Source organism: Vigna unguiculata, chromosome 2, assembly GCF_004118075.2.
Source record: "Vigna unguiculata cultivar IT97K-499-35 chromosome 2, ASM411807v1, whole genome shotgun sequence".
NCBI classification, from domain to species: domain Eukaryota; kingdom Viridiplantae; phylum Streptophyta; class Magnoliopsida; order Fabales; family Fabaceae; genus Vigna; species Vigna unguiculata.
In genome coordinates this window covers 17,557,625-17,629,713 of record NC_040280.1, presented here as the reverse complement: position 1 = coordinate 17,629,713, position 72,089 = coordinate 17,557,625, and the positions used below count along the sequence as shown (strand labels likewise).

The 72,089-nt window shown below is 33.4% G+C and overlaps 3 protein-coding genes across 3 annotated transcripts; all 3 read left to right on the top strand.

Moving 5' to 3' along the window:
- The first annotated feature begins 30,228 nt into the window (after positions 1-30,228).
- Positions 30,229-32,242, top strand: LOC114174538. The gene is made up of 4 exons (XM_028059374.1): positions 30,229-30,354; positions 30,433-31,317; positions 31,510-31,706; positions 32,092-32,242. The coding sequence occupies exons 1-4, from the start codon at positions 30,229-30,231 to the stop codon at positions 32,240-32,242; spliced, it is 1,359 nt and encodes a 452-aa protein (XP_027915175.1).
- A 2,999-nt stretch (positions 32,243-35,241) lies between these two features.
- On the top strand, positions 35,242-37,428 carry LOC114174310. The gene is made up of 4 exons (XM_028059135.1): positions 35,242-35,491; positions 35,757-35,836; positions 35,933-35,996; positions 36,991-37,428. Exons 1-4 carry the CDS (start codon positions 35,380-35,382, stop codon positions 37,149-37,151), a joined length of 417 nt encoding a protein of 138 aa, XP_027914936.1. The 5' UTR covers positions 35,242-35,379; the 3' UTR covers positions 37,152-37,428.
- Positions 37,429-51,045: 13,617 nt separating this feature from the next.
- Positions 51,046-57,439, top strand: LOC114174101. The gene is made up of 6 exons (XM_028058855.1): positions 51,046-51,564; positions 51,649-51,752; positions 53,714-53,811; positions 56,072-56,286; positions 56,559-56,608; positions 56,980-57,439. The coding sequence occupies exons 1-6, from the start codon at positions 51,051-51,053 to the stop codon at positions 57,025-57,027; spliced, it is 1,029 nt and encodes a 342-aa protein (XP_027914656.1). The 5' UTR covers positions 51,046-51,050; the 3' UTR covers positions 57,028-57,439.
- Positions 57,440-72,089: the final 14,650 nt, after the last annotated feature.

The window sequence follows — 72,089 nt, the reverse complement described above, 5'->3', positions numbered from 1 at the left end:
CAATTTCAGTTGGTTTTGGCATTTGTTTTAGTATATTTTAGTAGATTTCCTCTAATTCATAAAAGCTTGTTCAAGAATAATTTAAAATTCAATTGCCTTTCCTAGGATTGGTCATTGGTTGATCACTACACTACATTAGTTCATGAGGAAATCAAGTTTGACTAAATCTTTACATGACTAGAGATTTATCAAGCTTGCAATGATTAATCTAAGGGTTAAATATGTTTTTAGTCCCTAAACTTGGGCACAAAATTAGAATTCTTCTTTATCACAAACTTTGGTAAAAATTGATCTTCAAACTTTAAAAATGAATAATTATAATTCTTCTAACCTAACTTGGTAAAATATTTTGACGTATTAAACATTTAAGGCTGACGATTGAGTTTTTAAATCATTTGACATATTCTAGCCCAAATGCCACCTTGGAACACTATTTAACACGTAAAACAAAAGTTAACTTCATTGGATTAAAAGGACTATATCAATTAATTTTTAAAGTTTGGAGACTAAAATTTATCAAAATTTGGGATAGAGACGAATTCCAATTTTGTATTCTAGTTTAGGAATTAAAAGCGACGTAAGTGGTGATGTTGTATTGGTAGTTGTTATTATAGAGATGACAAGGTAATAATGATGAAAATAATAATTATAGTAACAATAGGGGAAAATGGTATATGTTGTCCAAAATAAGCCATTAATGACACCTTTTGATAATGGTTATTCGAGGACATCAATGAAAAAATACATTGTAGTAATTTTGTAATTAACTTTTACCTTTTGATTATTGGACTTAAAGAATAAAGTCAAATCATGTCTCCTATAAGAGCTTAGAGAAGTTAGTTTTGATATTGATATTTAAAAAATATGGTGTTGAAGATATAATACTTGTTATAACTTACATTGCATGTGTTTGTGAGTGTTGTAGACAAGGTGAACCACAAATGCTTTAGTTTAAATACACAACCTTACCCATAAAACTTGTTTTGAAAGGTTAAAATGTTTTGAAAACGGTTTTAATTTTAGTTTAAACAATTATGTTTTTATATAATCAATTAAATTGTTCTTGATATGTTTGCATAACAAAATAATCGATTATCAGTTTTGATAATGTATTAAAACAGAGAACAAATAAATTACTTTTTAATTGGTCTCTAAGAACAATTAACAAACTTAATCATTGATTATTATGTTGTTGAGTTGTTTCAAAACTAACGAAGAACAAAATAATCAATTAATTATCAATTAAAATAGAGAATGTTTTTCACTTAAATTCACATAATCATGAGAATAATTCATTGAAAACTTAAAATAACTAATTAAATGTATCTCGATCTGTTTCAACATCTTAAAAACTCTATAAATTGAACTTTTCATTCAATATAAAATAACTTTTATCAAACATTACAAAGCTCTATGTTAAATGTTTAGAATGATAGAACTATATTGTTTTCACATAATTTCAAGAGTGCATTCAAGAATCTTTCAAACTCCCTTAGTTTCTCAAAGAATTAAAAAGGTTGTGTATCAGTATTGAAATTTCACTTGTGGTTGTTTCCAATAAGTACTTGGTAACTTCATCTCATTACTAAGTAGTTAGGTTAATACCATATAGTTTCCTCTTGAATTTTCAAGGGTTGTTGGTTGTATTCCTCTTAGTGTGATCAAGGGTAGAATATGTTCCCTTGAGTTTGTCTAGGAGTTAATTTGCTTATTTCCTTTCTTGTATACAATTCACATGTGTTGAGTGTTTGTACTTGAAATATAAAGATAGTGGATTTCAGTTGCCGTCAGGTTTAGTAACTAAGATTGGATGTAGGATCTATTGTGATCTAAACAAATATAAAATTGTGTGTAACCTTTCTCATCATTTCTTAACCTTTTTGTAATGTTCTTGCTGTTTTTATTTTCTTTTGTGGATAATCTTTATCAATCTCAATTCCTCACTTAATTGCATTTATTTATTTTTAATTAAACTTATGTTCAAAGGAGTTTAAAAATGAGTTAATCTTTTCAAGAAAGTTTTACGAAATCAATTCAAAAGAGTTGTAAATAAAAATTCTAGGATTTTTGACAAGAGAACAAGTGAATATCAAAATGACTCAATATACAGATAAAAATAAAGATAAACAAATATGAAATGATAAAAGACCTTTCATTGAATGATTTTACTAGCCTTTCCCAACTAATTCACTCTTTTATAGGCTAACAATTTACAAAATATTTTTCAAAACAATTATCATTACAACCTTCAAAGCATGAATTTCTATAATTTTACTCTCTTCACCACTTGCATTTCATATGTACTCTTATTGGCAAGTGGTTCTCTCAATTTATGCCTTCAATTCAATTTTGTTAGTCATGTTAAAAAGTTACATGAGAACATATACGTATGAAAATCAGTAAGGACTTTTGTTGGCGTGTAATCTGGTCGAGCTATTGAGAAATAATGTTTTCTTTTGAAAATTAGTAATTAGGTTCTCCATTACCTTAACAATCCATCTTGATTCCCTTAAAATGTCTCTACCTTCATCTCATCGACCATTGGTCTGGGTCGACTTGACTTTAACTTCAACCTAGTCTAACTTTAGGGATGAAAATGAGTCGGGCACAAATAATGCTTACTCATTACCCGACCTACAAAAAAAACTTTAACCCGTTATCTATCAAATAATTGTGTATATTTAAAAGAAAATATTTTATAAATTTTTAAAATAAAATCTAAATAAAATTACAAAAAAAATATGAAAAATATAAAATTAAATAAATTAAAAAAAATTAAATTTTAATTAAATTTAACTTAATAAAATATAAATTAAATTTTATTTTTATTTTTTTGCGGGTAACGGATATCCACGAGTACAAGTAGTATGATACTCGCACACAACCCATTTATAAACGGGTATTAAAATACCCGCTACCCATGGGTACTAATTAACTGTCACAGATTTTTGCGGATACCCACATGTACGGGTATTTTTGTCATCCCTATCTAACTTGGTTCAACCATTGGCCTCAGTTGGCTCCACTTGACCTTTGTTTTGAGCCCATTCGTCTTGGTCTTCACCCAGGCAAACACGTATCGGTCCTTTAAGTTGCATATATTATAGTCAAACTTCGACATGAGTCATCTCTGCTAAACCTTGATCATACTCTGGCTCTACTCAACCTTCATCCTATGTTGTCTCAGGTCAAACTTTTTTCAGAACCTACTAGTCTTGACCTTTGACTTTAGCCGACTTGACTCGACCTACAGCCTAGACAATCTCAACTTTACCTTTAGGTTGGGACAACTTAGCTTGACCTTCGCCCGAACAAAAACAGTTCAACCTAGGCACAATTTGACTCGACTCGACCTAGTCCAAATTATCTCTACATGTGTTAGAGTTGACTCAAATCAACTTAGGTTATGCCTTAGCACACTCACTGGCTTTGGCCAACTCAGGTCAGGCTAGGCTCAGGCTGACTTGGCTCGACTTGGCCGATCCAAATCCAATTAAATGGACCCAACTTAAAATGAAAAAATATGGATTTGGATTTAAGAATGATCCATTTAAATGGACTCAGAGTAATGTAGATTTGGATAATCATGAATTAGAAGAATTTGGATCTTTTAGTCACCCTTAAAGAATAACAACAAAGATAAGCAAATGTGAAATAATTAAAGGCCTATTAGAGATCAATTTCACTATCCTTTTCCCATATAATTCACTATTCCATAAGTCACCAAGTTAAGTTTATAGATTACTTAAAGGGAGAACCAAATTCCATTATGAACTTTGTCAAACAACTAACTTTAAGGTCAAGGACTAATAATTGAGTTGGTATTTTCTAGCCTCGTTTCCAATTGTAACTTTTATAACTATTTTTATATAGATCCTAATTTATAAAAGATTTTTCCCAATGTAATTAAATAATGACATCTTGATTTGGTTTATTATTCAAAACAATCATTTGTTAATACCAAACGGTACAAGCAGACCTTATTAGACGAAAGCTCTAAATAGTTTTAATGATAAAAACACACCATAAAGTGATGATAGTAAAATTTGTTATTAATATAACATATTTAGTTTTGTAAATAAAGGCTCTCAAGTTAATGCACTTTTGTTTGTCTAGTGTTAATAAAAAACTAAACAATTACATGATTGGTACGATCCTATACATGAAAGGGTACGATCGTTTTTTTAATTTGATTCTTCCCGTACACAAAAATAAAGAAAATCAGAGAAGAACGCAGAAAAAAGACAATGATGGAGACGCCACAATCAAGCAGATTGATGAGTAAATGAATATTTGCCACAAAAATCTCAATCTTTGATAAGAACCCATGTTTTATAACAAGAACCAAGAGAATCCCTTCCCAATGAATTCAAAAATGATATAATGACTATCAAAAGTGTTTACATATGTTTTTGGTGCAACTATATATAAACTACAAGTGTTTAAGTAACCCTAGAAACCCAAAAGAAAGCCCAAATACATTGGGCCTAAAAAAATCTCAATCTTTTATAAGAACAATTGTTCTATGACAAGAACCAATATAATCCTCTCTCAATGAATTCAAAATTCATATAATGACTAACCCTAGAAATCCAAAAGATAGCCCAAAGACATTAAGCCGCAAAAATAACTCGAAAACGCAGTCTAAAAATGCGAACTCTCACCTAACGAGTGAGGGTGCTCGCCTACCAACAGAAGTTAGAAACAAAATCCCTCGCCTAGCGGACCAAGTCTTTCAACGAGCTTACAAATATAAAGGAAAAGTTACAAACACTTTTTAAGTGCCAAATTATTGTTCAAGTGTGCTGCAAACCATGTTCTTCATTTTCTATGAGTTGCAAGCTTCATGGAGCATCATGAGCTTCAAGGAGATTTATTCTTCCAAGATTTTGGCACTTGAACTTGTCACAAGTCCTTTGCTTGTAATGGCTCCTCCTGAAGTTCTTCTTGTAATGGATCATGAGATGGTCATCTATCAAGGACCTTGTATGTTAACTATTGTCTAATGCCTCTGAGGTCTATTGTAAAGGAATTGAATATGTTTATACAATATGATTTTAAATCAAGATAAATAAAATTTCTTTGGACAATTAGTATGTGAAATAAAGTTCTCAATTTGTATTTGTAATGGATTAAGAGATAGTCATCTGTCATTCCCTCTTTGTTGAAGAGAAATTTTTCTCAAATTTGTACCTACATCAGATGGAGACAAGTCATAAATATTGAAACTAGAATTTATTCCATAATCTTAAGGTAAATAAACAATGTTAGCATTATCATTAAATATCTTAAGAATTTGAAATGGTCCATTTCCCCTCGGTAAGAGTTTAGATTTCATTTTGGAAGGAAACTTCTCCTTCCTAAAGTGAACCTACACCTAATCTCCGGATTCAAACTTGTTTTTTCTCCCTTGGTTAGCCTTAGAAGCCAACATCTCCATCTTCTTTTCTATTTTAGCCTTATCTTCCTTATGGAAGTTCCTAAAAAAAGTAGTTTTGGCAAGACCATCTCTTTTAGTTATAGAATCAACATTAGGCAAAGGAAAAAAATCTATGGGAGTTAGAGGATTGAAACCATAAACTACCTCAAATGGAGACATATGAGTAGTAGAATGAAATACCTTATTATAAGCAAACTCCATATGCAGTAACCAATCCTCCCATTCTCAAATTCTTATTTACAAATCATCTAACGAGTTGAGAAAAAGTTTTATTTACCTCTTCAGTTTGTCCATCCATTTGAGGATGACAAGTTGTAGAGAAGAAAAGCTTTGTATCTAACTACGTCACAACACTTTCCAAAAGTGGATAACAAACTTCACAATTCTATTTAACACAATGCTCCTTGGAATGTCATGTAGTCTCACCACTTCCTTGAAAACTAAGTTGGCCATATAGTTGGCATCATCACTCTTGTGGCAAGGAATGAAGTGAGTCATCTTTGAGAACCTATCAACCACCATAAAAACATAATTTTTTCCTCCTTTGGACCTTATAATGATGTGTTGTTGATGGCTTTGCAGTCAATGCACATCCTCCATGATCCATCCTTCTTAGGAACAAGGATGACAGACATAGCACATGGGTTCAAACTCTCCCTAACCCATCCTTTCTCCATGACTTGTCTTCACTTTCTTTTGTATTTCTTTAGTCTCTTCCAGATTGCTCCTATAGGTTGGCCTATTAGGAAGGGATACATTTCCTTTTAAACAAGAAAAAGTACTTGTTTGTTAGGCCATCATGTGTCATCTTCTATCATATTGCCATGACCTCCCCAACAACAAGTACTCGCCTCTATAGGTACACACCACACACCACCACATTTACGTACTTCCCTATAGAGAAAGCAATATTCTCTTTCTTATCCACCATCAACTTTTCATCTTCACTCAACCACTACAATGCATAAGGACTAGGGTGTATAGATGTTTCCAACCCAAGCTCCTTCGTTAGTCTTCTACTTGCTACATTTGTACAACTTCCTCAATCAATGATGAGTGAGCACACATTTCCCATAATTAAACATCTAGAATGGAAAATATTCTTGCTTTGGGTCTGATCCTCCTCCCTACTCACACTTCCCAACAACATCCTAACCATTAAGAGATCTCCCTCCAAAGGTGGTACCTCACACCTCTTTTCCTCCTCTTCACTACTAGATGGATTAGAAGACTCACTAGATGATAACTCGTGAATGGTCTCCCCACTTTTCAACAACACCATAGTTCGCTTGTTAGGACATCAAGATACTATATGTCCCTTTTCCAAACATTTAAAACATTTGATTGAACTAGAATGTGAAGAAGAAAATGTAGTAGGTTGAGAAGTTATTTTAGCACTTGAATACTCCTTTTCCTTAGGTTTAGTAGTGATAGAAGTAGCTTCCTCCATTTTAAAGTTCTCCTCATCCATCCATAAGGTGGATGATTTCTTGTAGGAGCTCCTTCTCTTGAGCTGTTGGTCCATCTTGGTTGCTTGGTGAATGAGATCCTCCAAAGTTTCATAATGGTGCATCTTCACTACATCTTAAATTTCCCTATTCAATCCATTCAAAAATCTAACCATTGTAGCCAAAGGTGTTTCCTCCACTTCCACTTTCATCAAGGTGACCTCCATCTCTTGAACATACTCTTCAACACTCTTATTCTCTTGTGTAATTCCTTGTAGCTTCTTGAAGATCTCCTTTTTATAATAAGGAGTTATTCTTTGATTTGCCTAATGTCACTTAAAAACTATCTTATTGATACTATCTATATCATATAGGCCTGATGAGGCCGAATACTCCCTAGCTAAGGCAAACAAGCGTAAAACCAAAACTTTGCAAACATAGCCTACAATTAAAAAAGTCGGTTAGTATATGGCTACTAACTACTCCCAAAGCCAGGAACTCACACTAGCAGTGGATCATAAGATAATAATCACAATAAACCATACAAAGAACCGACAACCTAGTGCCCCCTCTCCTCCAAGAGCAGGCTACATATCAACCACTTCAAGCAAACTCAAGGCAACTACTTAACATAAAGATCAATAACTATGAGAAGTAAGCAAATATATTGACAAAACAACGTGGTGACAGACCAATATGTAGGCGTGCAATTCCCATCTCAACATTTTTTAACTTAGTCAAATTCGAGTACACCTTTGACGAAGTTCATAGCAGCATCTAGGCCTACAATGACGGGTTGAAGCCCAAGTGACCTCAATTAGAGGCCCTAAGGCCCAAACCCCAACAACAAAGGCGACTAAAGGTAAGTAAAACAGATAATACAAATAGTATATATATAGGCAGACCCAGATGATTAGAGGTACATAATTCATTAATCACTAATCTTTAAGATTTAACCCTGACAAAGCTTTGTGTTGACTTGAGCGTTAGAGCCCCTTTTTGCAGGTACCCTCACTTGTGACAAAAGAAAGACAAATACTTCATAAGCAACCAAGATTGAGGATATAAAAACCAATACTTCATAAGCTCTATGTTGAGTTGAGCGTTTGAGCTCCTTTTTGTAGGTACTCCCCGCTTGTGACAAAAGAAGGATGAATACTTCATAAGCAACCTAGATTGAGGATTTAGGAACCCATTGTCAAGTTCAGAGATCTTGGCAAGGAACCCCTTGGCAAGGTTCAGAGATCTTCCTTATAGTCAGAGTAGACTACTTCACAAAAAGGATTGAAGCTCAACCGCTAGCAATGATCACGGCCCAACAAGTAAAACAATTTGTTTGGAAGATTATGATATGTTGATATGGGGTACCACACACAATTGTCATGGACAATGGGTGCAAATTCATCAACAAAGAGTTAGCTAAATTCTATTCAAGTCTTAGTATCAAGCAGATCACCAATTCTATCAAATAGCTGCAATGCAATGGCTAAGCAGAAGCCGCCAATAAAGTTATTCTGACAGAACACTAAAAATGGTTAGACTCCCCAAAAGGAAAGTGACCAAAAGAATTATTGGAAATCTTGTGGGCTTACTAGTGTACATCCCAATCATCGATCCATGAATCCTATTTTAGTTTGGTATAACATACAAAAGTTATGATACTAGTGGAGATAGGAGAGCCTTCGGTGCAAAGGCAAACTTATGACGATGACCAAATCATGAAAGCCTCAATACAAGCCTAGACCTCCTTATTGAGCTATGAGAAAAAGCGCAGATCAGGGATATGGCCGCCAAGTAGAGGGTAGCAAGAAAATATAATTCCAAGCTCCAATCGCGCACTTTTGTAAAAAGAGACCTGGTATGGCACATGGCCAACAATGCAATGAAGAAGGACGGCAAGTTCTTTACTAATTAGGAAGGACCATTCAGAGTACGAGAAGATGTCAATAAGGGAAGGTATCAGTTGGAACGTTTATTCGGAGAACCCATACCAAATACATGGAAGGTGACACATTTGAAGTAATACTTTAGTTAAATTATCCGACAGAATAGTTGAACTACTTGTAAAGATTGAACTACTTGTAACCCTTTTTCCCTTACCTGATCTTTTATCCTTAAAGAGGGTTTTGACCAAGAAGGTTTTAACGAGGCACCCCTATCAGTGAATAAGGGTTTTTTATACATACTACAAAATTCCTTATGTCATTACTTTTATATATTACTTCTTTATGTGTTCCCTGTCGCCAACCTAGGCGGTCCTAGTTGAACAAACATTCATCACACATTCCATGTCGCCTACCTAGGCGATTCTGGTTAAACAAACATTCATCATATGTTCCCTATCGCCTTTCTAGGAAGTCCTGATTAAATAAACAAATTTTTTATATGTTCCCTATAGCCTACCTAGGCAGTCCTAGATGAAAAAAATCACCATGCATTTCTTGTCGCCTACCAAGTCGATTATAGTTGAACAAACAAATCCATTACACGCTCTCCACCGAATAACAAAGTGATCTAGGTCGAGCAACAACATTCATTATGTGTTACTTAGGCGATCCTAATTTACAAAAAAATTTACAACTTCAAGCAACGCACATAAAGTAAAGATCATCCCAACTGCATATCAATAAAGCATATAAAGCAACAACAAGACAAATAGCACGCACTAGACCAAATTAATAAATTACATAGTCATATAGTACTAACAACCATCATAGGTACTGATTCAGCTACAAAACAAAAGGTCATCGCAGTTCTTAGCCAAATCCAAAAAATTAAGTACAAATGAAAAGATAATTTTAATCGTGAGATCAAATCAAACTAAATATATTTGATAACTTCCTCTACTACATTGGGCAATTCCTCATTTGCATCTCCCAAGTGTGAGGGGCTCATCCCAATAGTGCACTCAACAGAACTGTCACCATCCTCAACTCTTAGAGCGATGGTAGTCGGCTTCAGACCTTTAATAGTCCTCAAAACTTCAATCTCATCCTCATCAAGAAGACGATTATTGTAGACATCCTTGTTCACATCAAAGAAAACATCATCCATTGATACCCCACTATATTGAAACTATGCCTATTGAAGTGCTTTCTGAAATTCGTTGATATGTTTAGATACTACATATTTCTTCAAGTTCTTCATCTCGGCCTCCACCTAGGCAACCTTTCCCTTCCACTCACTAACTTCAACCCTTAACCCCTTCACTTTCTCTTTTGCCTTCTTTTCAGAATCCAAGCATCTCACCTTCTAGGTTGATAATTATTTCTTTTCACCCTCCAAAGCCTTCTCCCTTCTAGCCTAGGCAGCCTTATCTTCGTCGTACTTGGCCTGAAGCAAGGACAGATCTTCAGTCGGTCTAGCTTTATCCCTATCCCATAAATCCCTCTACAACAGATTGCCTACCTTCCGACCCATTATTAAAGTCTCGCTACAAAATTTCAACAACTCATGGATAGCGGCACTAGGATCCATATCATCCAAAGACTTCACCAATTCCTCATCAAGATTAATTTCTACGCATTCACACTACAAGAAAATTGTGTATTACCGACGACATGTTTCGTCAAAAATAGATTATATCCGTCAGTAATTTCCAATTTTTGACAGATTTTCGACGGTAGTAAATCTGTCGGTAACAAACTTGTATGTAAACATTATCGGCAGATCAGTCATCCGTTAATAATTACCGACAAATATATCCGTCAATGTATGTTTCAGCACATCTTGCTAAGTTTGAAGAATAACCATCTACCATCCTAAGCTCATTGATCCAACGACAATCTATTTTAGCTTCATCTTTTGTTATGGTGTAATTTGCTTTTGGCTTGAGCCACTTTCTGTTGCCTTGTGACTTCAACTGCAAGTCTTTGCGCCAACAATATAAACCAATATCTCTTCTTGCTTTGTCATTATCTTTTGTCTTACCACTAATGTAACATCCCGTCAGGATATTACGAATTTAATAAAATAAAACAAAGTAATTAATTACACTGCATTTAATAATACCTCATTTCCCAAAAACACGAGAAATTAAAACTTCATTAATTCACTAAAACGTCCATAAAGACAAAACTGCAAGTTTAGTCAAAATAGGCCATGAGCCTTTACAACCTATTTCAAATAAAATAAAGAAAACGTAAATATAAAGATCCCATGATAATCCCCTCTCCGCAGCTAAGCCTCACCAGCTCCACCTGCAACATCACCTGCTCACGTGTACCGCATACACGATCATCGCCAAACACAAGCAGATAGGGTAAGCTAAAAGATAAAGCATAAATGTATACCAAACACGCATATATATGTATAAACGATAAAATACATCAATAACACAATATTGTCTCTTATTCCGCAAGGCCAAAATCATATATAATATCCTTTTATTTCCCACAGAACTTACTCCATTTCTATCACATGGCCACAACCATGTATACTAATGCACCTCACGGAAGACTCGTTACCTTCCTTCCACATGGCCACAACTAGGTATATTAATGTACAACTAGGTATATTAATGTTAGCAGTGTTCTACATCTTCTATTAAGTATCTCAAGGTGCCTTGCTGCCACACCTATCGGCCACAACCGATAGAGCACGTGCGAAAACCATGCTACGGATCATACACCGTAACGCCAGGTGGAGTTCCCAAATACGAACATAATCTGTAACGTCCTAGGACTACCAAACTCGTCAGCAAAACACTAAGGAGGGCAATCCATCTGGACCTATCCGTACTGGCCACAACCAGCACACTCACACCGGCAACACTCACCAACCCGAGCCATAACTCAAAGGTTCCTCGTGTTCATCTGCTATCCCGAGCCACAACTCAAGGGAAGTCATTCTGGGCCACAACCCAAGGATACGTTCCAGGCCACGACCCATGGAACACCAGCAAGCCCACCATTAAGATACCCTAAAAGCATGATAGTTCACACATCCCCAAGTCCACCACCAATCCGTTTATTACTACATAATCATTTGCATTTAAACACATAACCCTACCATCCTTTGTTAATCTTCAAACATTTGCCTAAGCACTCTAGTCCATCTCGCTTAAGCTAGATTACCTCGTCTAAGCGAGCACCACGCTCAGAACCAACCTCGAACTCTCGCTTAGGCGAGTTACACTCGCCTGGGCAAGTTCACATTTCGCCCAAAAATCAAACCTCTCACCTGAGCTACGAGTCAAGCCAACAACAGAACATTCTTCGCGTTCTCGCTGAGGCGAGAGGCTCTCGCCTGAGCGAGACATTCTTTCGCTCAAAAAGATTGGGATTCCCGCCTGAGCGGGATGTCAAACAAAATCACCAACCCTCTCGAATTCTCGCTTAAGCGAGACTCACTCGCCTAAGCGAGATGACCTCTCGCCCAAACCTAAAATCCTCCGCCTGAGCGATAACCTCGAGCAGGAAAGGATACGAGTCCCTGCATATCTCGCCTAGGCGAGCCTGGCTCGCGTGAGCGAGAATTGCAGGCTCTGGCACTGTTTCACGCACACAAGCACTGCACCAGAGACCCAACACACTCCCAAAACATACCAATTCAATTTGACAACATTGCACCAACATAACAACATAATTTAGACGCAATAGAGACTCCCAACCCCAATTTGGCACCATAACAGCATACACAGCACAGAATACCCATCATGTTCATGAAATTAGGTACAATTCTCAATAAAACAGTAACCAATCACCCAACCCCAAATTCACCCCATGACCAACACAAAATCCATGGCAATAGGTCATCAATCTCATACAATCAAACCAAAACTTAATAATATGGGTTCAACTCCCCTAACCTGAATTTTTCCTTGCTTAAAACTTGACTTTGGGAGGTTCCTTTCATCTCCACTGACTTGCTTTATCGCCACTTCAATTTCTCCTCTCTAATTCACTCCCAATTCCTTTTTCACGCTCTATTTTCGCTCTCCCTCTAAAGCTCTCAGAAAACAGTCTTTAAAACCCTATTCTCCTATCAAAATTTGCCTTTTATAGGTCTTAGTACTTGGTTAATAAAAAAAATGAGAATATGGTTTAATTTTGGATTTTATTTCTATTCAAGGGCCACTACTTGATTGTTTCTCAGCCCCTTAGCTGCTAGATTTTCTCCACCCTTTCATATTCAGCCCACAACTGATTTTTAAGCAAAAAGAGTTAAATCTGACTCACCAAGGTTCAAACCCATGACCTTACCTATGCCAAATCAAAGCTAAACCACCAAGCCAATTCATGTTTCATGCCAATTCACACACTTTTACAATCATGTTATCACCCAACACGACCATGTATAATTTTAAAAATAACAATAAGTCAACCAACACACCAATAGCACACATAGGACTCAAACCCAAGTCCTCACACATAATAAAAGTACTCTCAACCACTTGAGCTAGTACTTTTCCACGTCATACCCATTAGAATTTAATGTCATCAATACACTACCTACCCACATTTATTAATTAATTAATTATTTAATTAATTAAATTCTGTGGATCTTACAACTAACATTCATCACTGTGTTGAAGATATTGTCAAAGAAATTTTTTTCTATATGCATGGCATCAAGATTATGTCTTAGCAAGTTACCTTTCCAATACGGAAGATCCTAAAAGATACTTTTTTTAGTCCAATTATGCCACTCTCCATACCCATCCATCCTTGTGACACCACTTTCAGTCACTTTTGGAAAATGTTTCACTCTTCTTCAAAGTTGCGATGGAGTCAACCTCGGAGGAGGCTCATCCATTTCAACTTTCCCTTTGCAAAATGCCCTAGTATTTCTCCTAAAAGGATTATCACTAGGCAAGAACCGACGATGACAATCAAACCAACAACTTTTCCTCCCATAATTCAATGTGAAGGACTTAATATGCTCCATGCAATCTGGAAAGGCTAATCTACCATGTGTGCTCCAACCGGATAACATCTCATATGCAAGAAAGTCATTAATAGTCCACATCAAAGCTGCCTTCATTAGGAAATTTTGCTTCCTTGAAACATCATACATCCAAATACCACTCTACAACTTATTCAAATCATAAATCAAAGGCTCTAGATAAACATTTATTGATGCCTTTGGATTAGATGGATCTGGTATTAGACACGTCAAAAACATATAAGGCTTAGTTATACACATCTCAGGTGGAGGATTGTAAGGAGTAACAATCACAGGCCAACAAGAATAGGGTGATGATGATGCTTGAATGTATGAATTAACTACATCTGAACATAGACCAAGTCGAACGTTACAAGGATCACTAGCGAAGGATGGATGCTTTCGATCAAAGTGCTTCCAAGCTTTCCCATCAGATAGATGATGTAGCATGCCTTGTATTTTGTTCTTATCATGCCATGTCATATGTTGTGCTATTTGCATTGAAGCAAACATTCTTTGTAGTCTTGGAATTATAGATAAGTAGAACATGGACTTCAAAGGAATTGGTTTTTTTTGCTTTGGCCTGGATGGATTGTGCAGTATCAAGCTTGCCCATAAAATTTTCATTGGAGCAAGGATGCATCAAATTTTCCATTATCATTGTCATAGAAAAGCATACAACCATTCACACAACAATCAATTTGCTTATGCTCTAACCCCAACTTTGAAACTAATCTCTTTGCTTCATAATAATTGTTGGGAAAATAATTATTTGGTGGTGTTAGATCTAAAATGAGTTTTGCAATGTTGTCCAAGGCTTGGTTGGGAACATTCTAGTTGGATTTGAAGGATAAAAGTCTAATGCATATTGATAATTTTGACTCTGTTACACCTTCAAATACAAGTTCATTTGCCTCTACTAATAAATTATAAAATCTCTGAATGAACTCATTTGGAGACTCTTCTAAACGACTATTGTATGCTTCTTCAAATGAAGCATGTTGGCCAAGTGCATTATTCAACATCTCTTGCATATACATAGCTTGATTCATCATAAAGGTATGATCAACCGTGCTTGAACTAGGAAAACGTCTTTCATGTTCACCCGAATAAACAGTGGGCACTTCTTCACCGTGAAATGTCCAAATCCAGTAATCTAGCATGAATCTTTTTTTGTATAAATGAACTTTAACTTTCTTGTCTTTCAAAATGTGAGTACATTTGCACTTGACATTGGGACATCTAATCCTTCCCTCAAGAGCATAATATTTATATTGTCGAGCAGTCTGGATAAATTGTTCAACTCATATTACAAAAGTTTTCTTCAACCCTCTCCTACCACTGTAACAACAGTCATACACCCAACGACGGTGGTTGGGAACTTCGCCCATGTTCTGTGACAATGCAAACAAGGACAATGCTATTTTTGTGATAGTGAAAGAACATGGGACTTTAAGTAATAAACCTATTACTACTTAAGTCCAACATGGGTATATATCTCATCGAAATTGCTCCTAAAAGCATGTCATTTTGGGGATATATCTCACTTATTGGATAAGATATGTGAAGAGTGACCAAACTCCTCAATGTCCTAATTGGAAGAACCTAAGTCAAACTATGATTAGCAATTTCCATTTCGTATCTTATAAAGCTTAAATGGTAACATGTGAATAGTTTATGGAAATTTTCAGTAAGTTACTATCACATGTCAAGTAGAAGATATGTCAAGTAGAAGATGTGACAAATGCACAAAATTTATGAGCAAAAAGAATTCTACCCATACCTCTTGATGTTCAACCATACCAAATCACACCACACCCAATGTTATATCAAATTGCAAAAGGGGCCATACCAAATCACACCACACCCAATGTTATATCAAATTGCAAAAGGGGCTCCTGAAACATGTTTGATATGAATCATTATCTACTAATATTCAATGATGATATGATAACTTTCATATGGATAGATTAATGGATATATCCCCTAACTATATACTGAAACAAAAAATATGAAAGAAAATAGCAAAAGGAATCATCAAAACAGTGGGTAGAGTCATATAGATCTATAAAATAGTTAGATATAGTGCCTAATGAGTTGGTGAAATTTTTTTTCTGGTTGACTGAGACCTGGAGAATAGTTTGTTTAGGTTAAGTTATGCTATACTATTTTCTTTTATGGCAAATCAAAGTTCAACTCTCAAAGTTCACCTATACAAGTGTTTCTCACCCACCATTGGGACATTAATACTTGCAAATTGGCTTGGGCTGCAATTGATTATTATATATCATAGATTTTATGCTCAGTTCATAAATATTTATACAAGAAACAGTTTCACTACATTTGTTAGTAAGAAGACCCTTGCTCTCTAATTTACCATGCCAAAAAGTTATGAAATATCTTCTCTAAAGTAAAATCCTAAAAGTTCTATTTTATTTGAATGTCTTCTCTAAAGTTTGGTGACAGAATGTAGATTTTGTCATACGTTTTTATTGTTGCAGGGCTGATATGGAGCAGTGTGTCAAGTTCATATGCTATCATAAAAATAAAAATCTCAACACCTAAAGCCAAATATACATGCTAATGTAAGGTTTCATAGAAGAACTGTACCAATCCTAAGAATCAATCCTACACTACCTTAAGAAATGAAAATTGTACTAATCACTTGTATGTACAAGTATAGAGGCTATCCAAACAGATTTAAAGACATTAAAACAGAGTAAGAAAGTACACAAGTTCATATTCTATCAAAAACTAAAAATCTCACCACCTAAAGCCCAATATACATGCTCATCTAAGGTGAAATGCAAGAACTATACCAATAATAATCAAAATGCTAATTTATTCAAGTAATTATGTTCTAATATAGTAAATAAGCAATGAAATGAATAATCAAATTTAAATTGATAGATTATGGCCTCCCTAGTTTAAACAATAAAGGTCAAGGAGGAACACTCGTTGTGGAGATTAGGTTTTAGTTGAAAGAAATGGAGTAGAATTAATGTAAATAAGCAAGCAAATGAAAAATCAGATTTAAAATTATAGATTTTGGCCTTCCTAGTTTAAACAACTTTGTCTAGCTTGTATCAGATATGAATGGTTAGTCTTTGGGGTGAAGTCTATCTTGTGGCTTTGAGACTAATGATCCTTACCACATTGAACTAGTAGCTATGTTTGAGGTCAAGTCTAACTTAGGAAGTGATGACAACATCAACAATCATTTCTCTTATATTATTGTACTGCTCTTAGTAAGTTGTCTTTGTGCACCTGTTATGTTTTTAGTTTCAGCTTCAACTTCAAGTAAAGGGTTCAAAATTTCTGATTAGGTTGTAACCCACTTTGTTTGCCTCTTTGTTCATCTCTCTATCATTTCCTCTAATCTCTACTAAAGTGATGTATTAATGTATGCAAGTAGTCTAGCAGGCCAATTTCTGGTCCCATCTTCAAGCAAACCAATTTCACCACTCCTTTTAACAATTGGCAGTCCACATATTTTGTACTAATTCTTATTGTGTCCTTGTTCATCGTATCAATTCATTTATCACATCTACAAACCTACAAAATTTTAAAATTTTAAAATTCCATCAATAAATTAATTACTCAAAACAATTTACTTCACTTAAAACCTTTTATAAAGTTCAAATGTGCTTACTGGCCACAGCCTATTATGCTAACAATTATTTCTTCTTAAGAAATAGATAACCAGAAGGTGTGAATCCCTCCATAACTTTATATTTCTAAACTTAAATATGAAAAACAAAATACTCATATGACATGTATATATAAATTTTAGTTAATTTGGACTTATTTAATGCCCTTTGTGTTTAAATTTGATAAAGAAAACTTCATAAACACAAGTAAAAATAATTTTACTAATATATCTTTAAATGATAAGAATAATGCAATTTAATTAATATAAAAAATTAAGTTTTTTTTTTCTAATTAAGACAAAGGTAGCACATTGGATGCTAATCCGATTGTTACATTTTAGATATTAAATTAAAGGAATGTGATAAAAGAATATGTTTAAATATTTTTTCTTACAGGAAAGCAAAATAAGATAATAAATAAACAAATAATTCTAAACGTTAAAACTACTTTTTTTAAATAAGATAAGATATTAAATGTTAATTTTTTTTAAATGTTTAACTTGTACATAAATTAGTTTTAATTTATAGAAAAATATCTATTTATTTTTCTCTTTTGAAAATATTTATAGAAAAAATTTTAAAAAAATCATGTTGGAATAAGTTAGCAAGATTAGTGTGGTCCAAACCGAACAATAAAGAAAAATTGTTTTCTCTGCGCAAATGGTTATGTACATGTTCTGAGCAAATTGGTGTGTCTTCAAACGTTTATCAAAGTTTTTAGACACACCAATTTAATGCAAACATTTGTTTTGTGTTATAAAAAAATTAAAAATCAAAAATAAATAAATAAATAATAATAATAATAACAAAACAGGTATATGGGTAAATGAAGAATGATAAAATCAAATATTTTAATAGTAAATAATAAAAATATAAAATAAAAATGTAAATAATGAAAGAATGAAAAAGAATATAAATTAAGACACGCGTCAAAAAATATTCAATTGCACAGAATAAATAAAATAAAATATTTTTATTTCAAAGTACAACCATCAATCACATTAATTAATCTTATGATCAATAATGTCTTAAGAGACGATATAAATCAAAATACTGAAAAGAGTTTTATATAGATCGTTGTGTTTGTTGTGTTTTTTCTCATATTAGTATGTTATATTTATAGTTAAAAAAAAGTAAAATATAATAATCTCATTAAAATAAAATAATAAATATTAATAAATCTTACTAAATTAATATAATAAAGTTAAAAATTATTCATCCATAAATAATATTTATTCATAAATTAATAATAAAAACAATAATATAATTTACTTATTTATTTATTAAATTATATTAAATATTTCAAACATCTTCTCCGAGTCATTCAAACTTAACTAATTTTCCAGATAATTTTTACTGTCATCTTTATATGTTCTTCAATAAAGATCTAGGTTTATAGAAACACACCGCAACAGAATAATTAAAGAAATCAAGAATGTTTTTTTATTATTCCATGTAGAAAAATGAAACATATTTTTAGTTTTATTCTTCAACAAAAAATAATGTTTTAATTTGAAAAAACAAATTGTGACCATATGTAGAAATGCAAACGAAGGATACTACCTATTTAGTTTACGTTCATAATTTATCAGTACTTGTTCTTCACAAACATTTTTAAGAAAGAAGAAGTAACTAAAGTAAAACAAAAATAATTTTTTATAAACTAAATGATGGACTTATTTAGACAAATAAAATTGAACAAAATAAAATTCTTAAAGTATTAAAATTAACTAATACCTAGAAATTGATTTATATATATATTTTTTTAATTTATACAACTAATTTTATTTTATAAAAAATATTGTTTCACCTTAAAGTACGTATTTCAGAAGTTGTCTAAATTTTAATTTATAAAAGAATAACTTGGATAGTTAGCTGTCTATTCATAGTGTGCATTAGAAAGAAAAAAAAAATGAATAATATTATATTTGGGAGGCACATTTGGACAAAAAGCTAACCTTTCCTGAAACACTGCGCCCTAATGTTTCATGAGACGCGTTGCATGTGGCCAGCTTCGAAAACCACAAGTATTTTTAGGACAATGATGATGAACATGTGTTTTGACTATGACATGGAAGCTTGAAGTGCCACCTTCGCATATTGCAGTTCCCACTACAGTTACTAACAAATCCATAAATGTAGCATCTTTTCTTTGACTTGCATGAATGTTGGTCCACTTGGTGAGTTTCGAGAGCCTAATAAAGTGGTAGTTTTTGGAACAGTATAGTAATCGCGTACAGTTGTGGAACTGTTGTGTCATGTGAATCGTCGTAGAAATTTCAGTTTACTATGTACGATCTTCACTTCCTAGGTACGTAGTCTGCTAGCTAGAAAGTTCCATTCCCATAGGTTTCTCTCTTTGTGATACTAGTCAAAGTATTTATGGGATGCTGTGATGTCTTTTCTTAAATAATTATAATAAGTTTTAGATTATAATATATGATTAATTTTTATTTGAGTATGTGTTATCGATGTAAAATTTTCTTCTGGACAAAAGAGGCAATGTAAACAAATACTTGAGGATGAGGATGATGAGAAGTTGTTTACTTAGTAATCCATGAGATATTATGGAGCAATTAGAGTGTAATGTTAGATGTGTCTGCCCCAAATAATATCACAAGTGGATTATACCAAACATATTTTTTTAATTCTTATTAAAGGTTATAAAGATTACATTATAGTGAAATTTTGTGCTATGCATATACATTTATTGTATTTATGTTATTTCTTTTATATTTTTTAATAAGTGATGATAGACGTAACATTCCATTTTAGTAGTATAATATTCACAAAAATAAGACATTTTATAATAATATTCAAAAATAAATTTTAAGGAATAAAAAATATATTAATATGGTCCTTTAAGAGTTTAAAGTATAAAAATATATCATTTATACAACAACAACGAAAACTTTAAAGGTAACCCTCTATCTAACATATTAACCACTCATACATTCATCTCAATCTCACAACTTTAACTATGGACTTCTCATCCTTCGAAGATGACTCTAAACTTGCATCTTCATCTACTCCCACCAAAATGGTATCATCGCAAAAGAAAAACACCACACAAGACCATAAAATGCAAGGGTAATCTAGTTTACAAAAAATTCGTCCTAAGACCATTTAAATCATATCAATTATAATTAATACATGGGCAACAACAATTGATTCACATAATTGCACACAAACAGTTGACAAAAACTCAATTATCTGAATACATGCATTTGGAATCGGAATCATTGGAGACTTGCACTTGTGGTGGCCTCTACTGCTCTACAGAGCCATTGCGAATGAGTTTCACCCTACCACACACAAGATTAATCCATGATCATTTAAGACCATTATCCTGTCTTAGACTAGGACCTCCTACTACTCTCACCACATGAACCCTTCTATTCTATTTGAGTGTGAATGAATATATATACTCAACCCATTTATCAGCACAGTTTCACAACAATACTTTCACAATCATGTACATCCTTGATCATATTTTCATATTCACATATCAATAATTCCATCTCAAATTTCAAATATCAAAACAATCACATATTTTACAAAAACATACCAAGTCAAGTCTCAAAATACCAACCTCATCCATGCATAGATTCATACATCATATTTTTAAAATTAACTTAGTCAATCACAGGTTAAAAGTAAGGAATTAAAATTGTGTAGCATTCTCGCTTAAGCTAGATCTTTCTTGCTTGAGCGAGACTACTCTCGCTTAAGCTAGATTTTTCTCGCTTGGGCGAGACTGATCTCGCCTAAGTTAGAATAACAAATTTTCACTGATTTTAACATGCAAAAGACAAAAATCCCAAACCAAAAACAACACAACCACTCTGGTTTAGTACTAATGAATTTGGCCCAAGCCTATTTCAAGGCCTAATACCAAAACAAGGCCCAAGCGCAAATAAAGGCTTAATCACTAGAGGAATGCTTAAGAAGATTCAAAATGCTAGTGATGGTCAAGATCCTTCAAGGCCCAATGGAATCAAGCTACCTTTCAAATGGGCTAAGGAAGATATTAAAATCTAGATGAACATTTGAGTGTATGTGCAAATTCGGCTAATGTAATTGGGCCATCCTTTGTAAATATTTGTTGCTTTGAATAATTGGATCAAAAATTCACTAAAGCATTGTTTAATTGGGCTCACGACCTCATTAAACAAGCTTTGGCCGAATAGATGTCTAGAAAGCATGCCACACTTAACACATTGAGCACATGTTGAAATATGGAAGGTGTGACTTACCACATGGCACTTGATCTACCAAATAAGGAGATTTAGATCTAGATATAGAAAGAATTCAGCACATGTCATAAACTTAGCCTAGCTGAATTCTTCCTTCTCCTTAGGCTATATAAGAGAGCTCTCATGCATTGTGTAAAGGTTACTCTTAATTTGAATGGTAAATGCCTTGATGTTGAGAGCACTACATACATTTGCCTTATTGAGAGTAATGAGAGTTAGGAATCTCCTTAGATCTCCTCTAGCCTCCTTCCTCTGGGATACCTTCTCCTTCCTAGAACTTCATCTCTACCACACCATTCCATTGCTCAAGGGCTTTCAACCTTCCTTCCATTCCATTTATGCTGCATCAAGGAGCTTCTCCTCTCCAAAAACCATGCAAGGAGCTCCATCAAGTACACTCATCAATCTAACACATCAAGATGTAATCAAATACTAGGATAAACAATTTATTTCGAAATTTAAAAGAATAACCTAGCTTCCCTTACCTTAACGATATCAAACTGAGTCAAAGAAATCCTTAAGTAGAAGGAACACCACAACCCCAAAACAGCCTAAGAAACTGAAACACAAAAGCGCAAGGAGAGGTAATGAGACTTTGCTTACACCCAAAATGAAACCAAGACCCGAAACTAGGAACAAAAGAAAGCAAACGAGGGTTTTGGAGTCTTCGAATTACATGTAGAAGGGAGGCATTCGGTCAATTCTGAAGCAGACTCTGCAATGGGTCTAAAATCCAGCTTCTATTTCAAAAGAGGTGAAGGTTCAAAGGAAGAAGATGGAAATTGGGGCAGAGTTGAAGTGGAAAAGGGAACTATATTTAAGAGTAAAAAGGAAACATGTAAGTTTTATGAAGTGAAAAGGGTTGCTGACTGTTTTTAAAAAAGAAAGTTGGCTTCACAATAGATATATACTACTAAAATTGCATATATCAACTCATTAGTGCAAAAATCTCATTTAACTACACATAAAATGTTATGGTTTTAGGAAAAATGTAGCTTATAAAAATACATATTTTTATAATTTTTGGCAACGTATAGACTACGGTTCCTCAGATAACCGTAACCTATACTTTGACTACTAGAGTATAGGCTATAGTTTTATAGTGAATCGTAGCCTATATCCTCTAAATATATATTTTGGAAAATTTTCACTTATCCGCAAGTGTCTTGTTTTTGGGAAAAAAATTAGGCTACAGTTATCTAGAAGACAACAATATATACTTGACTATAGACTACATTTTTCAACCAAAGTTTATGTTTGGGGTTCATGAACTATAATGTAAGTCGTAAAAGACTTTTAAATCACAACTATACTAATTTAATTAGAATATTGCACTGGTTTAATTAAAGTGTTGTAATTTAAAAATAAATGTAATATTCCTTCATTATTTTCAAATGATAATATATTTTTCATGTTAACACAAGATTGTTGATAATTATGAGGGTTTCAAAAGGGTTTTTAATGGTTATGTAATGTTTGAATATTTTACAATTGACCTAATAGGAAATTAACTATACTAATTTATCCAAAATATTGTAATATTGTACTAGTTTAACCAACATATGAAAGTGTAGGATAAGTGTACCCTTCATGAAAGTATATGTTTATCACTTTTCTTTTTCAATATCTTTTTTACTTTCTCGTTTCATTTAATTTTTTTTAAGATTTTCGGTTTATTTTTTGTTTATAAACTTTAAAAATGCCTTCTTAATAAACAAAATTATTTTTCTTTAACAAATACTTCAAACTTTTATTGGTAATTTTTGTTTATGTTGAAAACATGATCACTTTTCTAAAATGCTTCAAGACAAGTTATTTTTAATGTGATGAATGAAATTCATGTTATTATATGTGGATATAATCATTTCTTGTATGCGAAGTTAATTTAACAAATTAATATTGAAAATTATTTTTAATTTCTAGTTTAAATAAATAAATTCAAAAAGCTAATTTAATTTATTTTATTAAAAGTATCACTACAAAAATATATAATTTTAGTGGGGCTTTTTAGTTGGGGTTTTAATAACTCCTAGTAAAAAATATACATAGTAGAGGTTTTAAAAACCCCAAGTAAGCATTAGAGGTTTTCTAAGAAACTCTATTAAAATTATTCTCATCCTATTTTTTATTTTTAAAAAAATTTAATTTGGCTACAAACTTTTCTCTTTGTCTTCCGCGGTGCCTCTCAGTGCTCAAGGTAAGCTTGTATCTCTCATTCCATTATCTATCTGCTTTCAATTTCATTTTTGTCTGCTGATTTATCAATAAATTGCGTTGATTTCATAATCAGTAAAGACAATGTTGCTTTTTGATTTCAATTTCGTGTCCTAGGAGGAGGAAGATGTTCGCTCTTTCAATTTCATCATTCTCCTTGAAATCAGGTAATAAACATTGTCCTCCCTGCTTTCAATTTCATTTCTCTGATTTCAGTGTGCCTCTGACTATTCTTCATAGTTTCAATTTCGTCACTACTCTTTTGATTTCATCTCCATTCTTTCAATTTCTTAGTTCAATTTCATCTGCCTGCATCAGTGTCCTCTTTTAATTTCATCTTTTTACTCATGCTTTAACTTGCCACTTATTTTGCCTTTACACAGAATAAATGAGGTTTTACATTCTGCTCTTGCCCTTGAAATCTTATTTCTCCTAGTTCTAACAACACGAGTTCAAAATTTTAGATTAGCTACTTACCACAATCACACGGCCATTGTTAAACCTAATCTTCTCTTCCTTCCATATCAAAGGATACAATTGTGCTTATTTCTAACACCAAATTTAAGTTTTGTCCTACATATTTTGCTCTCGATCACTTTATACATGTCATAATAAAGCATATTTAACCTATGAGTGCAATTTGCTATATCTAATATCCAAATGAACAAATTTTAACATTTTTCACGTAAATAGATAATTCATGCTTACAAAGATGATTTCAAAATGGAAAAAAAAATGTTTCTAGACACGTTTTCCATAATTGTATTGTTTTAAGTAAGTCATAGATACACAACTTTAATTTTTATTTTTTTTATGTTAAAGGCGTGAACCATTTTTTTAATTTTACTAGAAGTCGTGTATTTTAACACGATTTTAGTATTTTTATTTTATTTTTATTTTTTTAATGTCATGTTAATTGGCACGAATTTATTAAATTTTTTGTTTTTTGTTTTTATTTTTTAGAAGTCCAGCATTTCTGTATGACTTTAGTTTTTATTATTTTTTTAAAATTTTTTTAAAGTTGTGCCCATTGATATGAGTTGAGTAATTTTGTTTTCTTAAAATCGTCGAAAGTATTTCTTCATTTTGAGGTCTTTTAATGGTGTACAGTCATGGAATGAACCATATTTTAAATTTTGTTTCTTTTACAACTCTTTTATATTTTCCCACAAACTATTTTGTATTTAATGTTTTCATTTTCTTTAATGTAAATGTTTTATAGTTTTTAGGAAGAATATTAAAATAAATACATTAATTTTAATTTGAAATTAATATTTATTTTTAATTTTTTTATACAAATGTAGTTTATTGATTAAAGAGATGACTAATTTAAATAATAGAAAGTTGTAAACAGAATTATTACAATTTCTTTATTACCACAATAAAAGTATCTCCAATAAAGTATACTAACCAATTTAGATATCAATTTATAAAATTAAAAATTATTGATTTAAATAGTAACTATTATAAATAAAAAATAGGTTAAATATGTTTTTGGTCCCTCAAGTTTCAGTGAATTTTGGAATTAGTCTCTCTTCGAAACTTTATACCAATTTAGTCTTTTATCTTTAGAAATGCGTGGATTTAATCTTTTTTACAAAATTTTGTTAAGTTTATTTGACATTTTAAACGCATTTTATGATAATATTTAAGTTAACATTGAAGTTAAAATGTGTCAAATAGTGTAAACAATTCAAATACTATCATAAAATGCGTTTGAAACGTCAGATAAACTTAATAAAATTTGGTTAAAATTACTAAATTCACGCAATTTTGAAGATGAATGAATAAATTGGTCAAAAGTTTTGGAGAGGGACCAATTCCAAATTACACTGAAACTTGAGGGGCCAAAAATATATTTAATTCATAAAAAATTATAATTAGTCACTAAATTGGTCATTAATTAATTATAGATCAATTTAAAAACTAAGTCATTTTGGTGGTCAAAACCATGATAGTTAATTTTAAAAACTAATTTAGTGACCAATTATAATTTTTTATTTATAGTAGTGACTATTTTAGTAACCAATAATTTTTAGTTTTGTAAATTAGTATCTAAATTTGTTATTATAGTTACTAATCATTATAGGTCACTAAAAATGATCACTATTTAGAAGTTTTCTTGTAGTGCTATTTAGTTTATTTTGAATGGGTTCATCCATTTCATCATGAATATATGTAGTAGTTGATCCTTTAGTACTACAAGAAAATCCTTAATTGGTTATTATATAATGACTAATTTAGTGACTACAGTAACTAATTATTTTTTGTCTTTAAGATTGATTGTTATTTAAAGATTTTCTTGTAGTGTACATTGTTAATGACACATAAGAGGGTTGAGAACGAAATTCGATCCCATATAACATAACTAGTAATCCTCATTTTGAAATGGAAACTACATTTCATAAATTTTGTAAATGTTGTATACAATGAAAATTACATCAATATATGTAAATATGTAAGTAATAAAAGGAAAACTAGATAGTGACTGCAATATCATTAGTAGCGGATAACATTGTTGAATGATCGATACAACCATTTAATTCAAGGAAATGAATTTCACAAAAGTGGTCATTCGTTGAATACCATACCATATATGTAATGGATAATAATATTTTAACCCACTTTTTTTGACCCACTTTTAATCCACTACTCCAATCACCATTAGATTATTTATTTTGATTTTTTTTAGTGATGTGATGTGATGATCTAATGGTGATTGAAGTAATGGATTAAAAGTGGGTCAAAAAAGTAGGTTAAAGTATCATTGTTCTATATAATGTTACATTTGATCACAATATCAAATACATATCACATCAACAATCAATGTTCAATGACAATATAAGTTGAATTTATATTGCATTTTATCATGTTTTTTTTTAATTAAGCTCAATTAACATTTTTATCCAAATAGTTTGACACGCTCCAAGAGACACCACCACCTTAATCACAACCTTCTTATCAACATGATGGATCTTCTTCCACAATCACCATCCTCTACAACAACAACATAGATCAATCTAGATTTCAATGACCTTCAATGTTTCCATATGTAGATCATCACATATGTACACAATCTTCTTTACACATATATCCATCCCAATCACATTTTTTTAGCCACAAATATTTTTTCAACTTCTATAATGACATCACTCTCAACTCAAAATCCAATATCATTCATGCATTATTGTACATCGAGAATGTCTTCACATCATGGAACTAAAGATGTTGAAGATGAAGATAATAACAATGATGATGATAATTTCTAAATTGAAATTAGTATACAAGTTCAACCACAACAACAAGACTTAGAACAAATTAAAAGACCAACTTATGGCACCAATTCTTACAAATAAATACTTACCTTACTCTTTTAAATGTAATTGTTCAAAATTAATTATCACTTTATAAAATAGTTGAAAAAAAATCGTTTTATTGTGCACTCTTATTATTTTTAACTTCACAAATTACATTAAATACAAATACTAATTTAAAACTAAAATTAATATATATATATATATATATATATATATATATATATTTGTTAATTTTTCCAAAATAAAGAATAAAACATTTACGTTAAAAAAAGTCATTGAATAAAAAATATAGAAGAATTGATAAGAAAATATCTAAAAACGTGGTTACAACAATGTTTCCCAACTTTAATAAAAAATAAATAAATAATCTACTGAACAAAATTTTAAATAAAGTAATATAAGTAATAAAAACTAAAGTTGTGTTGAAATGAATTGTTTAAAAAAAGTCAATATATAGAAAAACTAATAAAAATTAAGTCGTGCTAAAGTAAACACGTTTAATATAAAAAAAAAAGGTAAAAACTAAATTAAAGTAGTAGCACAACATCCTTAAAAATATAAAAAGTACTATGAAAAAAGTATGTTGGATAAGTGCATAAAATTTGAATGGAACCAAAATCATGTTTGAGATCACGACTTCATTGTTTTGAAATTGTAAAATTTAAAATTTATCCTCAGTGAATTCATACAAAAAATTGCACTCATTTGATAATACCTCATAATAATACAACCTTATAAATCTTCATATCACTCGCAAAGAAAATTCAAAAAATTATAATTAAAAATAAAACAGAAATATAGTTTATATAATCAAATGGGAAAATCCCATGTTGTTATAGATAAAAAAAATTATAATTTTATCTCCTTTAATATGCATCCAATGCATAAACTAAAAAGAAAGAAAGAAAGTCACTACAATAAATACGTGTTTAGCATGATCAGCTAGTATTGGATATGAAACACAACTAAATAATGATAATAACCTTACCTTATGTTTGAATACAAACTTTCACAATTTCTAAGATATTTCATCATATTTTAAATTGTTACATTTTTTAAAATATTTTTTTAGAAAAGAGGAAATTCAAATATAATATTTTTGTATTTGGATAAAATATTTTAATTACCATCAAATACAAAAAAATATTTAAATATTAAATAACTGTTAAAAATTTAAAAATATTAAAATCTCGATCTTGGTTGATGTTATTTTTCAATCAAGTTCGTAAAAAAAAAATTAACTGATATTTATAAAACTTGTTCTTAATCTATAATAATATATAAGAGAATTCCCTCTTTTGTGTCCATATTTCAAAATACCAATTTTGCGCTTTAAAATATAATTATTAATTAAATTTTTGAAAATTGACCGTTATTTTTATAATTTTTTTTCTATTTATCAATAATTATTCTCTCATTTTTTCTTGTGTATTTTAATTTATTTTTAATAAATATAATTTTATTTTATATATTAACTTAATAACATTATATTATCATCATCTATTAATAAAATATCACGTATATTTAAAAACCCGCGCTGTGTGTACGCTGCTATACCTCAATAGATATTGCTTTTGGATGTTTAGTACAATTATTTAAACCGACATTAACACAGACAATTTTTACAATGTTGATTGTTGGATTTTTTTTTCCAACTTTTTTATCAATGTCCGCTGAAAATCTTTTGTAGTTGATACCGATAAAATACAATTTTAATTAATTATTGTTGAAAGCTTATCAACATTTTAAAATAAAACTAACTATTAAAAAAATAACATCTCTATTGATGAGAAAAGTCATTACATACTTCGAAAATAAAACAATAACAACAATGACGTTATGAAAAAGAAAGGTTAATTCACATTTGCAAGGAAATAATCTCCTTAACATTGACGAGAAAATTCTAACCAATATCAAGTAAGAAATACAAGTGGTTTAAAAAAAAAATATAATATAAGAACATAAACTACAAAAAATAACTCCTATCGAAATCAATAATAAAAAAAAAAAACTTAAGTTGACATTAATAAAAATAGGGTTAACTATGTTTTACGTCCTTAATTATTGAGCGCTTTTGGTTTTCGTCCGTCTTTCAAACTTTAATCTATTTTAGTTCCCTATCTTCTGAAACTTGTGGAATTGGTCCTCATTTTAGCATGCCGTTAGTTTTTTTTTTTAGCTGGCAGACAGAGTTCCACGTCACACGTTATCTTTAAGAGAGATTTCAGCTACAGTGCAAACGTGGAAGACGAAAATTAAACTGGAGTGTGAAGCTTTGGTTTTGTTAATTAGAAAACGTAGAAAATAATTCGAATAGACCCTTCCCCAGGTTGCCTTGCATGATAGTGAGAGTGCGACTATTATTTTCGAAGAGGAGCTTTAAAGTGGGATTGCGAATTGGAATAGGGTTTTGATTTTGAAAGAAAAATTGGGGGTTTTGGTTTCCAGCTCGAAGACAAATTGGGAGGTTCTTGTCGTGAAGTTCTTCGACGAAGGAAAGTGGTTATTTTTTGGTTTCATTTTTACTTTCCTCTGTGTAGTTCCATTAGGTTTGCATCGAAGTGATTTTTCTGTTGCTTTGCAATGTAGGGTTCGAGATGGGTTTTGATCTCGTTTTGTATCATATGGGAAGGTTTGAAAAGAAGAGGGGAGTGAAGTATGTTGGTGGAGAAATACATGTTGTTAAATGCATTGATCATGATCGTCGGTCATATTTCGAAGCATTAGGAATAGTCAAAATTCAAGTATGGTGGTGAAGTTAGACTTTGGTGGAAGGGTTCATCCGAAATCCTATACAACAATCTAAGGCTACTGAGTGATGATAGGGAAGCATTGAACCTAGCTAAGTATGTCGATGATAATGAAGAAGAAGTTGAAGTGTACGTGGAGCATCTTCCTATGCCAGAAATAATTAAGTGTATTGAAGGAGTGGGCGAAGAGGCGGGACAAGAACAGGTTCTACAATAAGAGGTTGTCGAGGAAGTGGCTGTCGACTAAGTGGTTGCTGATGAAGTTGTAATGGGGGAAGAAGAGGTTAGGGAAAAAGAGGTTGTGGAAGAAGATGTTAGGGGAGAAGAGGTGAGGGAAGAAGATGGTAGGGAAGAAGAGGTTCGAGATAGACTTGATGAGAGTGAAGAAGAAAGGGTTGTTGATGATGATGATGGGTTTGGCATGGATAATGACAGTGTTGCACATGATGTGCCACTTAGAAATTTTCAGTAGGTATTTGAGAGGTGGAATAGATTGAAAGCAAAGTCCAATTCAGTTAGGAAAAAGAGAAATGTTGGTGAAGGGTCATTTGTGACTAATGACTGCGTTGGACAACATGAAATCAATGAAGAATATGATAGCAAGCAACTGTGCTCTAATGTTGATACTGATGAAGGTGTTAGTGATAAAGTGCCAAAATTTGTGAAGTATAATGCTGAAGATATGAACAAGAGCTTCAAATTCAGATTAGGGATGGAATTCTGTTCCTTGAAGGATTTCAAGCATGCCCTTATGGAGCATAATGTATTGAATGGGAAGGAAATTAAATTTGTGAAGAATGATGACAAAAGAGTAAGGGCTGTTTGTAAAAAGAAGTGTGGCTTTCTAATAATGGTGAGCAAGGTTGGTCGTAGCCATAGATGTGGGAGGGTTATGTTCAACAAGAATGCAAATAAAGATTGGATTGCACAGGTTTTGTTAGACAAATTTTTAGATGTGGGGAACATGACTGTAAACCAAATAATTGATGAAGTTAGAAAGAATTATAGTGTTGGGGTAACACCTTGGAGAGCTGCCAGAGCAAAGGAGATTGCAATGGACTACATGGTGGGAGATGGTCAACAACAATATGCTCTGCTTTATGATTATGTGGCTGAGTTATTAAGAGTAAAGGCTGGAACCTTTAAGATCAAAATTAACCAACCCACTCCCACTTTGCAACCAAGATTTGGGTCTTTTTACATGTGTTTAGATTGCTGCAAGCAGGGGTTCTTAGCTGGATGTAGACCTTTCATTGGTGTAGATGGTTGTCATTTAAAGACAACCTATGGTGGTCAATTACTGGTTGTAGTTGGTAGAGACCCAAATGATCAGTACTTTCCATTAGCCTTTGCAGTGGTTGAAAATGAATGCAAAGAAACCTAGAGATGGTTTCTATCATTATTACTGGAAGATATTGGGGACATCCAATCTAATCGTTGGGTTTTCATTTCGGATCAATAGAAGGTAAACCCAATCATAAGCAGTTTTAATTTTGTTGTTTCATACATCTTAATTGAAATGATAACAGTATTATTGTATTGTTTGCAGGGACTAATGACAGTTTTCGATGAGATATTGGAAGGAGTGGAACATAGGTTCTGTTTGAGACACCTTTATTATAAAAATAAATTTGGTGGAGGAGTTGTCATCCGGGACCTTATGATGGGGGCTGCAAAGGCTACCTTCTATCAAGCATGGGAAAAAATGGGTGAGTTGAAGAAAATTAATCATGATGCTTATAACTGGTTACTTCAAATACCTAGGAAATCTTGGTGTAAACATGAATTTAGTATGTATCCTAGGTGTGATGTGTTGATGAATAATTTATATGAGTCCTTCAATAGTTAAATTTTGATTGCTAGAGATAAACCTATCATAACTATGATGGAGCGATCATGGGTAGGTTTCCATCCCTAAGACACAAATGCAGTTTATATACTGCAAATGTGATGCCTAAACCTAAAAAAAGACTAGATAAGGAAATTGAAAAAAGTGCAAATTGGATTCCAGTCTAGGCAGGGGGGCAAAGTTTGAAGTGACTCAAGGGTTCACCATGGAAAAATTTGTTGTCGACCTAACTGAACATAGTTGTAGTTGTTATTTCTGGGATTTGGTGGGCATTCCATGTAGGCATGCAGTGGCTGCAATTGACTACAAGATAGAAAATCCTGAAGATTATGTTCATCCCTATTACAAGAAAAATGCATATCTGACTTGTTATGGACCTGAAATAACCCCCATAAATGGACAACAAATGTGGCCTAAAAGTGATTTCCCATAGCTGCTACCACCTATCTACAAAACACCACCAGGACGACCCAAGAAACTACGTAGGAGGGAAGCAGATGAACATGTTAGTCATTCAAAGTTAACTAAGAAAAATATTGTCATGAAGTGTACAATATGTAATCAGTTTGGGCATAATATCAGGACCTACAGAAAGAGAAACACAACCAAAACAACCAGGAGGGTAACATTTAATCAGTTTTCTATCTTTATTTTGGTATACAATATTCAAAATAATTTGAATACCCATTTCACAGAGTAACACACAGAGGAACACCCCTATACCAGCAGCAACTGAAGCTGGATGTAGCAATTCTGCATAATCAAGAAGGCAGAGGCCTCGTAGGAGGGAGAGATCCTCATCCTTGGTTGGCACCAGCAACCAACAAGCAACAACAATAAGAAGAAACACAACTCCACAAGTTATAGGGTCCCAAGCAAGTAGCACTGCACCCACTGGACAGCCCACGTGATTTGATTCATTGTAACTTTGTAGTTAGTTTGTTGGATTAAGTGAAAACGTTGTTATTTTTGTGTACATGTATGCATTATTGTCATCCACTAATGAAACACTATAGCGGTGGGTAGGCATGTGGTGGACCACCTTTTGTTGTAGGCACCACTTTTGATGCAGGGACCACATTTTGACCATGGACCACTACTAAAACATTGCAACCATGAAGTTTTTGTAATGACTTAGCAGTTGTTTAATTCATATGGTTTCAAGGTCCACTTTATATAATTACTTCATCTTAATTATTTGTTTGGTTCAAACCGTCAAAATTTTGAAGTTAGTAAAGAATTAACTTATTTATGTCTTACTAAGATTTATAGCAATCTTCACATAAGCCGGATTATGGCAATCTTCACATAAGCCAGATTTAAAACAAACCAATATGTCAATAAAGCTACCAAAAGGAAAAAAAATATGGCATGCGCACAGTTAAAAACATGGCCAACAGATTGATAATAGCACAAGGGTAATGGAACACCAATTCAACCAAGTGAAATGGAACACCAATTCATTCATTAATAGCAAATTCCCACGAATACATTACCTATCTAAAACAACCCCTGAAACATAAAAACCTTCATTGCCACATCTCACAACTACATACCTAACTAGTTAAAAACATGGCCAACAGATTGATAATAGCACAAGGTAATGGAACACCAATTCAACCAAGTGAAATGGAACACCAATTCATTCATTAATAGCAAATTTCCACGAATACATTACCTATCTAAAACAACCCCTAAAACATAAAAACCTTCACTGCCACAGCTCACAACTACATAGCTAACCTAATTACAATTCACCTTCAACAAGAACATAACCACAAATACAACTGTAAACGGCCACGACATAAGAAATAAAAATTGCAAAAATTTCCCTAATCTTCTCTCTTTTTGCAATTTCCTCTTCAACTTCTCATTTTTCTTTGTCAATTCCAGAATAACTTTCTCCCTATCCAAGCAAACTTCATCTTTCTTCTACTATTTTTACGTTGTTAGCTTCAATTTCATATTCTTTACCTTCGAATTCAGATTCCTCTTCATTAACCCACTTAAAATAGTTACAGTGTGAATTGGACTGCAAAAGAAAAAAAAATTAAACCATTACTGTAGATCAAACTCAAGCAAAAGTGATGGAATTTGTTATACTTACAGCTTAATTTCTACATCTCCAAAACAATCTGCCATTGTTCTTCAAAGTAGTTGCCTTTAGGAGCAACAATCTTTCCCCACACCCACATACTTTTGATGCTATTTCTGAAGACAAGGCACAACTTGCGACATTTTCGAACCAATCTTCCTCTGCGTAAAATTGAAACCTTTGCTACTACTTCATCACTGACTCCAGACGAATGTTGTTGCCTCAGTTTCCCCAACACGAACCAATCTTCCTCTTCAGTCACACTCTTTAGCACCTTAGCATTGTTCCAATCTCGTTCCAATCCTCGAATCGTAATGTTAGGGTTCAAATCCTCTCTTTGAAGCTTTTGAGTAAAATAAAGTAATTAACTTTCATTTTGTCACGTTTCATTGTAGCTTAATTGACCCTTAAAATAATGGGTGACATGGAATTCCATTTGCCAACTCAAAAAAAAAACTAACGGCGTCCTAAAATGGGAACCAATTCCACGAGTTTCTGAAAATGAGGGACCGAAATAGATTAAAGTTTGAAGGAGGGACCAAAACAAAAAACGTTCAATAATTTGAGGACGTAAAACATAGTTAACCCATAAAAATACAACAATGTATTGATATTAATCAAGTCAATATAATATCTAAAACTAAAATCAAACTAAGTGAAAAATATGAATTTAAGAATATAAAAATTTAAAATTTAATTTTAAACAATCCTTACCTTAATAAAATTCTTAAGATTTTAATTTGTTTTGAAATTCCTCTACTAAATAAAAATAAATAAACTACTCCATTAAATCCTCGATCCAAACATTATTAGGTGAATGTGGTCATTGAAAATGCATATAACTACATTGGAGTCAAGAATTCAAACCACAAGTTATTATTCGTAAGGACTAAAAAGAGAAAGTTTCCATAGCCTCTTATGCACCAAAAGGGATAAAATTTGCCTAATGCAGAAAAACTTATCATCCCTATCACTGACATCATCGAAATGCAACTGCCTTGTCTCATCAATAAATTGTTCAGAATATCTTTAATTCCTCTAATAGAAACATCATATCAAACTCTGATGACGAAATCATCAACATGTCAAATAACTGTTCTTTCTTTATGATACAAGTAAGAAAAGATGGAACTGATTTTGAGTCTAGAAAGATTATTATAGGCTTGTGTGGTTGAGGGAGCGATGCACTGAGATACAGCAAATTATTATCGAAAGTATAAGAAACCAAGGGCCCTACAACATTAGGTGAATCAACAACAACCTGAATTGCGTGATGCCTCCTTAAAAAGTAAAAAGTAACTAAGTAATGAATATTTAAGATTTTCCCATGCTTGTTTCGGAACTCTGCATTTTGTGCTTTGTGTTTGCTTTCTTTCTCTCTCTTATGCCCTTTTCTGTTTCCTTCTTGGGTTTGTATATAAACCAAAACCCACCTGCTCAAGAAAGTACCTCTCTGCATCATCTCAAGAAAAGAAATGGAGATGCTAATCATCATCACTCTTCTTACCTTTTCCTTCTCTTATCTTCTACCAACACCAACTTGTTCTTCCCAAATTCACTTGCAACCTTCTTCACTCCAGCTTCAAGGTGGGAACAATCTTCTCTCTTTCCTCTTAAATTTTTATCTTCTACATTAACTTGTTATGAATCGGTTTCCAAGTTCTTTTATCATCATTTATTTAATTGTATCGAGTAAAGATTTTAATTGTATCCAGTAAAGATAATACCAGTTTATAGTATATAATAACTTAATAAAATAAAAATAAAACTAATTTATAATATATAAATAAGTGTAAATCTCAATTATTTTGTAAAATTAAGTTAAATTTAAAATTCAATGAATTCTTTTCAGATGAAGATACGGGAGAAGTCGATGCAAACCTGCAGCTTTCTCTACCAGCGGTTCCCAGAAAGCTAAGATTCACTGAGAAAGTACTGCAGGAATCTTAAAAAGCTTCGTTTTAGTTCTTTTAAGTTGTTTTCATCAATATTTATGTTCTTTGTTCTTTATAATTTTCCAAAACTTAGGTTAAAGAAGATGAAAAAGCCAGAGATCTTGGACCACACAAGCAGGATGATTCCTTTGCTGCAGGTAAAGATCAACAAAAAGTGTTGCTAATCATTGTTCAAAATAACTCATTGGATTGCATGAATTTAAAGAACTTGTTAATAAATCCTAGCTTGTTCATGCAATCTCTCGCATATATCTCGGAATCTTTTCATGAAAACTAGGTTAGCCGCTGTCTAGAGTCTATTTTACTTTATAAGGTTCATGTACAAAATCAAGTGAGGTTAATTCCATCATGTTAGGGGTAAACAAAGAAGTGAAAAATGAAAAGTAGAGAAAATAGTTGCATTTGTGGACTTTATTGTTTAACGTATTCACCTTTTCTCTTTAATTAATGTGTGGTATCACACTTCCATTTTTCATCTACTACTACTGAAAGATCTCATTCCTCTCTAACTCAATTATCACTTTGCATTATCTTATCAGTATTCATTGTTTGACATGAATATATATGCATGTACCTTGATGAGCATATTTTGCTTATGGTTCATGTTCTAAACTTTCCATTTTAAGCAATAAAGAAAAGCTCTAGCCACATATTATCGGGTACATATCTTCACTTAAACTTCATTACTATATTCACTTTTCTTATCAGCGTAGATAGAAATAGCAGCAATTTCTGTCTATTACAAATTTTAGTATTGTCACTGTTTGAGTAAAGCATGAACCAAGAGAATTACTTACATTGTGTGCATTTAAGGCTTCTGACAGTACTAATCATTCTGTTTTCACAATCAATAATCCATGTTTTCAAAATAAAAAATTTCACCTTCCTTAATTAAAATATATCTTTTTAATAAATCAAGATATATTTGATGAAATGAAATGAAACCCACCATATCAATATTCCCTGTTTTATAATTGAGCATAAACAATATTCTATATGAAATCAAAAAAGGACTTGTATTATATAATTTATGTTTGATTTGAATGAACTTATGCACTATATGCATTAATTTAATTGGAAACACAAGATTCAGCAGCTAAACATGTTTATGAAATCATGCAACTTTTGCAGAGAAACAATACCATAGAAAGCAAAACATGGTGCTTGGCAACAAGGGGACAAGACAAGAATGGATGGAGGTTGATGACCCTTCACAATACTTTACCATGGATTATACCCGAGTGAGAAGACGACGTCCCATACACAACAAGAAATTGCCGGTTGCTCCATAACCATGGTGGAGAGAAGATATCAACAAAATCATAACCAATTTTCACTCTAGTTGTTTGCTCTTTAAACTTGTACTTATATTAGGTTACAATTTTATTATGTGGGTTGAATATTTAAGTGTTAGTCTAAATTTTATATGGAGTATGTAATTAAGAACATGTGAAGTGTGTTTTGTGTCTTCACTTTTGCCTTCTTGGGGAGCAAAACCCTAAAACTTGTATGAAAACTAGGACTTCACCTAACTAATTAACAAATACTATTACTCGAAATTAATTATTATTCTCAATGTGTTTTGTTTTTCTTTTCTTGGTGTTAGTAGTCAAAGGGGATTGGCATTGCCAACATTTCGTAAAACTTGGTCTTGGAAAGTCAAATTTTGATTTGTATATTCGGTGGAACCCAACATAACGTGATTGATTATCGAAAACAAATGTTTTTAACCAGACATTGAAGTATGCTATTTATCATGATGATTTAGACACGGCATTGACATCCTGTGGAACCCACAATTTGCTAATAACCTTTTCTTTCTCAAATTACTTCCTTATGTGTATAGATTGGATAAACGAAAAAACAGAAGTTAAAATTAAGACATACCATGATAAAGATTAGATTGTAATATTCATTTTTTAAATTCTTGATAGTTTTTTTTTTTAATTTCATTTAATTGGGATATAAACTACACATAGTTACTTATTAAAAAATAATTTCATCAATCAAAGTATTAAAAAAAATGCGTAAAATTAAGAATTGGACAAAAAGGTTAAAATCTTAAAACGAAAATCGCGAAAAAAATAGTAAACGAAAGAATCAAAATCGTGAATCAATATTAAATGGGACAAATGTTGTAATTTATTCTTTTGAGGTAAAGGAATAGAGTGTAAAGTAAGAATAAAAAACCGAGTGTGGAGAACAAATGAAGATAATTTGCTTATTTATTGGGTTTGCTTTTATTATGACAATATTGGGAAATGTTGACCTTTGACTAAAACTTAACTATTAACCGGACACGTTCTTTTTGTTACATTATTCACACTACTTTAGAGATTTGATCAAGTTTCTATTGAATTCAATGCATTAATGTTTCAAGATACTTGGAGGCAACGGGTTTGAAGAGAATTTTTACTAAAGTTGGAACGTTAGATAGATTTTGGGAGAAGAATATTAAGGCTTTTTGTTTTAAATTTAATTTGTTTTATGTTTATTTTATCTATGAATTTTTTCTCATGGTCTTTATTTTCGTAGATAACTTTATTATGGTCCAGTTTTATTTTTTTATTAATATTATTAAAATTAGTGGATAATCTCATAGGTAATAAGTATTTACATAGTAGCACTTTTTCTATATAATTATATGTGGATAATTCAGTTTTTTTAGTGAAACCAGAATCGAAGTCATGGATATTTACAACAAGAAAACATTAAATTAATATCCAAATAATGGTGTTAGATGCAATGTTATTTGAGCTGATTAGGCTAATTATCAAGCGACAGAAAGAGTTAACTTTTTTAAAAAATATAAAATTATTTTCAAATTTAATTTTATATTATGAAAAATATAATGTTGGTTATCCTAATGTTGATTACAAGAATAGGTTCGGCTTAACTAACTTTAAATCGTCACTGATTTTTTAGTAAATAAATTATTTGTGTTAGAGTTGGATCTGTAGAGTCGCGTAAGGTTGGTGTTCACTTCTGCGGATATACTTATGTAGCAGAGAGAATGGCGGGTGGCGAGGGAATCTCTTGTTTCTTTCCACGGATTTGTATGTATTTGTGAGAGCTGATTTGATCGATGGATGGGAGAGAGTATTTTTGGTGTGGAAGAATGAGGGAAAACACTGCATATATATGGTGGATATTTTTACTGAATTGCCTAAATTGTTATGTATAATTCCACGTGCAGATTTTGCTACCGTTTTTTGGGGTTTGTGGTGTTCGTATGGTGGGTGGTCAATGGATCTGTGTTAGTGAGGTAGGTGTTGATTAGTAGAGGGAGAAGATAGTTAAAGAGTGCCTTCTGCTCTTCAAGGAAGAAGAATACCAAATAATAATAATAATAATAATAATAATAATAATAATAATAATAATAATAATAATAATAATAATAATCTATAATATATATTTAAGAATGGTACGGGATCTAGACGAGTTTCGCTATTCCATATTTATTTTTATAGAAAAAATTCATCTCGATCCCCATATACAAACCTAACGGGTATCAAACTTTTATTTCATTTTCATCCCACCCCACCGGGTAACGAACATAATCTCATACTCATATTCGTACTCGTTTTCTTGTTACTTCAATATTAATTTGAATTAATTTTTATAAAATAATAAAAAATTACAGTAAAAGAAACATAATATTATTAAATATTCAATATTAAGAGAATTGTTGTTTCCTCGATATCAAATATTTTGAAAGAAATTATAATTATATACATTTTAAATTAAAATACCAAATAAAATTTCATGAGAACCAAAACATTTATTAAATTTCATGATAAAATTTAAAAATATTTTTTAACAAATATAAAAGAAAAGAAAATATTCAAATTAAAATATATTTTAAATGTTTGTTTACTTCAATTTTTTAAATTATAATGAATCTCTTATTTATACACTAATAATAGTTATAATACATCACTTGATCAAAATGACGAAAAGAAAAAATATTATACTAATGATAATAAAATTTTTACATACATCTTGGATCTTTTGAACTTCAATATATGTTGGATGGTGATAAAAAGAATCATGACAATTACACTAAATTTTTATATTGTAGTAAATAAAATTTATTTATACAATTATAATGACAAAATTATAGTATGATTGATAATGAGTTAAAAAATAAAAAATAATTATATAAAATATATCAAACTAATATTCTACATGATGAAAATAGAAAATAAACAATAAATAAAAATATTAAAAAACTAACAAATGTGTGTCTTAAAAATAATTTGAGAGACTATTGAATGAAATAAATGTATAATTAAGGGTATAATAAAATGAAGAAAAAAATACCTTAGCCTTGTGTTTGGATGGAGCATTTCAACAATACTTAAAAATTGAAATGATTTGCATTTGAATTGCTTGCAATTAAATTCCATTCATTTTTTAAATAATTTGTTTGGATAAGGAAATTAAAATACCTCACATTTCAATTTCTTGTTTGGAAAAAAAAATTGAATTTATTGTGAGATAAAATTTAATTTAACAATATATATTTTAGGCTTAATTATGTTTTGAGTTCATGATAAATTTGGAAACCCGACGATCAAGAAGGGCCCGACGACACGGACGGGTCCGACTACCCAGATGGGCCCGACGACCTAGACAGGCTGACAACCTGGACGGGTCCGACGACTCGGACGAGCCTTCCAAACTGTTGGGCTCGTCTGGGTCGTCGGGCTCGTCCGGATAGTTTGACCTGTTCATGTCGTCGGGCCCGTCTGTGTCGTTGGGACCGTCCATTTCGTCGGGCCCGTCTGGATCGTAGAGCCCGTCTGGATCGTCGGGCTTGACGATTTGGAAGGGTTCGTCCGGGTTGTCGGACCCGTCCAAGTCGTCGAACCTGTCCAGGTTGTCGGGCACGTTCGGGTCGTCAGGCCCGAAGGTTTTGAAAGGCCTGTTCGGGTCGTCGGGCAGTCTGTGTCGTAGGGCTCATCCGGGTCGTCACGCTCATCCAGGTTGTCGGGCCCATCTGGATCGTCGGGCCCGTTTAGGTCGTCGAACCCGTCAGATCATTGGTCTTGTCCGGATAGTCTGCCCCGTCCGAGTCGTCGTGCCAGTCTGGGTCATCGGGCCTATCTGGGTCGTCAGACCCGTCTGGATCGTCGAGCCCATTTGGGTCGTCGGACCCGTCTGAATCGTCGGCCCCGTTTGTGTCATTGGGCCTACCAAAGAGTCTAGAATGTGAGGTTGAGTGAGAAGAATTTCAAATTCCACCTATTTTGAGAGTATTTGAATTTTTACTAATTTGCATCACCTATGTTAATGAAGTTTTCTATCCTAGACTATTGCTCCCGAGTTATCCTAAATGAAGAGGGAATAAACTTTTTCCACATGCATGCTTTCAACTTATAAAAAGTATTAATGCAGGATTCCCTTCCCTTTTCCACTCTAGATTGCCTTTGATGCCACCACTCACATGCACGTCCTACAAATCTAGAAATACCATGCCTAAAAATGTCATATTGACTATATTTACAAAACAAAGGTTGCACCAACTTCTCTGTATCCCACATCCAATCTCTAAATGATATTGGTCCTATATCCTCCCCAAAGAAGGGAATGTCACTATGAATGGTATGATGCAACTCATTACTACTATGCCTATGCAACCTAGGACTATATGTAGAATATGTACTCATGATAATTGAATAAACTTAAGAACTTGGATAAAAGGGTGAAATAAGAGGACTAGCACAAGTGTACCTCCAAGTAAGCGAGGTGAGTCTCACAGACTTCTTAAGTACCAAGGCTAATCCTTGCCAAGGTTACACTTGCAAAAGTACTCAAAGTTCACACAAATGTTCAAGTAATAAGTACATAGAATCACTTGAGAGAAAGATCACAAAAAGCAAGCAAACAAACACAAAGATTAACAAAAAGAGGAACATTAAAACGGACCCTTAATTGGCAAAATTTTAGAGACTTTGGTCTCACAAATCAAGCCACTATACAACGTGAAAACATGAATCTAAACTATGCGTCCTAAAAGCAAGGTGAGAAAGCACTTAGAACTTTCAACACACTCACTTACTAAAACGTTGCACTATTGGTGTGAAAAAGGTTCTACTTAGGAGATGAGATTGAACACCTTTGGCTCCCCAAAACACCTAAGTAGGCCAAGAATTACAAGTCATAAGCAACCAAATTTGGAACACAAAATTTGACACTTTTAGGAGCAACCCGAGAGCACTATGATATTAGTGAACTTTGGGTAAAAAAATTAGGCACTAAGGAAGCTCCAAATATACCAAAAGAAGTGACCAAATTGTAGAGAAAGATGGAAACTATTAAGATGCAACAATTACAAGCCACAATGACCAATCAAAAGTCTTCAAAATGATGGTTCAATGAGCTCCTTTGACCACTAGTAAAGAAAGCCTTAGTTGATGGCTTATGTGCACACACCAATTTGAACACCCTTGGACACTTTGTAGATAAGAAAATTGCAGCACCAAATAGCCAAACAACAATAAGAAACTGCACAAAACAACAACAAAAAAAACAAAGAAAACTTTGCCAAATCCAAATGGTTAGCACTCAACACTCTTTAAGAAAATTGGCTCAAATCTTGCATATATGTGTAGGGTGAGAAGTAATTTGCAAATGAAAGCACAATGCTAAAGCATTATTTCACATCCACCACCTAAGATGCTACCATTAGCTAAGCAATTAAGCTAGAATTCAAAGCACACTCAAACCCAAAACCAAAATGCTTGAGACTTAACACTTGTATGGCAATACACAAAGATGAAAACAAGAAAAGCAAATTAGAAATGCTAAACCAAAGAGAGTAGTAATAAAACAAGACTGAAATGAATATGGAATAATAGACAAGCAAGAAATTAAGGCTTGAAATGAAAGGAAGCACAACAAAAGGAACCTAAAAAGGTATTAGAATAGAGTAGAAAATAGAAAAACAGAAACTGCAGTGCTCATAAGATGCTTATGGTATTCATTGCATTTGTGCCAATTTGAGGGAACTAATTCACTCCAAATGAAAGAAATTGATGGAAATATGGAATACACACATCAACAAGAAAATTAGGCAAAAATCAGAAAGTGATTCGGTGCTATGAAATGTTCCAATTAAATCAAACAAGAAAAGTGTGCGTCCAAACACAAGTGAAAACAGCAGCAAATTTGCACTGAAAAACGCAGAAAGTTGCTTCTACTTCGAAAATTTGTCTAAAATTCAATTCTCAACATAATTGAATGATTCGTATTGGAGAATTTTCGTCTATGACTTAGTTTTTCAAAGCAACAATCAGATTAAAATTTGGTGCACTAAGTCACTCGTGACACTTCTCAAATGGAAGGTGTACAGTGGAAAAAAATTGAAAACTAAAGCAAAAGCATATTGAAAGTGGAAGATGTTCAATGGACAAATCAATTCGATTTGGAGCTTGATTATGATCTAAACTCAAGCATAGATCAAGATGAACATCTAGGACACTCTAAAGCATAATCCAATCGGTGAAATGGAAGAAAACAGTGAGATCTTTGCCTTACACATCCACAAGCATCACTTGAAATTCATAGCTCAAATGTGTGATGTAAGACTTGGTTCTCATCAAGCAAGTGCAGAATTTAACAATAAGAACGAAAATGAAGATGAAACAAAATTCTTAAACTTGACTTAAGACAAAACGCAAGATGATGAACTGATAATTAAAAGATGCACCGATTAAAATGATAAAAAATACCAAGGAATCAAAGAACAAGTGCTGGAACAAAAAAATGGAACCTAAAAACACATATTTACCATTGAAGCAAGGAGTACTAGAATATGAATCAACAAGATTCATGTAGCCTCAATGACAATCGGTAGAAAAGGAAGGAAACATGAAGAAACAAAAAAAAAGATGAACAATACGAAAATGAAAAGAAAAACACAAGATATTGAAGGAAACCTTACTCAAACCAACACAAATGATGAAAAATGGCTTGAGTGGCTTTAGATACCAAAATGGTGGAACTCTTGGTGCGGAATGGATGAAAGCTCCATGAAGTAGACGTGATCCATAGAAGGGAGTGGAAGCAAGTGTTTAAGGCTCTTGCTAAGCATTGGTTCAGACTAAGGTGTTTGAAGGTTTAGCTTAAGAGAAAGCTAGGGGAAGGTGGCTAGAGGAGATGATTCAATCCTCTAGCAAAGGAGACTCTCAAATGCAATAGGGTGGAGTACTCTCAACACTATGCTTCTATTGCAAAATTCAAGAGTAAATATGTACAAATGGTCTACTTTTGACTTTTATATGTGAGCCTAAAAGCTAGACTAATTTTTGGCCATTAGATCAAGCTTGGAGGAGAAGCTTTAATCATCACCGTTGGATGGTGGCTTGGAGAAGGAGGCATCTTCCTAGCCTTTGGATGAAGATTTGGAAAAGAAGACACTCTCTTAACCCTTGGATGAAGGAGGCACATGGGTGATGGGTGGACTTGGCTCCATGGGATGCATGATCCATGAGGAAGTCATGGCCTAAGGGAGACTCTTAGTGGGCCAAGCCCATTTGTACATGTAACACCTATTTTTATGTCTTACACCATTATTGAAAGCAAAACCCAAACATTGGCCTAATTTAAAATCTATTCTACTGGGCTTTGATGCACTTCTTTAAGTCTTGTTGATTTCTTTGGCCCATGAAAGTAATGTGACAAGCCCCATTAGATTTGTGTCCATCTATTGGAAGGCCCATTTGAATCTTCTTCATCATACTTCTTGTTAATGGGTCTTTTAATGGGCTTGGGCTTGAGATTGAAGGTGCAATTGGGCTTGGTGGGGTCACATCAAATACCATGGTCATTGTCCGCAGAGGAAAAAGAATGCCTTTGTTTCCTAGTTCCAGCAGATGTCTCAACCGTTTGAGAGTACGCAAAAGTCGCACAACTAGGTGCTAGAGAAGCTAAGGGTTCTGAAGAGGCTTGAGGTTGTGAGCACTAAGATGAGCTAACGATGACAAGTGCGAAGGCTTGAGCAAAGCGGGGTGGCTTCCTGGTCAAAACGAGGCGGCTTGAACCATGCATTTATGCCGGTGTTAATCAGTGACGGTGGCTGGTGAACGGTACGAAGGCGGAGATGTGAGTAGAGTGGAAAACGTGAGCATAGTAGGAGAAAAAGAATTGGATGAGAAAAGTGAGGGTCCTTAGGGTTGTTCTAACCTATAGTAGCTTATGGAAACTAAATGCATAACTAAATGGAAACTAAACTATCTTAAAGAGTAGTCATGCAGAACTAACCTATAGTAACTTATTTTAGTCAATTATGCTTAATTCTAACAAAGCTAAATTCAAACTAAAAAGTAAAATTGAATGCTTAAATATTGACTATTCCAATTGGTCTAAAAATTATAACCTAAAACTAAAACTAAAATTGTTCAAAAATTGTACTCCTAAAATCAATGGCAGATGTTTGAAGGGATTAGAGGGGGCCATGACCCCCTCCCCCTCCCCTTTCAAAATTTTTAAATTAATATATTTATATATTTCAAATTTTTAAAGTTTTTAAAAATTTATAAATTATATGTAGTGTATATATTAGAAATTGATAGAAATTAAATAAGATATCTTTTTATTTATTTTATAATACAACATTTAATGTTAATAAATAATAAAATATAGAATAAAGTATAATAAAGAATAAAAATATTTATTAAGATATCTTTTAATTTTTTTCTCATTGTTTTTTGAGTTTATAACATATTGTACTCATCTTTCACTTTCACATATTGTCCTTGTTGTTTATGAAGAAAAAAAGTAAGTTAGACAAAAATTCATAGTGAAATATCAGTTTAATAGTTAACATTATCTTTTTAATCTCACGAGCCTTTGTATATTCCCTTTTTTGTGAATACACAAAAATTAATGTAATGTGTTTTTCATAACCGATTTTTTATTGTAACTTAAATATCATAAATTTTTCTTTTAGTATTTGCATCTTTGAATTTTTTATTTGATTATGATAAATTATTTATTAATCTTAAACTTAAAAATATAGATATATTGATGAAAAATAAATAAATAGATTTATTTTTTAAAAGAATATATTCAACTTTGTTACATACCAGGAAACATGATACTAATAATCTAATTATTTAATTAGTGAAACCCTTTTCTAAGGGTCAAAGAATAATTATATGTGAGGAGTTGCTTATTTGTTCTTTGGAACATCTTGAAATATAAGAATATCCAATGTGTAATTTCTATTGTAGTTATAGTTATTTCTTTTGGAGTTACAGTTATATTAGATTGTGTATTAATTTTTATTATAGTAGTGACAATACAATGAAAATCTCAAATTAAGCTAGATTTATAAAACTAACCTAAAATGCTCTTTAATCTAAATAAGGGACTTATCAAAGAGTAACCTTGTGGACCTTTCACACTACTTAAACACTAACAAAAAATTTGTTGTTATTTTTTAGGAATATTTTAGGAAGAGTGTGACAGGCTGAAGACAAGTAGATGCGTCTTCCAATTGATTGTGGATGGAACTCAAAACGGATGCCCATATCAGCCAAATCTTGTTGTGCACAATTCTTTCAACTCAAATTCATACTATAAAAGAAAAAAAACTTAAATATATGCACAATTAACCACTAGATTCAATAATATATATATATATATATATATATATATATATATATATATATATATAACTTATGTCTATTCAATTCAGTAAATAAATTATAAGTATTTGGTCTCTCAACTTTAAGTCTCTGTTATAAAATGATTACTCAAATAATATTGTTAATAATTAAAATATAAAATGATATAATAATAATTATTAAATCAGTAATAATACTGAGACATACATATAAAACAATGAATATTAATCAGAGATCAACAATTATAACAATAATAAGAGATAAAAGGTAAATGAGGAAAGAAGTAGAAATATCTTAGGTTGAGACGCATAGTGCTATCCTTAGAGAGAAAATGCCCCTACTGCACAGGGCTAAACAATTACACAATCATATGTATTTCAAATCATATGCATTTCTCTCCCAATATACAATAACCCGTCAGATCGATCGAGTGCAGCGAAAGATCTCCAAACCTTATGAACACCAATGTGTTAAAGATAATATAAAGAAGAAAAGAAGAACACTTTTGAGAAAACTCTAGTGTTTGTTGTCTCTTTGTTGTTGTGTCTCTCCCCATGCACCTATGTGGTATTTATAGGTAGAAAAGGGAGACAAATGAGTAAATTCTAATAAGGATATAGCCATTAGCCATAAAGAACATTAACCCATAAATTAAAGGTTTATAAAAACATGAGTAATAGTAAGTTTTTTTTTTAAATTATATTAAAATATTTCCAAAAATCCCCCGCATAATTTAAAAATTAAAATAAAACAAAATATATTATCTTTTAAAACAAAATATTGTAGTTCAACATAAGGAACCTTCCAGGTCTGACCCTTACACCTAGTGCTTATAAACTTCCACCCCAGAAAATGCAGAGACTTGATTGTCTTGAGCTACATCCCCTGTGACCGGGTTTTAGTAAATAACACATACAATATCGGTGTTCATTATAGGTTCTAATGAGTGGGTGCATGTTACGGCCTTGTGCATATATCTTGTTTGATGAGGGTCACTTAGAGACTTGTCCATGTCTCATAATGGCGGCCCCACCATCACACTCACTAGGTAAACCCTCAAAGGGTGGTTTGTGACTCACACCCCTACAATAATTGTCATTGGGTTTATTAAGAGGTATTTTATAAAATAAGCAGAATAATGCACATACCTCAACCTAATTATTGCCACAATTTATAGAACACCTCGCCATAGGAATGAGACATAAAATTTAATCAAATTATTTAGTGTACTTTAGTCAACAACAACTTCGTTGTTACCCATTGAACTTCATTCCATGGGATCGCCATTCATGTGGAGATGGGTGTCCATTGTTGCAACTAATTTATGGGCTATAATGTCATTCCCCTCGACGACTCAAATACTTGTTGTTGATGCATCAACCTTTTGCTAAGCAGATATGCAATATTTCTTTCTAACTTGGCAAAGTCAAGAGAGATAATATCATGAGTAATTAAGTTCTAATATATTTGTCTCTCATTCTCATATGTCAATTTCATTGACATTTTTACTTAAAAACTTTAAATATAACAATTTAATTGTCAGGATGCATTGGAAAAGGGAATAATTTATGCTTGCATAGTTGATCATGACAACAACTTTTTAACATATTTTCATGATAGGACCCTTCATCGAAGGTTAAAACATAATCATAACCAATAGTTGATATAGTGCCACCAGAATCAATATCCAATTTACATTATTCTTCAATCATCTCAAGAAATTGGACATATTGCTATAACTAGAAGAAACACAAATAACATTACACTAGATGGCAAAATAGTACTGGAGGTATCACAAACAAATTTAGTCAATTTATCATTTGAAGGAAACATCTCTAGATATTTTTCGGTCCAAATAACCAAATATTTTTTTTCTCATTAAAGGTATATTAACCTTTACAAGACACCCCCACACTTTGAAATATTTTAAATGTGGTTCTTTTTTCTTTCATAACTCATAAAAAGTTTATCACAACTTTTGTGTTCAAAATATGGTAAGCTGAATATAAAGTTTCACCCTATATGATTTTATAGGCAAAGACAACCTAGAACTTGAAGCATAATATTTATTATACCTTTATTATATCAAATAAAAGCATTTCTTTCTTTCTTTCTTTCTTTCACGGCACAATTATATTAACACCATACACTATATGAAGATCTTACTTAATGAATAATACAATGAGTTTCACACAAAAACACTCATTTATACATACATGTATCATAACTTCTCTATTTAATTAATTTTGCACCTAAACATTTTGTAATTTGAATGGTCTCTAACCAAAATTTCTCAACAATTATAATAATAGCATGTCATATATCAATACTTTCAACATATGTAATAACCAAAGAAAAAACACTAAATATTTTATTACAAGATAAAAACACTTAACTCAAACAAGCCATCAAAAGTATATCATTTACCAACCAAAACACATGTCTTGAATTAATAATCTTATTGCATTCAAGAATCACTTCATAACCTTGTTGATCACAACACTTTATAACCTTATTGAGTACAAGAAACTTTCTAAATTCAGAAACATGAAAAACTTTTCCTTTCTTAAAAAAAAAAATTCTGGAAGATAAATTTAGTTTTTACTTGACCATCCCTTCAATTTATCATATGGAGATTTCTTTTTTTATCAGCATTTACATGATCTTAAACATGATATCAATTAAAATAATTCATTTTAATTTCATGTCATAAACAATAATTTTGAATTCATAAATATGATAATTTATTATCAGTCATTTTTTTTTTCATATAAACATCAAGCTAAACTCTTTTTTTTTCTTTGCAAATGCATAGTTTTTTTTTTCAAGTGTTTTCCATAACACAATAGTAATTTTAGTACGACAAATTATTTTATAATTATTTTCATACAAAACACTTAAAATATATACATGATATATAACATCTTTATCAATGGTAAGAATAAACAATATTAAAGCATAAATTAATATAACAGCACAAACAATTATTCAATGAGCCAAAATTTTATTTATTCATAATTTCATTTATTGTTACCAATAGAAATAGAAATAATAATACACATAAGATTTTAGGCTTAGTTGAAACTGATTTAATTATAACCATAAGAAACACATTAGTTTATAAAATGTGTTTTCAGTCTTCAGCTCTATATTATTTTTAATTTTAGAAATGAGTACAAATGAGTAATCAAAAATAGAAATAACAAGATACTAGTTTTTCTCTCTAAGAATGATATAAAATGATTACTAATAATAATTATTAAATCAATAATAATATTGAGACACACACACACACACACACATATATATATATATATATATATATATATATATATATATATATATATATATATATATATATATATATATATATATATAAAACAATGAATATTAATCAGAGATCAACAATTATAATAACAATTACACAATCATATGTATTTCAAATCATATATCATATGCGTTTCTCTCCCAAGATACAACAACCCGTCAGATCGATCGAGTGCAGCGAAGGATCTCCAAACCTTATGAACACCAATGTCTTAAAGATAATATAGAGAAGAAAAGAAGAACACTTTTGAGAAAACTCTAGTGTTTGTTGTCTCTTTGTTGTTGTTGTGTCTCTCCCCATGCACCTATGTGGTATTTATAGGTAAAAAAAGGAGACAAAGGAGTAAATTCTAATAAGAATATAGTGGTTAGCCATAAAAAACATTAACCCATAAATTAAAGGTCTATAAAAACATGAGTAATAGTAAGTTTTTATTTTATTTTTATTTTTTATTTTTTAAATTATATTAGAAATATTTCCAACAGTCTCAACTTAAGTGTAAATCAGAAATAGTCACTCTTTAAAATTTTGGTCCAATTTAGTCTCCATATTTTAGAAATGCGTGAATTTATTCCTTTTAACTAATTTTTTTAAGTTTAGTTGGCATTTCTAATACGTTTCATGATAGTATTTAAGTTGTTTATATCGTCCGACACATCTTTGCTTCAATGTTATCTGAGAAACAACTTTTAAATGTCAAATAAACTCAAAGAAAAGTTGATAAAAAGAACTAAATCTACACATTTCTAAATATGGAAATTAAATTGGTCAAATATTTGAAAAGAGACTAAATTCAATTATTTTTCTGAAAGTTAAGGGATAAAAATATATATAATCTTAATAATAAATATGTGTTTATATTATTATATTTTAGTTATAATTATAAAAGTATCAAACTTTATTATAAATATATTTAGGTATAGATGAAAAAATAAATAAATAAAATTCTATATAAATAAAAATTAATTTATCCGTAAAAAATTTGTAAACAATATTGATAGTGGTTTCGCAAGAAAATTATTAACTTAAATAACAACTAATTTTAGATTACATAGAAGTTTATTTTATTATTTTCATTTAGTATTTTCCTAAAGTTTGCACAATTAGAGTCCATAATCTTTGTATTAAAATACGTTTAGACGGTATATATAAATTTAAATTTCAATGTATATGGGTTTAGAAAGTAAACGAGTGAATAAATACCAAAAAAGTAAACGAATAAAAGATCCATGCAGTTCACTCCTCTGCCTCATACCATACGTTGTCGTATCCCCGTCAAACAGATCCACCAATCTTCTTCTCCCACGGTCTCCGTTTTTCTTCTTCTTCAATTTCTTTCTCTCTTCACCGAGAGACCAATGGAGGACCTGTGGAAGCGCGCCAAGACCTTCGCCGAAGAAGCTGCGAAAAAGTCTCAAACTCTCACCCCTTCCTCTTCCCGGATCGCCGATCTCGTCTCCGAAACCGCCAAGAAATCCAAAGAACTCGCCGCCGAAGCCTCTAAGAAGGCCGACATCCTTAAATCTGCCGCCCTCCGCCAGGCCGACCAGATCAAGTCTTTCTCCGACACCATCGCTATCCCTCCGCAATTCGCCGCCATTGCCTCCGCCGCCACCACCGCTTCCTCCTCACCGACCGCCCCGACGCCGGAGGACCTCGAGAAGTTCGGCGTTTCCGACGACCTGAGATCCTTTGTCAGGGGCCTCACTTCCACCACCTTCCAGAACTTTCCTCTCAGTTCCGGTAATTTTAGAAACCAATTTGCGGATATCTATTTTTTTCTTTAACGTTTTTGAACGGATTGAGTGAGTGAGGTTGAAAATGTAGATGAAACTGAGGTCTCTGATGTGGCCACTGTGGGATCCAATGTTCGGAAGGATCTCAATGAGTTTCAGGAGAAGCATGCCACTCTCGTTTTAACTACTGTTAAGGTAAATTCACTTTTTATTTTTTTCAATTTTATATTTTTCTTTTATATTTGATCCCTTATGTGGGGAAATTGCATTGTGTGCTTTTTGTTTTAGTGCACGTTTGTTGAGTTTCATAGATAATGAACTACCAATGTGAGTCATACGATGAATCAATCAGAAATCGCTTACGATATGACTTGGAAGGCAGTTATCATAAAACTTAACGAATCTTAGGAGTTTAGGGATAACATGAGCAGTGTATCTATTGTCTTCATTCATGTTTGTTGGCTAAATCCTTTTGAACTAAAAAGATAGACAGAGGGGCAAGATAGAAAGCTCCTCTTTTAATAATAGCGTGTTAATGTGATTGCTTTGTAGAGCATCTAATTTCAGATGTTTGTTTGGGTAATGTGGCAAAGGCAAGCGAAAATGTAATTTTTTTAAATAGTAGTGTGTCTTTGTGATTTCTTTATAATGCATTCCTATTCACATGTTTACTTTAGAAAGGTGCTAAAGGCTGGTGTAAGTGTGAGTCTTGCAGTCTAAGCTTTCTTTTCCAGGAAAAAATAAGGATGCATGTTTGAGAGGTAAATGATTGAATGTATTACCCTGGTCATTTTTGTGATTACCTTTACATCATGTTTTTTATTATTTCTTTGTGGTTTAACAAACCATTTAATTTCTATACTTGTACACACTTTTTGTCCTGGTCCCTACGTATGAAACTGCCCCAAAAAAATGGTGGTTGTTTCATCAACAGAATTTTGAAAATGAAGTTGGTTCCTCTGTGAAACCACTGTCAAAGGTAATTTTCAGCAATGAAGCCTTACCCCCTGTTTGTTGTTTTTATTTCCTCTTATGCTTATCTTCCACTTTCTTTCTCTTCCCCTGTCTTCTTCCTCTCTTTATTACAGAAACAATCAAAACATTGATAAAGTTAAACTCATTATATCCTATTATATATTCAATCTCATAAATTGTCCATAAAAGTTCAAAGCCTGAGAAAATCTTCCATTGTATCCATATCTGACTGCAATTGAATTTCAATATATCCAATGTATGTATGACAAAAAATAGCCTTTCACAACAGTGTGTCAGATACATCTTGGTTTATTTTTGGCAATTTAACAACCACAATCTTATTTGGCGATTTAACAAAACTGCCAAAACTTTTATAGCAGATTTGCTTCATTAGTTTTAGTTTTTTGCTAGTGGAAGAGGAACACTAAAGTTAACAAAGTAATTTGACAATTGACAGCAAGCATAAGAAGGAATCTTGTGTATGGACTAAACTATTGAGTTCCTAGGTACAGGGATGGCAATACAGTTTTTTCAAGTGTAAGGACACCAAAAGATATGTTTAAATAGGGACTAAAATGTAGAGCTTTTATGTGTGGGGTAGGGACTGAGACCGAAAATATGTACAACTGTAGGAACTAAATTGTTAATTGAGCCTTTATTTATTGATCTTTTAGTAGTGTTAGGGATAAAAAATGAGGCAAGACAAACGTGGTTTGGCACAACATGATAAGAATTGATTAAACTCAACTGGTAGATATGAACCTCTTTTATAGCTCAAATATAATTCAAACTCACGATTATCTTGATTCAAATCTTTAGCTTGAGTCATATACATATTATAAAGTATTTTGACTTTTTTTTAATATAAAGTTATGATTATGATACATATTTTGTTTATTTATTCATACAGAATTATTGTGATTATAAAAATTGTCGATTGTGTCCTTTTCCATGTTCCATTTGATGATTAATTGAGCTTTACTTCTGTAATATTTGGTTGTGATCAAGCTAATTCATTAAAAGAATCACCTACCTCTTTATTTCCAATAATGTGTTATCAGTTACCATCAACCAGTCATGCTATTATAATGCAAGGACTGAAAAATATGTGTTTGAACATGTTAGGTATCACAAACTTGCTACTTTATTAATGTTTATGTATTTTAATTACAATATTGCAGGAAATTTCAAGATTGAGATATGAACTATGCCCACGCACCATGAAAGAAAGACACTTTTGGAGGATATATTTCACACTTGTCAACACTCATGTGGCTCCGTAAGTAACATTAATAATTCACACACTATGTTAGATTTGTCAATGGGGATGGGAAAAATGTTCTATTTTTGGGAAGTAACTTCGTTTACCTTCACTCTGAGTTTCATTTGTCCTCAAAGAATAAATATTTATAAAAATATAGGAGTTAACAAAAATAAAAATAGATAATACACTACTCATCATAGGAAAATATTTTCTGTTGGTTTGTGTTATTATGTACTTTATATTTTAAATTTTTTGTTATAAAACAATATTAAAATAATATAAATAAAAGGAAAGCAAAACAATGTAGTGGAACAACTTGTAATTATGATTCAGATGTTGTACTAACTCTTATTTTATATGTAAATGGATATTGTGATTATATGTATTCTTCTTCAAAATATGGATTCTAGATATATAATATTATAAAAGTTATAAGATGGTTTCAATAAGGCAAATGGTAATGCTGGCTTGTGTCTGGATTCCCTGTATGTTGAAATAGATGTACAGATTTGTCTACGAAGAAAAGTATCATGTTGGGTTTCAAATCTGGTTGCTCATGTGTGTTCCAAATGATAAAGATCATAATGTATATAGGTTATAGAGCTAACTAGATCAAGGCTTCTTTTTGTGATGATACTAAATTTGTAAAGGTAGTATTATTACTCAAGGAAAAAGTGTGGGAAAAATAAGATGAGTGTATTTGGGGAGTGAGCAAGTTAATTATGATGATTACCATCCAACACTGTAATCTTATATAGCACACAGAGCGAGTTTGGATTCTCTACTAGTTTTTCTCTATCATTTCTCTATTGTGTTTTCAAAATACACTGATGACCATTAATTTTAAAATTTTAAAATATTTTAAAATTATTTTTAAAGTATCAAAATAGTGTATTTTTAATGCTCAGCAAAGGACAATACAAAAAAACTCAGTAGAGGAACCGGACTCATATAGAGCAGCCACAAAATTTTTATTGTAGGATGGCTATCATATGGAAGTTTATAGATACAAGTTGAGTAATTTATATTGCACAGATACAAATGGTAATAAATTGTTAACATATAATAAAGAGAATCTAAAGTAGTTACTAATTAGAGGGATATCATGGAGCATGCCCATAATATCTTAAATAACAGGATATTGAGTTAAAGCGGATATGCATTCGGATTAGTAAATCTGTGAGAAACCCTTGGAATAAAGAGTGATATCCTTTTCAATCTGAAGGTGAGAATGAAATAGTTCCATGATTTGTTCAAGTTCCCTTTTTTTTAATATCCCTTGAAATCAATTAGTTCAAGAAATAGTGGCATTCCCGTGCTTTGGTCCTTTTTCATTCCCATAATGGGGTTCGCCATTTCTTTTCAAGACCGGGGCAATATCATGCATAAAATGCAAAATAGCCATCTCTTTTGTTCACCATTACCTTCACATGGTTCAGCAATTGCTGCAATATTCACCTATAGCTTCCACTGCATTCATTCATGAGTTTCATATCTCCTCCAGAGCCTGAAAGCCTAAAACACTATTTCAACTCTCTCTCTCTCTCTCTCTCTCTCTCTCTCCCTCTCTCTCTCATTTCTTGCTCTGTTTATTTCTCCCATAGTTTTTTCATAATCTCAAACTTCTTTTCTAAATGATAAAAAGAAAGAAGCAGAGTGAATTTGAAATAGTTTGGACATTTAATAAAAGAATAATGTTTTACACAGGAAGGAAATTTCAAGAATAATGTAATAATAAGAACAATATGCTAAGACATAAAATCGATTTAAGCTATTCCCAAGAATTTTAATATCAATTCCTGAGGATTTTAAATGCTAAACGTGTAAGATCAGACTAGTGAATTACATGCAATAATGCTGCTATAGCGGCATTGCATTCCACCCATGTCAAATAGTGGTATTTGGAACAGTGTTGTGTTATTTTTCCCCTTACGCGTAGATGTTTTAAATATAAATTCTAGCGTTTTACTTGTTTTCATGGAATTTAGTTCATAGTTTTGCAACTATTGACTCCTGGCTCCATGAAGTTAATTGAAACCGAGCTTTTAGCCCCTTCTAATGTTGGAGTTGCAGTAAATATAGACTTCCATGTTTATTCATGTATGAGGAAGCTTGGCTCGGAATGCTTCTATTGTGTTCGTGGAAGAACAGTGGATGTAGCAGATAAATCACTGTTGTAGAGAATAAGATGAATTCAAAAGTAAAGCTTTAAAAACCAAAAAGTGATGATATTCTAATACTTTTAGTAAGCCCCATTCAATAATTATAATGTCAGGTATGAGAAGCAATATATGGAGGAGGTTCAGCTTAGAGCATCAGCAGAGAAGAATGAGGAAACTAAGGTGGAACAAACTCCTGTTACTGAAGGAACTGGAAAGGCAGAAACAACAGGGAAGAATGTGAAGAGTAGGTCTTCTAAATCACCCTCTAATGAGCAAGACTTGGATACATTTCTTCTTGGAGATCTTGAAGACAGTGATGAAGGTCCAGGTATATTACTCAGTTTGTTCATTTCAGATTTTGTCACACAAAGCATTCACTCCAGTGGAACATTTTAAAATTTGCATCCCGGATCAGGGTCTTAATTTTGCACATTTGGTTTGAACTTATATGTGCTAATGTGCAAAAGCATGAACCATTCCACTGTCGATTATCATTTTGAAAATTTTCGGGTGATGTGATTAACTAAGAATTATGTCATGATCTTCTATGAACTTGCCATTCTGTCTACGTTCATAATGATTATCATTTCCATCTTTCAGATGATGGTGAGGGCAGTTTTGATGATGATTTTGACAAGATTGGCAATTCTGTAAGTGTTTTTACCTGGATCTCCTTTGGTTTATGTTTTTTATTTTTCATTTAATATACTCTAGCCTCTTTAATATTGTTTCGACGCAAACTGAACATTCTCCATGTCTGTCAAAATAAATTACCAAATAAGAATAATTTAATTTGGAATATTTCCTTTGAAAATTATTTTGCTTATTAGTAAATAGAAGAACCATTGAAATAAAAAAAAAATGCAGGAAACTAGGCACCAAGTGCACACACTCATGTAATAGTTTAAATAAATAAAAAAAAAGATGTAAGATTATAATTGCATAATTGTCCTCTCACGGCATTGCTGGAAATGGTTTTCTTGATAAGATGATTTTGATTTATTATGATATAAACCTTCAGGATGTTGAAGATGAGAAGCATGCGAAGAAAACTGCTGCAACAGTTTAGGATTTTAGTTGAAACTGAAGTAAAAGTGAACTTTGCTGCTGGCAACTACCCTGAGATATCAGCGAACCGTGAAGGCAAATGATTGTAGCAGCCTGTAATTAATGAATGGAGGCTGTAGATGTTTTGGTGAATGAACTGGTCCGGAAAAAAAGTGAAGTAATTCGTCATTATTTATTTATTTACCATAATACCCTTTACAGTGGCAGATTAATTCTGGACAAAAGGGTGGTGTTGAGACCTGTTGCCTTGTACAGTTAACCTTGTTCGTTACTGAAGTGTTTCGATTTGATGTTACTTTTAGTATATAACGTGAGCATATTGATTTTCGGGCTTAGTACGTGGTTGGCATTGTGATTAGGGTAAAAGGGGGTGTTCTATTCTATTTATAAAATGTTTTAGAACTATTCCAACATATATTGTTGTTTCTTTTTCATTCACTGACAGTGTTGATATCACATTTTTGTTTACCTTTGGTCACCTCAACCCAACTCTTGCAATCAACACTCGCTGTCATCACTGCACTCTGTCCACTGCGTATGTAGCGAAAATATTATTCAGATTATATCCTATTAGATATTTTTTAACGGTCAAATTGAATCAAATTAATTTAATTGAGATTTGTTGATCTGGTTTCTGCTCATCAAGTTAAATCAAAAGAAATCGTTTCTTATTTAGGTTTGGGGAGGGAGAGGTTTTTTCGGCAAAGATATATTCTTTTTGGTTGAGATTGGTGTACAGACAACTGATCGAAAAGTATAAGAATAACCTCAAAACGAGTCCTAGCTTGAAAGAGAGGTTGGATTAGGTGTTTCTTTCGTATTCTCTCTTTTTCTACTAGTTGTCAGGTTACTGCAAATTTAAAAGTTTCTTTGTTTTCCAGCAGTTTTGTATTTCTGAAAAAAGATTTTCAATCAGAGGTGTTTCAAACACTAGTTTGGTGAACAAACTTGCCTTTTGACACCAAATCTAAAGGGACACTCCAAGTTTTGTCCAAGGTGCGTATCTCTTAGACCAGAGAGCAAAGATATAAGCGTGAATTTGCATCCCTCGACGTATGTTCAATATTGCATGACCATTGCCGCTTTAGTAATTCACATGCTTTGCTTAGCTGTAGTGTAGATTATATCATGAGAAATAAATCCGAATATTCAAATCCATGGTGATTTTTATGAAAAATATTTATATTGACTCACATATGAGTATCAATAATACCTAAAAATTGGATATGGTGATAAAATGAGTATGTGTTAGTGTATATACCCTATAGTTTTCTTTATTCTTTGTGTGCCTTTTTATTTTGTATTGATTGTGTAATAGTCATATCTTCTAGAATATGTTTTTCTTGTCTATATAATTGTAAAATAAGATGAAAAAGAGGTTTTTGAATCAATATCCCTTGTGTGAACCCTACACAAAGGATAATTTATTTATAATGATAATGGGCCAAGGCCAAAAATACATAATGGGCTGAGCCCAACTAGTAAACAAAATATTATATCATCTAACAATAATTATGTATTCTATACTTTCTTGATTTAATGAAAATATTCATAACTTTCTTAGTTTTTTGTATATTTTCCCTTGCAGTAGAGGCTTTATTATAAAAATTTATAAAGTATATTTTTCTAAATATATGTAAGTATGTTTATATACCTATGAGTTTTGAAAAATCTAGAATATTTTTTAAACAAATATATGAAAAATAATGAGTTTTATTTTTTGTTGCAGGTAGTAGGCCTGAGCAACAGCTGATTTGGGTCGAATTTGGGTTTAAGGAGACCGATCCAACCTAATTTGAATTTAATATTTGGAACTCATATCCGACCATTTTTGCTTCTTGGTTTAAGCGGGTTCGGGTTTATTCGGATCGGTTAGAAGCGAATGGATAGCGAGTTACCCAAATAAATGAAAAAAATGTGAGATTGAAAGGAAGAAATGATTTCCAGCCCTGTTTCTCCAACTTCTCCACCATTTTGGGTTTTCTCTATCACCACGTTACTGCACAAACGAAGTAAATGCCACCGTGCTGCCACCTACGGAGCAGATCAGACCATATCAACGAAGATCGAACTAGATCGGTGAAGATTGGACCAGATCGGCGAAGATCAGACCAGATTGGGAAAGATCAAACCAGATGGAAGCATATTGCGACATATCGAACCAGATGAAGCATATCGTGGCAGATCGAACCAGATGGAAGCTATTTCGGTCAAGGACTGTGAGAGAACCCTAGACTAAAGATAAAAAAGAAAGAAGTATTCTAACCTTAGTTAATGACTCACTTAGGCCAAAATAATTATGTCCCTTGACCATGGGAGCAACATTCTTATTTATAAGAAAAAAATAGGTTATAAATATCGTATATCTTTATCATTAGATACTGTGTATCATCCCCTAAAGATAAAATAACAGCTAAATATTCCTCTAAATAATAACTATAAGATCCCCTCAAATAATAATTAAAATATACTCTTAATATATCCTCTTAACATATCCTTCTTAACTTAAATTAGCAATTTTATCCTAATCTAATATCCTTAGCATATATCTGCGAACATTATCTCTTCAATCTCGGTTTCTTATAAGGGGTCGTCCTAACGACGACCTCTTTGTTGTAACCTGATCCCTCGTCCTTGCCCTTGTGCAAACACTAGTTGTAACCTCGTCCTTAAGGAGACTTTAGTTATAACCTCGTCCACATGGAGACCCTAGTTATAACCTTGTCCTTAAGGAGACCCTAATTATAACCTCGTCCTCATGGAGACCATAGTTATAATCTCATCCTTAAGGAGATAGTAACTTCATTTCTTAATTTATTGATCCTGGTGATTAGCCTCGGTGATTTGTCGACCTGCCAAACCTAGCTTGGTACATAGCTCTCCAACTTCTGAGCTACCTCTTCTCGAGACGAGGAACTCAAAAGTTGGCAATATTGATTTCCTATTTTTATTGCTGCTATTGTATTCCACTGTTTGTCGTTTGTTATTGCCATTCTTAGACCTCTGGTTATACTGTCAAAAGGGTCCCTTCTTTGTTGTGCCCTACTTGCGTTAGCCTTCTTATTCTGCCAAATGACCCATTATGATTCTTTGTATCCCTGGGCATTTAGACGTCATCAAACCTTATGTAAGAGCAACGAAACTGATGTAGTGGTAGCCATCTGTGATAACGACAAACCTATATGCAAAGATGGTTCTTTGTATCCCCTGCCTCCTCAAAAGTTTACCTATATGTATATCACTTTGTTCGAAAAGGTAGGTTTAGGGCTTCCCTTTAACACCTTCGAGAAAGAACTCCTTACAATCCTTAATGTTCCTCCTTGTCAATTGCACCCCAACAGTTGGGCTTTCATTCGAGCTTTCCAGGTACTCTGCACTCACTTCGGTATTACTCCCTCGGTCAATATTTTCCTTTATTTCTTCGAATTACAAACTTCTCCTAAACAGATATGGGCTTCCCTAAATGGGGTCAGTGACCGAGGCCTATTGACCCTATTCAACTCTTCTTATAAGGGTTTTAAAGGAGTTTTTATTAAGATAGTAGCTCCCGAGCACAATCCCTCCCTCCTGAAGGGCTTTCCCCTATACTGGTGTCAATCTCCCAACTTACGAAGTCCTCGGCAATTAGGAGATATGGACCCCTCTGAGAAAAGAGACTGCTTGATGTTGGAAAAGTTGGATATTATTTTCGATACACAAAACTCTTAGAGCTGGAATTTTGAGTGGTAGATCTAAAATTCCACATTGGTACTTACCCTCCTCTATCTCCTTGTGATTTTTCACTTCTGCCTCTTCTAACCCTTTAACTTTTATTTTCGTAGAAAGTCTGGTGGCAATGTCACAGGAAGATGTACTAAAACGAGCTCGCCAATTGAAAAATCAAAAGACTTCAATTGTTGGAGCTGGCTCCTCACTTCCTCCTGCCATCGAGGTCCAAGAAGACTTGTCCGAGCATGATCCTGAGCCTTTAACAAGGAAATTTAAACCTTCTTTAGGCAAGCAAGTGATCGAGGCTACCTCTCAGCATTCCACTTCCCAACTTCAAACTCTTCTCCTTCAACAACAAGTAGTAGATGATACATTACTAAGCTTTTGGAGTCCTACTTTTCCTCACTCCAACCATAGCCGAAAGCACGACCTTCTGCGTCATGATGCTACTTCCTTACAAACCTGACACTTCAAAACTCTTCAAGAGGGCCGCTTTGAAGGTCTTCATAGGGCTGAGGCGTCCGCCCTTATTTTGATGAACTAATTCAACAACCTTTCCCCTCAAGAGGAACAAAAAACTAAAGAATTGGTGCTGAAGGAGAAATAATTGGAATCTTCTCAAGATGAGGTTGGTCGTCTTAATACCAAGGTTGTTGAATTGAGGGCTTTTATTACCAAATTAAAGAAAAAGACGACCAATTGCTAACGATGACCACTCAAGTGAAGGAGCTGGAGAATGAAAAGAAAACCTGGCTTGACAAAGAGAAATAGTTGCTTAATAACTTAGAACTCCTCAAGGACCAAATCGGTTTATCACTTAACATGGGTTTCCATCTAGCCCTCGACCAAGTTTGCATCCTCTGCTTGATGATGACCTGTCACAAGTGGATGTTTCCAAGTCTATCATTGATGGCCAGCTTGTTGAAACCGAAGACTGATCCATTTTTAACATATTATATTTTCTTCTTTTTTCTGCTTCGCTATATTTATTTGGTCTGTACTCTGAACATCCCTTTATACTCTATGATATCACCATGCTTTTATTAATCGCTCGCCATCCAATTACTCATTTTTCTTACTGCTACTTGTTCTTCTTTCTAATGTTCATGCGTATGATGATAATCTTATCTCTACATGTTTCTCCTAGGAATTCATTGATCGTCATCAAAGCTTCCACTTGCATCTTGCACGCCAAACTCTTCTTCCCTGTAATGTTTACACTAACACCAAAACACCAAAAAATCAACCTTAATATTTAATCAATAAAGTACTTTGTCTTTGACCGAGCCTTTAATGCCTGCATATATGTAAAACTCAATCACTAATTACTCGGTTTTAAACTAAGCTTTTCAATACTTGTAAAACACCTACTCATGAACTGAGCTCTTAGTTCTTTTAAATCAATATAAGTACTTAATTAATAAATTAGTCAGTTTTAAACCAAGCTATCAATACTTACAAATTAAAATTGCAAAATATTTAACCATGAACCGAGCTTTCAGTTCCTTCAAATCAATCTAATTACTTAACCAATAAATTAGTTGGTTTTAAACCAAGCCATCAATACTTACAAATTAAAACTACAAAACATCCAATCATGAACCGAGCTCTCAGTTCCTTCAAATCAATCAAAGTACTTAATCAATAAATTAGTCGATTTTAAACCGAGCCATCAATACTTACAAATTAAAACTGCAAAACATCCAATCATGAATCGAGCTCTCAGTTCCTTCAAATCAATCAAAGTACTTAATCAATAAATTAGTCGATTTTAAACCGAGCCATCAATACTTACAAATTAAAACTGCAAAACATCCAATCATGAATCGAGTTCTTAGTTCCTTTAAATCAATCAAAGTACTTAGTCAATAAATTAGTCGGTTTTAAACTGAGCCATCAATACTTACAAATTAAAACTGCAAAACATCCAATCATGGATCGAGAGCTCTCAATTCCTTCAAATCAATCAAAGTACTTAATCAATAACTTCCTCGGTCATGGACCGAGCCCTTAATACCTGCAAATCTGTAATACTTAATCAGTAAACATGTGGTTTATACATCTAGCGTTTATGCTTATCATCAAGCAACTCAGCTTGGCATGGAGAAGTAAGACTCATCATCAAGCAACTCGGTTTGGCATGGAGCACTAAGACTCATCATCAAGCAACTCGGCTTGGCATGGAGCACTAAGGCTCATCATCAAGCTACTTGGCTTAGCATGGAGCACTAAGGCTCATCATTATGCAATTTGACTTGGCATGGAGCATTAAGGCACATCATCAAGCAATTCGGCTTAGCATGTAGCACTAAGGCTCATCATCAAGCAACTTGACTTGGCATGGAGCACTAAGGCTCATCATTAAGCAACTCGGCTTGGCATGGAGCATTAAGGCTCATCACCAAACAACTCGGCTTGGCATGGAGCACTAAGGCTCATCATTAAGCAACTCGGCTTGGCATGGAGCACTAAGGCTCATCACCAAACAACTCGGCTTGGCATGGAGCACTAAGGCTCATTATTTAAACATAAATTCCCTCTTGGATTTATTCAAATTAAACAACGATTTGGAATAAAAATAATTGGAACCTGTCTTTGCAAAACATAAACTAAATAATTATTAAAAAAGTACATTCCTTTAACATAAATAAAAACGCAGATTTGACGCATTCCAAGTTAACGGTATCTCCTTGTCGTCCAGCATTTCTAGCTTGTATGCTCCACCCCCTACTACTTCCTTAACGCGATAAGGTCTTGTCCATTTAGGCGCCAACTTGTTATGCATCTGAATTAGTTGTACTTTTCTTAACACCAAATCTTTCACTTGAAAACTCCTCAGTATTACTTTGGATTTATATTTCCTTTCCATCCTTCTTTTGACAGCTTCTCCCGAAATCCGAGCCAATTCCCGTATTTCCTCTATAGTATCCAGATTTGCTCAAAGCCCTTCGTCTGAGTGTGTAGCATCAAATGACCTCACCCTTCCTATACTTTTTGCAATCTCTATTGGTATCATTGCGTTTGTACCGTATACCAAACTAAAAGGGGTTTCATGAGTAGTTGATTGAGGCGTAGTATGATATGCCCACAATACTCGATGTATTTCATTTGGCCAATCTCCTTTTGTGGCCATCAATCTTCGTTTCACTCCCCTAAGTATAACTTTATTAGCAGCCTCGACCTGGCAATTCGTTTGAGGATGCTCCACAGAAGAAAAAATCTGTCTAGTTCCCAATGCATCACACAATTGCCTCACTTGCGAACATATAAATTAGGTTCCATTGTCAGAGATAATACGCCGGGGAACTCCAAATCTACATATTATATTCTTCCAAATAAACTCTTTAACTTTGTTCCCAGTAATCACAGCCACAGGCTCTACTTCGATCCATTTTGTAAAGTATTCCACTGCCTAACTGCTCGTGGAAATGGGCCCAATATATCTATCCCCAATGTGTGAAAAGACCAAGGTGCATTGATTGAATGTAAAACTTATGGCGATGCTTTAGTCCAATCTGCATACCTCTGACACTATTCACACTTTCTGATGTACTCTACACAATCATTCTTCATGGTCGGCAAAAAAAAACCTAGCTCTTATAATCTACAACATAACACCCTACCTCTAATATGGCTTCCACATATTCCTTCATAGAGGCCAATCATGATTCGCGTTACTTCTTCCTTCTCCACACAAATCAACAACGGATGAGAAAACCCACAATGAAACAAGTTGCCATCAATCAATATGTATCTACTCAAACTTTTCTTAATTTGACTTGCCTCCCTGATGTCTCCGGGTAACTGTCCATCAGCAATATATTTATTTATTGGAGCCATCCAAGTCCTTTCCCCTTGCATATGTATTTCCATGACATGATGCCTTTCTCCAACATCCACCGGAGGAGACACCAATGTTTCCCTAATTATGGATTTATGTTGCCTTGGCTTTGTACAACTAGCCAATTTTGATAATAGATCTGCTCGACAATTTTGCTCTCTTGAGACGTGTATAAATTCGAAAACAACAAAGTTCTTGGAAATCACTTGGACAGTTTCCAAATACTTAGCCAGTTGCGAGTCCCGCACTTGGAACTCTCCCTTCACCTATCCAGCCACCATTGTCGAGTCACTTTTAACTAGTAATCTTATGGCCTCCATTTCTGTTGCTAATAGCATCCCAGCTATCAAAGCCTTGTATTCTACTTGATTATTGCTAGCCTTGAACGCGAACCTCAACGATTGCTCAATCAAAACTCCTTCTGGTCCTTCCAACACTACCCCAACTCCACTTCCTTTCAAATTGGAAGCCCTATCAACAAAAAAATCTATTGTGGTCTCTCATCTCGCTTAACTTTAACTAGGTCGTTAAGTTCTACTAAACAATTTGACAAAAATTGAGCTTTAATTGGGCCCTAGGCTCGTATCGTATATTATATTCTGATAGCTCTACGACCCACTTCACCAACCTGCCTAATATATCTAGCTTTTGTAATATCTGCTTAATGGGTAAATCCGTCATTACCTTTTATCCTATGGTTTTGAAAATAATGTCTCAACCGTCGAGTCGTCACCACCACTGCTAACACTAACTTCTCCAACATTAGGTATCGTATCTCTGCTCCATGAAGTACCTTGCTTACAAAATACACAGGTTTTTGTTCTTCCCCTATTTCCCATATACCAAGACCGAATTGACCGCCTACTCGGAAGCTGAAATGTATAATGCTAAAACACTGTTCCTTTCAGGTCTACACAATACCAAGGGTTTGCTCAAATATTCCTTCAATTGCTGAAAAGCTTGTTCACATTGACTGGTCCATTGGAATTTCTCATTCTTTCATAAGCACTGAAAATATGGCGATCCTATGTCTCCACCTTTTGCCAGAAATCTGGATAGAGCCGCCATTCTTTCTGTTAACTGCTGCACGTCCTTGACGTTGCTCGGGCTTCACATATTTATAATAGCCTCACATTTATCTGGATTAGCTTCTACGCCTTTCTTAGTAAGTAAGAAACCCAGAAACTTCCCTGCCTTGACCATAAAGACACATTTCTTATGATTTAATTTGAGATGATATTTGTTTATTATGGTGAATAACTTTGCCAAATGATCATGATGTCGTAACTCCTCAGTTGAAGTTACCACCATGTCGTTAACATATGCTTACACATTGCGCACCATCATGAGGGCTAATATCCGATCCATCAACCTTTGATAAATGGCCCATGCATTTTTTAACCCAAATGGCATTACTTTGTAACAATAATTTGAAGTTCCCCCCCATAAAGGTTGTCCTATATTCGTCCTACGGATGCATTTTTATTTGATAGTATCTAGAGTAGGCATCAAGAAAACTCAACAGGGCACAACCTGAGGCACTATCCACCAATGCATCTATACTAGGCAAAAGATATGGGTCTTTGGGACATGCGTTGTTTAAGTCAGTTAAATCGACACATATCCTCCATTTGCCATTAGAATTCTTGACCATTACTACATTAGCTAGCCAAGTGGGATACTGAATTTCCCTAATATGTGCTGCTTTCAAAAGCTTCTGTACTTCTTCGGCAGCAGCCTGAGCTTATTCTCCTCCCAATCGTCTGCACCCTTGGACTTTCGCCTTGACTGCCGGGTTTACATTGAGCTTATGACACAAGAAATCGGGGTTGATTCCTACCATGTTTGTTGTGGTCCAAGCAAACGAAGAAAGGTTGGCCTGAAATACTTGTATGATTTGTGCTTCCATAGTTGAGCTTAGGTTTCCTCCCACTTTGAATTTCTTTCCTCCTATTATTACTTCTTTTACCTCTCCCACGGGTTGAGGTCTTTTTTCCGAGTGTACCAGTCTGGGATCCAACTCAGTATCGATGGATGTCTTGGATGCAGCCACATAATACGTAATCTGTCGTCTGGTTTTTCGACTATCTTCGTAACACTTTCGAGCCATTTCTTGATTAATGGACATCGTAGTTATTCTCCCATCGTTAGTAGGAAATTTCATTTTTAAGTGAACAGTCGATATCATAGCTCCTAGTTTGTTGATAGAAGGTCTTCCCAAAAGTAAATTTTAAGAAGACAGGGCGTTTACAACTATATACCTGATCACTGTGGTCTTGGCGGCTTCTTGGTCCCTGAAGGTTGTTCGTAAGTCAACATAACCCCTAACTTCCACTTGATCTCCCGAAAACCCTACAAGTACTCCGTCGAAAGACTGCAAGTGATCAAGCAGAATTTGTAATCCTATAAAGGTGTTCCAAAACATGACGTTCTCTGAACTACCTTGATCTATTAATATTGTATGGACATTTCGACCCATCATAATAACTAACAAAACTATTGGGTCATCTTCGTAGGGCACCACTCCCTTTAAGTCCTCATTGGAGAAAGTGATGTTTGGGACCTTCGTAGGCTGTTATTCTATTTTTATTGTTATCATGACGCTTCTTGTTATCTTTTCCTAGATGAACACGTTCGACCTCCTCCTGCAAAACCTTTTGCAATTGTATTAAAATCTCCCAAAATGTGTACCTCGTGATGCTCAATTGCTTTGGGCATCTCTATTTTCCCTCCTTCTTTGTTGTCTCCCATATATTTCTTCATTAATCCCTTAGCTAATAATGCTGACAATTGGTTAGCCATAGTATAACAACCGTCAGTATCATGACCCGAAGCTTGATGGAATTTATACTAGGCATTCAGTCTAAATTTGAGCACTCGATCAGTGATGCAAGGACGACGCAAATGTTTGGACATCTTTGCATCCTCCATTATTTCTGACTGAGCAATACCAAAGCTAGGTATCCTATGCGCTCCCCCGTGAACCTCTCCCCTTTTTGTGCCACATAGGGAATAAATTTTTGTTCTTGCCTGCTTTGTGGAGGTGTCCTCTCTCGCCTGAATGGTTTTATCTCCTTGTCATTCCTTGCATTAGCCATTAATCTCTTATCTCCAGCCCTCTTGTGTCGCATAGCCTTCTTGGTTTCTATTTCTACTGCAGCACTTTGTCTAATTTCCTTTAAAGTCTTAGGTGATAGCCGGTATATAGATTCACTAAAGAAGCTAGCACGAAGCCCTTTTACGAACGCTTTTACCAGTAAACCATCATTGGGATCTACATCTTCATACTCACATTGCTGAAGCGATTAAGAAAATGTTTTAAACACTCTTATATATTTTGCCTTATGTCGAACATGTTTGCCATCTCCAAGGGTTTTGCTCTGTTAGCCAAGAATCTCTTTAGAAAGGCGTGCGAGAATTCCCCAAACGATTTGATTATGGCGTTTGGAAGGGTGCTGAACCATTCCAAAGTTATTTTTGTCAACATGCCGACAAACATCTTACAGCGCACGGTAAGACCCTAGAAAATGGCGTTTTAAAAAGTGATAGTGGTTTAAAAATAATGAGACTTTATTTTAATATTAAAAGATTTTAGTATAAATAGAATTGTTATAAACGAGTTTCATTATTTTAAAACACATCATCTCTCTAGAAACCACTTTTCTAGAGTTCTCTGACTTCTCTCTAGAGGTTCTGCCTCTCTGGTTGTCTGATTGAAGAACCGAAACCATATGATTGATCCTCTCGGAGAGCTCTTCAAATTGGATCGATCAGTTTCTCTGTTCGTGTAAGTTGAGTTTCCGCTTTCTTTTTTAGTCTTTTTCTGTTTTCTGTTGCATGCGAGCCTTCTTTCACTTGCATGCGACCTTTTAATCATCAGTATGAGTCTTTGCTGATCAGTGATCATAACGGTATGTCATGATCCTTCTTGTGATGATTCTATGTGTAGATAGATCATCCTATAGAGTTAGAGGTGTTGACGTTTTTAAGGCGTTGACGTTTGTAAAGTTGTCTAAACAGGATAACAGGTAAGGGAAGCTAACTGTTTTGCTTGAATTTCGTATATAAATCATTCTGATGACTTTGAATTGCATGATTGAGTGTTGTATGAGTGCTTGAACTGTGTAATTGAGTGTATGATTGGATTGTGCTAGATTTTTGGACTGTTGTATGTGAGAACAAATTGGGAATGTGGTATTTTCGCCTAAGCGAGCAACTCTCGCTTGAGCGAAAACACCAAACACTCATCCCCTGTCTCTGCGCGATATCTCGCCTAGGCAAGCCAGTCTCGCTTGAGCGAGAGTCACTCTCGTCTAAGCGAGACAACATAGCCTGAGCGAGAATTTGCCCAAAGTTTGGGTTGTTCTCTATTTTGAGCCTCGCTCAGGCGAGAATGACTCGTCTAAGCGAGAGAACTCTTTCGCCTGAGCGAGACCTTCCAGCTTGGGCGAGAACCTCTGCAGTTGAGTGTTATTTTCTTGTTTCTAATGGACGAAGCTATGTTTAAATGTTAAAATGTGAACTTAGTTATGATATGCATGAATTGTTATGACTGGTAATATGTGTGGTGAAATGGCATGAAGTTTGAATATGAGAAGAAGTGGTTCAATTAGAATTTCAAGGGAAATTCAAAAGAGTATGTTAGTGTGTGTAAGGATGTGAGGACTCTGTATGGGTTGGTATCCTGAAACTCCAATAATCATTCACGCTCAGATAGAGCATAATGGATTATGTCGTGAGGAGTAGTAGGAGGTCCTAGTCTTTGAACTTGATCAAGTCTTAGACGCAAAGGGGACTTACCTTGTGAGTGGTTGGGTGATAATCCCTTGTGTCCAAACTCTGCAAAGTTTGGGAACCTTCACAGGTGCAAGCCATCCAGAGATCCAATGTCGCTTACATAATCCGGATATCGAGTCTAGAGTAATATATCTCTATTGTCTTTGTGGTGGACTATGTGATTCTAGTGAAAATGATAAAGATTGCATGATTTCTGTTTATAATTGAACTGTATGATTCCTTTAATCAAATTAGCTTACCCTTGTTTTTTGTGTGTCTATCTCGTGTTGTATGTTTTCCTTTTGTGATGATCACCTATTCGGGGGGAGCAGATGTGGTTGCAGTGTCAAAGGCGCTTTTGGAGGATGAAAAACCATCATTTTTCTCATTGATGAGGAGGTTTCCAGTGGGAGGTTTAGCAGTGGTAAAAGTATAGAGTTTACTAGTTTAGTTTAAGTGTATAATTGATATATTTTACAGTCATATCTTTTGTAAGACTGTATTAATATATTGTGTACACTAGATTATTTGTTTTGAAACTATGATGAAACTCCCTATTTTTATTAGTTTCAAGCTGCTAAAATTGGGATGTTACACGCACCGCATGGATTCCCCCGGATATCAGCATCCTCGCCTAGAAGGATTTCAAATGCTATTCTAGGTCCGAATTTCCTGAGAAAGGTGTAATCTTTGGGATCACAAAATTCTGAGGAATCAATTCATTCATAATTTCATTGGACAGAGGATAAGTTTCAATGACGTCGGTTGTTGGCCGACTAGATCATGGGAATTCGACACGGATGGCCTCTATCTGGTGTTGCATCTCCTCGTTTGCCTTCTTCAGTTGTTCCTGTGTTGAAGTGCCTCTTCTAGCCGCTGATGAGTGTCCTCGACTTCTGTCGGAAGCCTCTTTCTTTCTTCTAGTGCTTCTTCCCGGAGTAGTTGAAGGTCGACCTTTACTTTCTTACGTGCCTCCTCAATTTCTCTTTCCATGTGCATCTAATCTTCCTATACTTTTGGCTTGATTTCCTTATTTTGTTTCCATAACTCCATGATGCTCTTCCGCATGATCTGCTTCCGTGTGGGACCCTCTCGGGTCACGTTTCTATTAGCGTTCCTATTCATCGTCTCTGCTTTAGGTTTTTTCCCCTTTACTTTTCTTTTCAAATGTAGTGGAGTCAGGATCGAGTTTATTGTACCCCACAGTGGGCGCCAATTGTTCCGGTCAAGGACTGTGAAAGAACCCTAGACCAAAGACAAAAAAGAAAGAAGTATTCTAACCTTAGTTAATGACTCACTTAAGCCCAAATAATTATGTCCCTTGACCATGGGAGCAACATTCTTATTGATAAGAAAAAAATAGGTTATAAATATCGTATATCTTTATCATCAGATATTTCGTATCATCCTCTAAAGATAAAATAACAGCTAAATATTCCTCTAAATAATAACTATAAGATCCCCTCAAATAATAACTAAAATATACTCTTAATATATCCTCTTAACATATCCTTCTTAACTTAAATAAGCAATTTTATCTTAATCTAATATCCTCAGCATATATCCGTGAACATTATCTCTTCATATCAGCTTCTTACAAAGGGTCGGCCTAATGATGACCTCCTTGCTGTAACCTGATCCTTCGTCCTCGTCCTTGTGTAAACACTAGTTCTAACCTCGTCCTTAAGAAGACCCTAGTTATAACCTCGTCCTCATGGAGACCCTAGTTATAACCTCGTCCTTAAGGAGACCCTAATTATAACCTCGTCCTTATGGAGACTGTAAGATCCGCGGAATTTAATTAATTAAATAAATAATTAATTAATAAATGTGGGAGGCTAGTGCATTTATGACATTAAATTATGTTAAGTATGACGTGGAAAAGTGCTAGCTCATGTGGTTGAGAGTACTTTAGTTGTGTGAGAGGACTTGGGTTCGAGTCCTAAGTATGCCAATTGTGTGTTATTTGTTTTTATTGTTTTAATAATATGTTGGGCCACGTTTTTGTATGAGATAATGCTTGAGTTGTGTGTGTTAGTAAGAAACATAAGTTGGCCTGGTGGTTTAGATTTGATTTGGCATTGGGAAGGTCATGGGATCGAACCTGGGTGAGTCAAAATTTAACTCTTTTTGTTAAAAGATGAATTGTGGGCTGAATAGGAAAGGGTGGTAAAGACCAACCAAAAAAGAGGTAGCTAAAGGGCTGAGAAATAATCAAGTATTAAGACTATAAAAGGCAACTTTTGAGAAGAGAATAGGGTTTAGAAAGCTGGTACGGTCAGTCTGTGGTGATAAAAGGAATCCCTCAATTTCAAGCTTTAAGCGGAGAAATTTCAGGTTAGGGGAGCTAAGCCGAATTTCTATGCTTATGATGTTGTTTTGCATGATCTGTGATGAATTGGGTTCTGAATTGTCGTTTTGCATCTGAGGGAATTAAGGGTTTGGGTTTGGGTACTGTTATATTGAATGTTGGCCTAAAATGGACGTGTAGTTTGGGGTTATGAACTGTATGTATTACAATGGTGCAAAGTTGTGTTGTTGGGGCATAATTTCGAGTCCAAATAGGTGCATAAGTTTAATGAATTGGTAAGTGTGAGTCGTATTTTGGGTCTCTGGAAAAGTGGGTGCATGCGTGAATCAGTGCCAAAACCTGCAATTCTCGCTCAGGCGAGTCAGGCTCGCCTAGGCGAGACGTGCAGGAACTCATAAATCTCTCTCTGCTCGAGCAGTTCGCTCAG

Excerpts from the sequence above, each read along its gene's own strand:
- LOC114174538 (XM_028059374.1), top strand. The coding sequence starts at position 30,229 with ATGGGGGAAGAAGAGGTTAGGGAAAAAGAGGTTGTGGAAGAAGATGTT. Across the intron at positions 31,318-31,509 it reads TTCCATTAGCCTTTGCAGTG|GGACTAATGACAGTTTTCGA; the intron begins GTTGAAAATGAA and ends TATTGTTTGCAG. Across the intron at positions 31,707-32,091 it reads AATCATGATGCTTATAACTG|GCATGCAGTGGCTGCAATTG; the intron begins GTTACTTCAAAT and ends CATTCCATGTAG.
- LOC114174310 (XM_028059135.1), top strand. The coding sequence starts at position 35,380 with ATGGAGATGCTAATCATCATCACTCTTCTTACCTTTTCCTTCTCTTAT. Across the intron at positions 35,492-35,756 it reads TTCTTCACTCCAGCTTCAAG|ATGAAGATACGGGAGAAGTC; the intron begins GTGGGAACAATC and ends AATTCTTTTCAG. Across the intron at positions 35,997-36,990 it reads GGATGATTCCTTTGCTGCAG|AGAAACAATACCATAGAAAG; the intron begins GTAAAGATCAAC and ends CAACTTTTGCAG.
- LOC114174101 (XM_028058855.1), top strand. The coding sequence starts at position 51,051 with ATGCAGTTCACTCCTCTGCCTCATACCATACGTTGTCGTATCCCCGTC. Across the intron at positions 51,565-51,648 it reads GAACTTTCCTCTCAGTTCCG|ATGAAACTGAGGTCTCTGAT; the intron begins GTAATTTTAGAA and ends TTGAAAATGTAG. Across the intron at positions 53,812-56,071 it reads GTCAACACTCATGTGGCTCC|GTATGAGAAGCAATATATGG; the intron begins GTAAGTAACATT and ends TTATAATGTCAG.